The sequence below is a fragment of the Aegilops tauschii genome, chromosome 4 (assembly GCF_002575655.3).
Source record: "Aegilops tauschii subsp. strangulata cultivar AL8/78 chromosome 4, Aet v6.0, whole genome shotgun sequence".
NCBI lineage: Eukaryota > Viridiplantae > Streptophyta > Magnoliopsida > Poales > Poaceae > Aegilops > Aegilops tauschii.
In genome coordinates this window covers 465,155,285-465,227,373 of record NC_053038.3, presented here as the reverse complement: position 1 = coordinate 465,227,373, position 72,089 = coordinate 465,155,285, and the positions used below count along the sequence as shown (strand labels likewise).

At 47.3% G+C, this 72,089-nt stretch overlaps 2 protein-coding genes and 1 pseudogene across 3 annotated transcripts; all 3 read right to left on the bottom strand.

Moving 5' to 3' along the window:
• Window positions 1-25,168: 25,168 nt before the first annotated feature.
• LOC109786739 (uncharacterized) lies at window positions 25,169-28,798 on the bottom strand. Its single transcript, XM_020345297.3, has 2 exons — window positions 27,592-28,798; window positions 25,169-25,695 (listed from the first exon to the last, which is right to left on the bottom strand). The coding sequence occupies exons 1-2, from the start codon at window positions 28,760-28,762 to the stop codon at window positions 25,631-25,633; spliced, it is 1,236 nt and encodes a 411-aa protein (XP_020200886.1). The 5' UTR covers window positions 28,763-28,798; the 3' UTR covers window positions 25,169-25,630.
• A 1,869-nt stretch (window positions 28,799-30,667) lies between these two features.
• On the bottom strand, window positions 30,668-34,485 carry LOC109786736 (uncharacterized; annotated as a pseudogene).
• A 16,141-nt stretch (window positions 34,486-50,626) lies between these two features.
• LOC109780464 (uncharacterized) lies at window positions 50,627-53,224 on the bottom strand. 2 transcript variants are annotated; one of them, XR_002237073.4, is made up of 3 exons: window positions 51,913-53,194; window positions 50,900-51,176; window positions 50,627-50,828 (listed from the first exon to the last, which is right to left on the bottom strand). XR_002237073.4 is itself a non-coding variant. In XM_020339076.4 (2 exons), exons 1-2 carry the CDS (start codon window positions 53,072-53,074, stop codon window positions 51,148-51,150), a joined length of 1,191 nt encoding a protein of 396 aa, XP_020194665.1. In that variant the 5' UTR covers window positions 53,075-53,224; the 3' UTR covers window positions 50,762-51,147. The 2 variants fall into 2 exon arrangements, 1 of the variants encoding a protein (XP_020194665.1); XM_020339076.4 differs by having other exon boundaries at window positions 50,762-51,176; window positions 51,913-53,224.
• Window positions 53,225-72,089: the final 18,865 nt, after the last annotated feature.

Below are 72,089 nucleotides of genomic sequence, written 5' to 3'. Positions count from 1 at the left end.
GGTTTGTATATTATCATACTATTTACACATAAGTTATCGAGTGTATGTTTTCAAACAACTTCATCCCCCGTGGTCAAAGTTACCACGATGTTTATAGTGAGTTATCAAGTCTACGCTGTGTATATTACCTTTTTATTTACACAGAAGTTATTAGGAGAGGGTATGTTTTCGAACAACTTCCTCACCTCCCCCCACCGGCCCTTCTCGGGTCAAAGTTACCGGTGTTTGTGCATGCGTTATCATGTATATGGTACATATAGTACCAAGCTATTTACACGAAAGTTATCAGGGGTATGTTTTCAACAAAGCCATCCGGGTCAAAGTTATCGTGATGTTTGTGTATGAGTTACCAGGTCTGTTGTGTGTGTGGTACCATTCTTTTTGTACAGAATTTACAATGCTATTTTTCAACAACCCCCCCCCCCCCCCCCCGAAGTCAAAAGTAGTTACCATGTTTGGGCTAAGTAAGTTATCAACGTCGCTGCGTGTATATTACCATGCTAGTACACATGAGTTACCGGGGGAGGGCGGTTCAACAGATGTTTTCCCTGGTCAAAAAATTATCACACTTCGACTAGGTAAGTTATCAGTTCTGTTGTGCGTATATTAACATGTTATTTTTCCATATAAGTTAACGGTGTATGTTTGTCAATAATTTTTTTCTTGGGTCAAAAAGTTATCACGATGTTTGTGTGAGAATTATCAACCATGCCGTGAGTGTATTACCATGCATTTACATGAAAATTACCGGGGTATATTCTCACCAAATCACGTGGTAAAAAATTACTGTCTAGTTTGTACTTAAGTTATCAAGTAAACGATGTGTATTTTATCATGCTATTTATACAGAAATTGTTGGGAGTATATTATTCAACAACTTTTTTTTCTAGGTTTATTTTTTTGTGGTGTTTGCACGTAAGATAAAAAAGATACAAAATCAGTGGAGAAATTGCAGATCAAAAAATCACCTAGCATTAGCGCTTCTGGAGCTCGGGTAAATGGCAAGAGCCAGCAAAAATAGCAGCAAATCTACGTTGATCCAAAAATTACCATTCTATTTTGTAGCGCTAGTTAAGTCAAGTAAAGACATGCATAAGAACGAGTCAAACAGCTTCAGTTGGTGCATGGTTTGGGAACTGCTACCTAGTCTGATGGGTAACAGGTTCGAGTCACCCTTCTCATGAATTAATTTTTCTCGATCCCTTTTATCCAGCGGTGGCCATCAATCAGGAGAAAAAATCGGCATAAGTCGACGTGCGGGAGATCCCGGAATTAGTGGGGAGGTGGGCCTTTAAATCACAGAATTAAGGCTGGCCATAGTGGGGTAACATAAGTAGTATCATGCATTTGGGACTCGCAAACATGCTTATGTGGCAGGCCATTAAAGAAGAGAGAGATGGTTATAGTAACATAGATAGATAACGTAACATAATAAATATGATGCTACTATGTGTCATGCATGGCAATAAACGACATCACTTATGATACTAATCTATGATACTATGCACTATAGAAGTATTAATATAGACTAGTAACATATGCATGTTACTAGTCTAAGTTACTATTGTGGATCGTTGCAGAAATTTAAAATTTTCTACGCATCACCAAGATCCATCTATGGAGTTTACTAGCAACGAGAAGGAACTCCGGACCATTCCGGAACTCCTCGTGACGTCCGGGATCTCATCCTGGACTCCGAACAACTTTCGGGTTACCGCATACTAGTATCTCTACAACCCTAGCGTCACCGAACCTTAAGTGTGTAGACCCTACGGGTTCGGGAGACATGCAGACATGACCGAGACGACTCTCTGGCCAATAACCAACAGCGGGATCTGGATACCCATGTTGGCTCCCACATGTTCCACGATGATCTCATCGGATGAACCACGATGTCGAGGATTCAATCAATCCCGTATACAATTCCCTTTGTCAATCGGTACGTTACTTGCCCGAGATTCGATCGTCGGTATCCCAATACCTCGTTCAATCTCGTTACCGGCAAGTCTCTTTCAGAGATACCTGTAGTGTACCTTTATAGTCACCCAGTTACGTTGTGACGTTTGGTACACCCAAAGCACTCCTACGGCATCCGGGAGTTACACGATCTCATGGTCTAAGGAAATGATACTTGACATTGGAAAAGCTCTAGCCAACGAACTACACGATCTTTGTGCTATGCTTAGGATTGGGTCTTGTCCATCACATCATTCTCCTAATGATGTGATCCCGTTATCAATGACATCCAATGTCCATAGTCAGGAAACCATGACTATCTGTTGATCAACGAGCTAGTCAACTAGAGGCTCACTAGGGACACGTTGTGGTCTATCTATTCACACATGCATTACGATTTCCGGATAACACAATTATAGCATGAACAATAGACAATTATCATGAACAAGGAAATATAATAATAACCATTTTATTATTGCCTCTAGGGCATATTTCCAACAGTCTCCCACTTGCACTAGAGTCAATAATCTAGTTACATTGTGATGAATCGAACACCCATAGAGTTCTGGTGTTGATCATGTTTTGCTCTAGGGAGAGGTTTAGTCAACGGATCTTCTACATTCAGGTCCGTATGTACTTTACAAATATCTATGTCTCCATTTTGAACACTTTCACGAATGGAGTTGAAGCGACGCTTGATATGCCTGGTCTTCCTGTGAAACCTGCGCTCCTTGGCAAGGGCAATAGCTCCAGTGTTGTCACAGAAGAGAGTCATCGGGCCCGACGCATTGGGAATCACCCCTAGGTCGGTAATGAACTCCTTCATCCAGATTGCTTCTTGCGCTGCCTCTGAGGCCGCCATGTACTCCGCTTCACATGTAGATCCCGCCACGACGCTTTGCTTGCAACTGCACCAGCTTACTGCCCCTCCATTCAAAATATACACGTATCCGGTTTGTGACTTAGAGTCATCCAGATCTGTGTCGAAGCTAGCATCGACGTAACCCTTTACGACGAGCTCTTCGTCACATCCATAAACGAGAAACATATCCTTAGTCCTCTTCAGGTACTTCAGGATATTCTTGACCGCTGTCCAGTGTTCCATGCCAGGATTACTTTGGTATCTTCCTACCAAACTTACGACAAGGTTTACATCAGGTCTGGTACACAGCATGGCATACATAATAGACCCTATGGCCGAGGCATAGGGGATGACACTCATCTTTTCTCTATCTTCTGCCGTGGTCGGGCATTGAGCCGTGCTCAATTGCACACCTTGCAATACAGGCAAGAACCCCTTCTTGGACTGATCCATATTGAACTTCTTCAATATCTTGTCAAGGTGCGTACTCTGTGAAAGACCAATGAGGCGTCTTGATCTATCTCTATAGATCTTGATGCCTAATATATAAGCAGCTTCTCCAAGGTCCTTCATTGAAAAACACTTGTTCAAGTAGGCCTTTATACTTTCCAAGAATTCTATATCATTTCCCATCAATAGTATGTCATCCACATATAATAAGAGAAATGCTACAGAGCTCCCACTCACTTTCTTGTAAACACAGGCTTCTCCATAAGTCTGTGTAAACCCAAACGCTTTGATCATCTCATCAAATCGAATGTTCCAACTCCGAGATGCTTGCACCAGCCCATAGATGGAGCGCTGGAGCTTGCATACCTTGTTAGCATTCTTAGGATCGACAAAACCTTCCGGCTGCATCATATACAATTCTTCCTTAAGAAAGCCGTTAAGGAATGCCGTTTTGACGTCCATTTGCCATATCTCATAATCATAGAATGCGGCAATTGCTAACATGATTCGGACGGACTTCAGCTTCGCTACGGGTGAGAAAGTCTCATCGTAGTCAACCCCTTGAACTTGTCGATAACCCTTAGCGACAAGTCGAGCCTTATAGATGGTCACATTACCATCCGTGTCTGTCTTCTTCTTAAAGATCCATTTATTTTCTATGGCTCGCCGATCATCGGGCAAGTCAGTCAAAGTCCATACTTTGTTTTCATACATGGATCCTATCTCGGATTGCATGGCTTCAAGCCATTTGTTGGAATCCGGGCCCGCCATCGCTTCTTCATAGTTCGAAGGTTCACCGTTGTCTAACAACATGATTTCCATGACAGGGTTGCCGTACCACTCTGGTGCGGAACGTGTCCTTGTGGACCTACGAAGTTCAGCAGTAACTTGATCTGAAGCTTCATGATCATCATCATTAACTTCCTCCCTAGTCGGTGCAGGCACCACAGGAACATCTTCCCGCGCCGCGCTACTTTCTGGTTCGGAAGGGGTGACTATCACCTCATCAAGTTCCACTTTCCTCCCACTCACTTCTTTCGAGAGAAACTCTTTCTCCAGAAAGGACCCATTCTTGGCAACAAAGATTTTGCCTTCGGATCTGAGGTAGAAGGTATACCCAATGGTTTCCTTAGGGTATCCTATGAAGACGCATTTTTCTGACTTGGGTTCGAGCTTTTCAGGTTGAAGTTTCTTGACATAAGCATCTCCAAACTTTCAGAAACGACAGCTTAGGTTTCTTCCCAAACCATAACTCATACGGTGTCGTCTCAACGGATTTCGACGGAGCCCTATTTAAAGTGAATGCGGCAGTCTCTAAAGCATAGCCCCAAAATGAGAGCGGTAGATCGGTAAGAGACATCATAGATCGCACCATATCCAATAGAGTGCGATTACGACGTTCGGACACACCATTTCGCTGAGGTGTTCCACGCGGCGTGAGTTGTGAAACTATTCCACATTTCCTTAAGTGTGTGCCAAATTCGTGACTTAAATATTCCCCTCCACGATCTGATCGTAGGAACTTTATTTTCCTGTCACGTTGATTCTCAACCTCACTCTGAAATTCCTTGAACTTTTCAAAGGTCTCAGACTTGTGTTTCATTAGGTAGACATACCCATATCTACTCAAGTCATCAATGAGAGTGAGAACATAACGATAGCCTCCGCGAGCCTCAACACTCATTGGACCGCACACATCAGTATGTATGATTTCTAATAAGTTGGTTGCTCGCTCCATTGTTCCGGAGAACGGAGTCTTGGTCATTTTGCCCATGAGGCATGGTTCGCATATGTCAAATGATTCATAATCGAGAGACTCTAAAAGTCCATCAGCATGGAGCTTCTTCATGCGCTTGACACCAATGTGACCAAGGCGGCAGTGCCACAAGTATGTGGGACTATCGTTATCAACTTTACATCTTTTGGTATTCACACTATGAATATGTGTAACATCACGTTCGAGATTCATTAAGAATAAACCATTGACCAGCGGGGCATGACCATAAAACATATCTCTCATATAAATAGAACAACCATTATTCTCGGATTTAAATGAGTAGCCATCTCGAATTAAACGAGATCCTGATACAATGTTCATGCTCAAAGCTGGCACTAAATAACAATTATTGAGGTTTAAAACTTATCCCGTAGGTAAATGTAGAGGCAGCGTGCCGACGGCGATCACATCGACCTTGGAACCATTCCCGACGCGCATCTTCACCTCGTCCTTCGCCAGTCTCCGCTTATTCCGTAGCTCCTGTTTTGAGTTACAAATATGAGCAACCGCACCGGTATCAAATACCCAGGAGCTACTACGAGTACTGGTAAGGTACACATCAATTACATGTATATCACATATACCTTTGGTGTTGCCGGCCTTCTTGTCCGCTAAGTATTTGGGGCAGTTCCGCTTCCAGTGACCACTTCCCTTGCAATAAAAGCACTCAGTCTCAGGCTTGGGTCCATTCTTTGGCTTCTTCCCGGCAACTGGCTTACCGGGCGTGGCAACTCCCTTGCCGTCCTTCTTGAAGTTCTTCTTACCCTTGCCTTTCTTGAACTTAGTGGTTTTATTCACCATCAACACTTGATGTTCCTTTTTGATCTCCACCTCCGCTGATTTCAGCATTGAATATACCTCAGGAATGGTCTTTTCCATCCCCTGCATATTGAAGTTCATCACAAAGCTCTTGTAGCTCGGTGGAAGCGACTGAAGGATTCTGTCAATGACCGCGTCATCCGGGAGATTAACTCCCAGCTGAGTCAAGCGGTTGTGCAACCCAGACATTTTGAGTATGTGCTCACTGACAGAACTGTTTTCCTCCATCTAACAACTGAAGAACTTGTCGGAGACTTCATATCTCTCGACCCGGGCATGAGCTTGGAAAACCATTTTCAGCTCTTCGAACATCTCATATGCTCCGTGTTGCTCAAAACGCTTTTGGAGCCCCGGTTCTAAGCTGTAAAGCATGCCGCACTGAACGAGGGAGTAATCATCAGCACGTGACTGCCAAGCGTTCATAACGTCTTGGTTCTCTGGGATGGGTGCTTCACCTAGCGGTGCTTTTAGGACATAATCTTTCTTGGCAGCTATGAGGATGATCCTCAGGTTCCGGACCCAGTCCGTATAGTTGCTGCCATCATCTTTCAGCTTGGTTTTCTCTAGGAACGCGTTGAAGTTGAGGGCAACGTGGGCCATTTGATCTACAAGACATATTGTAAAGATCTTAGACTAAGTTCATGATAATTAAGTTCATCTAATCAAATTATTCAATGAACTCCCACTCAGATAGACATCCCTCTAGTCATCTACGTGAAACATGATCCGAGTTAACTAGGCCGTGTCCGATCATCACGTGAGACGGACTAGTCAACATCGGTGAACATCTTCATGTTGATCGTATCTTCTATACGACTCATGCTCGACCTTTCGGTCTTCCGTGTTCCGAGGCCATGTCTGTACATGCTAGGCTCGTCAAGTCAACCTAAGTGTATTGCGTGTGTTCCGAGGCCATGTCTGTACATGCTAGGCTCGTCAACACCCGTTGTATGCGAATGTTAGAATCTATCACACCCGATCATCACATGGTGCTTCGAAACAACGAACCTTCGCAACGGTGCACAGTTAGGGAGAACACTTTTCTTGAAATTTTAGTGAGGGATCATCTTATTTAAGCTATCGTCGTTCTAAGCAAATAAGATGTAAATCATGATAAACATCACATGCAATCAAATAGTGACATGATATGGCCAATATCATTTTGCTCCTTTGATCTCCATCTTCGGGGCGCCATGATCATCTTCGTCACCGGCATGACACCATGATCTCCATCATCATGATCTCCATCATCGTGTCTTCATGAAGTTGTCATGCCAACGATTACTTCTACTTCTATGGCTAACGTGTTTAGCAATAAAGTAAAGTAATTTACATGGCGTTATTCAATGACACGCAGGTCATACAAAAATAAAGACAACTTCTATGGCTCCTGCCGGTTGTCATACTCATCGACATGCAAGTCGTGATTCCTATTACAAGAACATGATCAATCTCATACATCACATATATCTCATTCATCACATCCTTTTGTCCATATCACATCACAAGGCACATGCTGCAAAAACAAGTTAGACGTCCTCTAATTGTTGTTGCATGTTTTTACGTGGTTTCTATAGGTTTCTAGCAAGAGTGTTTCTTACCTACGTAAAACCACAACGTGATATGCCAATTTCTATTTACCCTTCATAAGAACCCTTTTCATCGAATCCGTTCCGACTAAAGTGGGAGAGACAGACACCCGCTAGCCACCTTATGCAACTAGTGCATGTCAGTCGGTGGAACCTGTCTCACGTAAGCGTACGTGTAAGGTCGGTCCGGGCCGCTTCATCCCACAATGCCGCCGAAACAAGATAAGACTAGTAGTGGCAAGAAAATTGACAACATCTACGCCCACAACAAGTTTGTGTTCTACTCATGCATAGAAACTACGCATAGGCCTGGCTCATGATGCCACTGTTGTGGATCGTTGCAGAAATTTAAAATTTTCTACGCATCACCAAGATCCATCTATGGAGTTTACTAGCAACGAGAAGGAAGGAGTGCATCTACATACCCTTCTAGATCGCGAGCGGAAGCATTCAAGTGAACGGGGTTGATGGAGTCGTACTCGTCGTGATCCAAATCACCGATGACCGAGCGCCGAACGGACGGCACCTCCGCGTTCAACACACGTACGGAGCAGCGACGTCTCCTCCTTCTTGATCCAGCAAGGGGGAAGGAGAGGTTGATGGAGATCCAGCAGCACGATGGCGTGGTGGTGGAAGTAGCGGGGATCTCGGCAGGGCTTCGCCAAGCACAGCGAGAGGGAGAGGTGTCACGGGAGGGAGAGGGAGGCGCCAGGGGCTGTCGTGCGGCTTCCCTCCCTCCCCCCTCCTATATATAGGCCTCCTGGGGGGGCGCCGGCCCTGGGAGATCTGATCTCCAGGGGCGGCGGCCAAGGGGTGGCTTCCCCCCCAAGCCAAGTGGGGGGCGCCCCCAGCCCTAGGGTTTCTAACCCTAGGCGCAGGGGGAGGCCCAAGGGGGGGCGCACCAGCCCACCAGGGGCTGGTTCCCCTCCCACTTCAGCCCATGGGGCCCTCTAAGATAGGTGGCCCCACCCGGTGGACCCCCGGGACCCTTCCCGTGGTCCCGGTACAATACCGGTAACCCCCGAAACTTTCCCGGTGGCCGAAACTGGACTTCCTATATATAATTCTTCACCTCCGGACCATTCCGGAACTCCTCGTGACGTCCGGGATCTCATCCTGGACTCCGAACAACTTTCGGGTTACCGTATACTAGTATCTCTACAACCCTAGCGTCACCGAACCTTAAGTGTGTAGACCCTACGGGTTCGGGAGACATGCAGACATGACCGAGACGACTCTCCGGTCAATAACCAACAGCGGGATCTGGATACCCATGTTGGCTCCCACATGTTCCACGATGATCTCATCGGATGAACCACGATGTCGAGGATTCAATCAATCCCGTATACAATTCCCTTTGTCAATCGGTACGTTACTTGCCCGAGATTCGATCGTCGGTATCCTAATACCTCGTTCAATCTCGTTATCGGCAAGTCACTTTACTCGTACCGTAATGCATGATCCCGTGACCACCACTTGGTCACTTTGAGCTCATTATGATGATGCATTACCGAGTGGGCCCAGAGATACCTCTCCGTCATACGAAGTGACAAATCCCAGTCTCGATCCGTGTCAACCCAACAGACACTTTCAGAGATACCTGTAGTGTACCTTTATAGTCACCCAGTTACGTTGTGACATTTGGTACACCCAAAGCACTCCTACGGCATCCGGGAGTTACACGATCTCATGGTCTAAGGAAATGATACTTGACATTGGAAAAGCTCTAGCCAACGAACTACACGATCTTTGTGCTATGCTTAGGATTGGGTCTTGTCCATCACATCATTCTCCTAATGATGTGATCCCGTTATCAATGACATCCAATGTCCATAGTCAGGAAACCATGACTATCTGTTGATCAACGAGCTAGTCAACTAGAGGCTCACTAGGGACACGTTGTGGTCTATCTATTCACACATGTAGTACGATTTCCCGATAACACAATTATAGCATGAACAATAGACAATTATCATGAACAAGGAAATATAATAATAACCATTTTATTATTGCCTCTAGGGCATATTTCCAACAGTCTCCCACTTGCACTAGAGTCAATAATCTAGTTACATTGTGATGAATCGAACACCCATAGAGTTCTGGTGTTGATCATGTTTTGCTCTAGGGAGAGGTTTAGTCAACGGATCTGCTACATTCAGGTCCGTATGTACTTTACAAATATCTATGTCTCCATTTTGAACACTTTCACGAATGGAGTTGAAGCGACGCTTGATATGCCTGGTCTTCCTGTGAAACCTGGGCTCCTTGGCAAGGGCAATAGCTCCAGTGTTGTCACAGAAGAGAGTCATCGGGCCCGACGCATTGGGAATCACCCCTAGGTCGGTAATGAACTCCTTCATCCAGATTGCTTCTTGCGCTGCCTCTGAGGCCGCCATGTACTCCGCTTCACATGTAGATCCCGCCACGACGCTTTGCTTGCAACTGCACCAGCTTACTGCCCCTCCATTCAAAATATACACGTATCCGGTTTGTGACTTAGAGTCATCCAGATCTGTGTCGAAGCTAGCATCGACGTAACCCTTTACGACGAGCTCTTGGTCACCTCCATAAACGAGAAACATATCCTTAGTCCTCTTCAGGTACTTCAGGATATTCTTGACCGCTGTCCAGTGTTCCATGCCGGGATTACTTTGGTACCTTCCTACCAAACTTATGGCAAGGTTTACATCAGGTCTGGTACACAGCATGGCATACATAATAGACCCTATGGCCAAGGCATAGGGGATGACACTCATCTTTTCTCTATATTCTGCCGTGGTCGGGCATTGAGCCGTGCTCAATTGCACACCTTGCAATACAGGCAATAACCCCTTCTTGGACTGATCCATATTGAACTTCTTCAATATCTTGTCAAGGTGCGTACTCTGTGAAAGACCAATGAGGCGTCTTGATCTATCTCTATAGATCTTGATGCCTAATATATAAGCAGCTTCTCCAAGGTCCTTCATTGAAAAACACTTGTTCAAGTAGGCCTTTATACTTTCCAAGAATTCTATATCATTTCCCATCAATAGTATGTCATCCACATATAATAAGAGAAATGCTACAGAGCTCCCACTCACTTTCTTGTAAACACAGGCTTCTCCATAAGTCTGTGTAAACCCAAACGCTTTGATCATCTCATCAAATCGAATGTTCCAACTCCGAGATGCTTGCACCAGCCCATAGATGGAGCGCTGGAGCTTGCATACCTTGTTAGCATTCTTAGGATCGACAAAACCTTCCGGCTGCATCATATACAATTCTTCCTTAAGAAAGCCGTTAAGGAATGCCGTTTTGACGTCCATTTGCCATATCTCATAATCATAGAATGCGGCAATTGCTAACATGATTCGGACGGACTTCAGCTTCGCTACGGGTGAGAAAGTCTCATCGTAGTCAACCCCTTGAACTTGTCGATAACCCTTAGCGACAAGTCGAGCCTTATAGATGGTCACATTACCATCCGTGTCTGTCTTCTTCTTAAAGATCCATTTATTTTCTATGGCTCGCCGATCATCGGGCAAGTCAGTCAAAGTCCATACTTCGTTTTCATACATGGATCCTATCTCGGATTGCATGGCTTCAAGCCATTTGTTGGAATCCGGGCTCGCCATCGCTTCTTCATAGTTCGAAGGTTCACCGTTGTCTAACAACATGATTTCCATGACAGGGTTGCCGTACCACTCTGGTGCGAAACGTGTCCTTGTGGACCTACGAAGTTCAGCAGTAACTTGATCTGAAGCTTCATGATCATCATCATTAACTTCCTCCCTAGTCGGTGCAGGCACCACAGGAACATCTTCCCGCGCCGCGCTACTTTCTGGTTCGGAAGGGGTGACTATCACCTCATCAAGTTCCACTTTCCTCCCACTCACTTCTTTCGAGAGAAAATCTTTCTCCAGAAAGGACCCATTCTTGGCAACAAAGATTTTGCCTTCGGATCTGAGGTAGAAGGTATACCCAATGGTTTCCTTAGGGTATCCTATGAAGACGCATTTTTCTGACTTGGGTTCGAGCTTTTCAGGTTGAAGTTTCTTGACATAAGCATCTCCAAACTTTCAGAAACGACAGCTTAGGTTTCTTCCCAAACCATAACTCATACGGTGTCGTCTCAACGGATTTCGACGGAGCCCTATTTAAAGTGAATGCGGCAGTCTCTAAAGCATAGCCCCAAAATGAGAGCGGTAGATCGGTAAGAGACATCATAGATCGCACCATATCCAATAGAGTGCGATTACGACGTTCGGACACACCATTTCGCTGAGGTGTTCCACGCGGCGTGAGTTGTGAAACTATTCCACATTTCCTTAAGTGTGTGCCAAATTCGTGACTTAAATATTCCCCTCCACGATCTGATCGTAGGAACTTTATTTTCCTGTCACGTTGATTCTCAACCTCACTCTGAAATTCCTTGAACTTTTCAAAGGTCTCAGACTTGTGTTTCATTAGGTAGACATACCCATATCTACTCAAGTCATCAATGAGAGTGAGAACATAACGATAGCCTCCGCGAGCCTCAACACTCATTGGACCGCACACATCAGTATGTATGATTTCTAATAAGTTGGTTGCTCGCTCCATTGTTCCGGAGAACGGAGTCTTGGTTATTTTGCCCATGAGGCATGGTTCGCATGTGCCAAATGATTCATAATCGAGAGACTCTAAAAGTCCATCAGCGTGGAGCTTCTTCATGCGCTTGACACCAATGTGACCAAGGCGGCAGTGCCACAAGTATGTGGGACTATCGTTATCAACTTTACATCTTTTGGTATTCACACTATGAATATGTGTAACATCACGTTCGAGATTCATTAAGAATAAACCATTGACCAGCGGGGCATGACCATAAAACATATCTCTCATATAAATAGAACAACCATGATTCTCGGATTTAAATGAGTAGCCATCTCGAATTAAACGAGATCCTGATACAATGTTCATGCTCAAAGCTGGCACTAAATAACAATTATTGAGGTTTAAAACTAATCCCGTAGGTAAATGTAGAGGCAGCGTGCCGACGGCGATCACATCGACCTTGGAACCATTCCCGACGCGCATCGTCACCTCGTCCTTCGCCAGTCTCCGCTTATTCCGCAGCTCCTGTTTTGAGTTACAAATATGAGCAACCGCACCGGTATCAAATACCCAGGAGCTACTACGAGTACTGGTAAGGTACACATCAATTACATGTATATCACATATACCTTTGGTGTTGCCGGCCTTCTTGTCCGCTAAGTATTCGGGGCAGTTCCGCTTCCAGTGACCACTTCCCTTGCAATAAAAGCACTCAGTCTCAGGCTTGGGTCCATTCTTTGGCTTCTTCCCGGCAACTGGCTTACCGGGCGCGGCAACTCCCTTGCCGTCCTTCTTGAAGTTCTTCTTACCTTTGCCTTTCTTGAACTTAGTGGTTTTATTCACCATAAACACTTGATGTTCCTTTTTGATCTCCACCTCCGCTGATTTCAGCATTGAATATACCTCAGGAATGGTCTTTTCCATCCCCTGCATATTGAAGTTCATCACAAAGCTCTTGTAGCTCGGTGGAAGCGACTGAAGGATTCTGTCAATGACCGCGTCATCCGGGAGATTAACTCCCAGCTGAGTCAAGCGGTTGTGCAACCCAGACATTTTGAGTATGTGCTCACTGACAGAACTGTTTTCCTCCATCTTACAACTGAAGAACTTGTCGGAGACTTCATATCTCTCGACCCGGGCATGAGCTTGGAAAACCATTTTCAGCTCTTCGAACATCTCATATGCTCCGTGTTGCTCAAAACGCTTTTGGAGCCCCGGTTCTAAGCTGTAAAGCACGCCGCACTGAACGAGGGAGTAATCATCAGCACGTGACTGCCAAGCGTTCATAACGTCTTGGTTCTCTGGGATGGGTGCTTCACCTAGCGGTGCTTTTAGGACATAATCTTTCTTGGCAGCTATGAGGATGATCCTCAGGTTCCGGACCCAGTCCGTATAGTTGCTGCCATCATCTTTCAGCTTGGTTTTCTCTAGGAACGCGTTGAAGTTGAGGGTAACGTGGGCCATTTGATCTACAAGACATATTGTAAAGATCTTAGACTAAGTTCATGATAATTAAGTTCATCTAATCAAATTATTCAATGAACTCCCACTCAGATAGACATCCCTCTAGTCATCTAAGTGAAACATGATCCGAGTTAACTAGGCCGTGTCCGCTCATCACGTGAGACGGACTAGTCAACATCGGTGAACATCTTCATGTTGATCGTATCTTCTATACGACTCATGCTCGACCTTTCGGTCTTCCGTGTTCCGAGGCCATGTCTGTACATGCTAGGCTCGTCAAGTCAACCTAAGTGTATTACGTGTGTTCCGAGGCCATGTCTGTACATGCTAGGCTCGTCAACACCCGTTGTATGCGAACGTTAGAATCTATCACACCCGATCATCACGTGGTGCTTCGAAACAACGAACCTTCGCAACGGTGCACAGTTAGGGAGAACACTTTTCTTGAAATTTTAGTGAGGGATCATCTTATTTAAGCTATCGTCGTTCTAAGCAAATAAGATGTAAAACATGATAAACATCACATGCAATCAAATAGTGACATGATATGGCCAATATCATTTTGCTCCTTTGATCTCCATCTTCGGGGCGCCATGATCATCTTCGTCACCGGCATGACACCATGATCTCCATCATCATGATCTCCATCATCGTGTCTTCATGAAGTTGTCACTCCAACGATTACTTCTACTTCTATGGCTAACGTGTTTAGCAATAAAGTAAAGTAATTTACATGGCGTTATTCAATGACACGCAGGTCATACAAAAATAAAGACAACTTCTATGGCTCCTGCCGGTTGTCATACTCATCGACATGCAAGTCGTGATTCCTATTACAAGAACATGATCAATCTCATACATCACATATATCTCATTCATCACATCCTTTTGGCCATATCACATCACAAGGCACATGCTGCAAAAACAAGTTAGACGTCCTCTAATTGTTGTTGCATGTTTTTACGTGGTTTCTATAGGTTTCTAGCAAGAGTGTTTCTTACCTACGTAAAACCACAACATGATATGCCAATTTCTATTTACCCTTCATAAGGACCCTTTTCATCGAATCCGTTCCGACTAAAGTGGGAGAGACAGACACCCGCTAGCCACCTTATGCAACTAGTGCATGTCAGTCGGTGGAACCTGTCTCACGTAAGCGTACGTGTAAGGTCGGTCCGGGCCGCTTCATCCCACAATGCTGCCGAAACAAGATAAGACTAGTAGTGGCAAGAAAATTGACAACATCTACGCCCACAACAAGTTTGTGTTCTACTCATGCATAGAAACTACGCATAGGCCTGGCTCATGATGCCACTGTTGTGGATCATTGCAGAAATTTAAAATTTTCTATGCATCACCAAGATCCATCTATGGAGTTTACTAGCAACGAGAAGGAAGGAGTGCATCTACATACCCTTGTAGATCGCGAGCGGAAGCGTTCAAGTGAACGGGGTTGATGGAGTCGTACTCGTCGTGATCCAAATCACCGATGACCGAGCGCCGAACGGACGGCACCTCCGCGTTCAACACACGTACGGAGCAGCGACGTCTCCTCCTTCTTGATCCAGCAAGGGGGAAGGAGAGGTTGATGGAGATCCAGCAGCACGACGGCGTGGTGGTGGAAGTAGCGGGGATCTCGGCAGGGCTTCGCCAAGCACGGCGAGAGGGAGAGGTGTCACGGGAGGGAGAGGGAGGCGCCAGGGGCTGTCGTGCGGCTTCCCTCCCTCCCCCCTCCTATATATAGGCCTCCTGGGGGGCGCCAGCCCTGGGAGATCTGATCTCCAGGGGGGCGGCGGCCAAGGGGTGGCTTCCCCCCCCCCAAGCCAAGTGGGGGGCGCCCCCACCCCTAGGGTTTCTAACCCTAGGCGCAGGGGAGGCCCAAGGGGGGGCGCACCAGCCCACCAGGGGCTGGTTCCCCTCCCACTTCAGCCCATGGGGCCCTCCGGGATAGGTGGCCCCACCCGGTGGACCCCCAGGACCCTTCCGATGGTCCTGGTACAATACCGGTAACCCCCGAAACTTTCCCGGTGGCTGAAACTGGACTTCCTATATATAATTCTTCACCTCCGGACCATTCCAGAACTCCTCGTGACGTCCGGGATCTCATCCGAGACTCCGAACAACTTTCAGGTTACCGCATACTAGTATCTCTACAACCCTAGCGTCACCGAACCTTAAGTGTGTAGACCCTACGGGTTCGGGAGACATGCAGACATGACCGAGACGACTCTCCGGTCAATAACCAACAGCGGGATCTGGATACCCATGTTGGCTCCCACATGTTCCACGATGATCTCATTAGATGAACCACGATGTCAAGGATTCAATCAATCCCGTATACAATTCCCTTTGTCAATCGGTACGTTACTTGCCCGAGATTCGATCGTCGGTATCCCAATACCTCGTTCAATCTCGTTACCGGCAAGTCACTTTACTCGTACCGTAATGCATGATCCCGTGACCAACCACTTGGTCACTTTGAGCTCATTATGATGATGCATTACTGAGTGGGCCCAGAGATACCTCTCCGTCATACGGAGTGACAAATCCCAGTCTCGATCCGTGTCAACCCAACAGACACTTTCAGAGATACCTGTAGTGTACCTTTATAGTCACCCAGTTACGTTGTGACGTTTGGTACACCCAAAGCACTCCTACGGCATCCAGGAGTTACACGATCTCATGGTCTAAGGAAATGATACTTGACATTGGAAAAGCTCTAGCAAACGAACTACACGATCTTTGTGCTATGCTTAGGATTGGGTCTTGTCCATCACATCATTCTCCTAATGATGTGATCCCGTTATCAATGACATCCAATGTCCATAGTCAGGAAACCATGACTATCTGTTGATCAACGAGCTAGTCAACTAGAGGCTCACTAGGGACACGTTGTGGTCTATCTATTCACACATGTATTACGATTTCCGGATAACACAATTATAGCATGAACAATAGACAATTATCATGAACAAGGAAATATAATAATAACCATTTTATTATTGCCTCTAGGGCATATTTCCAACAGTTACTCCCCACTATGACCAGCCTAACGGGGAGGTGCACGATCACCAGCCTAACGGGGAGGTGCACGATCAATGAAGAAAGGGCAGTCAGATCGGGACGTAAACTCAACCGTAGGAATAGGATCCAACGACGTGTGATGTGTGCGGATCTGTCGCTAAAATCCCGCCGTCCGGATTAGCTTTTCCGTTTTACTAAAGATAACTCATGGGCCTTACTAAATTATTGTCAAACATACTCATGTGTGTGAATATGAATACAAGAAGAAAATGAATTTTGCTCAGTCAATGTAAAAACGGTTGCCATTTTCTGGTTAATTATTGACAGTAGTTGAATCAAAGGTTTTATTCTCCCATTACCACCTGTATGAAGTTCTTTTCTTCAAAAGGCATTCATATCTATTACAAAAACTCCCTCAATAAACTTTACCCAGGAAAGTTCTAATTCTTTTATAAATTCATATGAATTTATTACTCAAATGCCGAGGGCGATTCTCCTTTTCAAAAGAATAATATGAATTTATTACTAATGCAATTTCTAAAGTATAAAACACCTAAACATAATAAAATTTATATCGAGGCCCGTGAGCCACCTAACGACCACTGCAATGGCTAGAACATGTCGCTGCTCACATACTGGAGCTGGCGATGATAGCCAGAAAGTCTTCATGCGCATGCCGCTAAGGACTAGCGCCCCAGAGACGTAGTCATCGTCGTTGAACCTTGAATCGATGTGAACCTAACACCAAATCTCGTTGTCCCTATGCACCACAATAAACCCTAACCTCGCCACCACAAGAAACTGGCAGGAATCTTCTAATCCGCTCTGATGGACGAACTTGATGAGGACCGGAGCCTGGAATACTGACTCGAAGAAGAAGAAGAGTCGCCATCCGTCCAATTGCCGCCCCTACAAGAACTAAAATCCTAACCTATCTACAAGTCAGAGCTGAGACACCAAGATTCCTCTCCCTTCTACAGACCGTTGAAGCGGCTGGCAGAGGGGAGGCAACTCCACGATCTTGTCGATGGAGATCAGGGGGGACGAAGGCTTTGCCATAGACGCCTTGTGAGAGAGGAAAGAAAGACCTTCAGAGTCGTCGTCTTCGTTCCACAAAGCCTAAAGTTTTGACCATGACGGTTTTTGAATTAGAAACCATTATTTCTTAGCCATGGATAGAAAACAGGGAACTATCATTATAAGCACAACATATGTTTGCCATGTAAAAATGTTAAGTTTGATCAACAACCCGATAAATGAAAAGAAGAGACAATTCGGTTGCAAATTGTGGGTTGCATGACAGGCTATGAATTTAACATATTATCATTACATATCGGTGCCTGACTTGTGTTTTATTCTTTCTCAAGCAATGGATTAAATTCTGAAAATTTTAGAAATTTTTTAAAAGTTATTTTTTTTAAAGATCCAGCATGTTGCCGGCATTTCATATTGATAATTGATCATAGCAGGAAGCAATGGAAAACAAATACCTAGTGCTGATACTAAGATCCAGAAAAAAAACAGAAGAGGACGAAGGAACTATCTTAAAAAAAACCTGGTGGGTAGTCGAGTGCAGCATGGCCCATTCTCTGCCGCACAGTTCTTTTTTTTAACACATTACAGACGCAAACGCTTATATACACGTGCATACACTCACCCCTATGAATGCACACACGCACACCCTACCCCTATGAGCACCTCCGAAAGACTGAGCCAACATATCATCTTGAAATTTACGAAGTCACCGTAGGCACCTCGGGAACGTCTCCTCCCACTTAATGCGCATCGCCGAAAATCCTGAAATAAATCCAGGAACATATGCGAGCACCAGGATTTGAACCTTGATGGGCTAGGGATACCACAGTCCATCTAACCATCCAACCACAGGTTGGTTTGCCTGCCGCACAGTTCAGAAGGTTGCCATCATGTTTCTCAAAAAAGAAGTGTTGCCACATTTTCTCTAACCTTTTTATTTTTATTAATTAAATTTTATACTGTAATAATAGAATTATGGGTTGAGGTCAGACCATCAGATGGTTAGCGACAGAACTGTGTTAATGAAAGTTTCACGGTTGTTTTATCTAACCCTTTAATTTTAATTTTTTTATTAATATAATTTAATAACATGATTACTTGTTGTGGTCCCGTAGCTCAGTTGGATAGAGTTTCCGTCCGATATGCGGAATGACATGGGTTCAATCCCCCATCGAGACGAGTCTTTTATTTTTTTTAAATTTAATTGCAGTTTTTTTAAGTATGCATCGAAAGCACGATTTGGGCTGAGCTGGGCTGGGCTGGAGAGGGACGAGGGGAAGAGGACCCTTACGCGCGGCCGAGCCATCACCTAGTTTAGAAGAGGAGAGCATGGGTCCCCTCCTGTTAGTGTTTCGTTTCCTCTCGGCGACTCGCCGAGCCGCCGTTGAGACTATCCTATCCCGTCGTCGATCTTCCTTCGGTTCCCAGCCAGGCTTGGACTGATCAAGGGGCGATCTTGCATCGCTACCCGGTCTCGGCCTAGTTAGGGTTTTCGGGAGGAGGAGAAGGCAGATAGGGTTCCGTCAAACCTGGTGATCGCTGTTTCGTCGGGTTAGGGTTTTGCGGTATGGCTAGCCGGGCGTCTGGATCGGGCGCGGAGGCAAGCGATGTTGAGTTGATGATGAAGAATCTGGGCATCACTGAGGATGACCTAGATGATGTGGTTTTCGAGGAGCAAGATGTACCATCTGAATCAGCGGTGCGGTGGATGGCCATCGCAAGAGTTCACACCCCGAAGAACTACAACCAGTATTGGTTCTTCCGTAACATGAGGGCTGCCTGGGACCTTGCGCAGGAGGTAAAGATCCGTCCGCTCGAAGAAAATTTGTACACTATGCAGTTCTCGTGCCTCGGCGATTGGGAACGCGTCATGGCGGAGGGACCGTGGACCCTCAAAGGAAACGCGGTGGTGCTTGCTGAGTATGATGGGTTCACTAAGCCTTCAGAGGTGAATCTGGATATGCTGGATATATGGGCTCAGATACATGACTTTCCTGATGGGTACTTCCCAATGATCAAAGCACTAGCAGGGAAAATTGGGCAGTACATATACGCTGAACCAAAATCACAAGACTTTGAAGGCAACTTTGTACGGGTTAGGGTTAAGATCAATGTCCATCTTCCTCTAAAGAATGCAGTCTCCGTGGTGAAAGAAGGGAAAAGAAAAATCTTTCTGGTAAAATACGAGCGCTTACCCGACTGGTGCGCTGTTTGTGGCCACCTTGGACACCAGTTTAAGGAGCACGGTGATGGTGTTCATCCACCTGAAGCTCTGGTTTATAAGAATTTGCGGGCATCGTGGTTCAGAGGACCGGGCCGGGGAGCGGGAGAAGGAAGAGGGCGTGGCAGATCGGGTCGTGGCCGTGGACGAGGCCGCGTTTCTTCTCAGAGGAGTCAGGAGAGGTGGAATGAGCAGGAGTTTTCAGAGAATATGAAGGAAGATATTGCAATGGATGATGCGGAAAATAACAGGAAAAGGGGCGCCCTAGTGGTGCTGGACCCGAGGGGTTCAGCTAGCTCTATGCCTGTTGCCCAACCAAGCAACCCTTTGCCTATGCAGCAGAGCCAAGATGTACCGGCGAGCTCTCCATCCAAGTAGGAACCAAAGAGGAACAAGCTTTCTCTACCAGCCCAAGACAACTCAATGGTGAAGAGTCTAGTGTTGACAATAAACAATGATGCGCGTTTGGCGGGCTCCCACGGGGAGTCGCGCCATGCGCAATGAGTCTACTATGTTGGAACTGTCGCGGGGCTGGCAAACCCGCGACAGTTAGAGAGCTTCGTGATCTAACGAGGCAACTTGCCCCCTCTGTATTATGCATTGTCGAAACTCAGATAGAGGGCTCTCGAGTAGAGAATTTAGCAGGCTCATTAGGGTTTACCAATAGTTTTGCAATTAGTAGTTCTGGGAGAAGTGGTGGACTTGGTATCTTTTGGAACGATGAAATAAACCTAGTGGTTGGTGGTTACTCCAAGTATCATATTAATGTTGTGATAGATGATCTGGCTCAGATAAAAACTAGGGTCACTTTCGTCTATGGGGAGGCCCAGGTAGTGGAGAGATATAAAACATGGGACATGCTGCGCAGCATTGTTGGTGCTAACGATCTGCCATGGGCGGTTATAGGAGACTTTAATGAGGTGTTATACTCACATGAGCACGACGGAGTGGCAAACAGAAGCCAGGCACAAATGGATGCATTTAGAGATGCGCTCGATACATGCGGTTTGTCAGATATAGGCTTCACTGGAATCAACTGGACGTTTGAAAAAAAGGTGGCAGAAGGAACTTACGCCAGGGTTCGTCTGGATAGATGCGTCGCTAATCCAGCGTGGTCTTTGGCTTTTCCAACAGCTATTCTGGAACATAAGCACACGGTTTCTTCTGATCATATTCCCATCTTCCTCCAGCTCAACATGCAACATGCAGTTCCACGGGGACCGAGGCAGTTCAGGTACGAGATGTGTTGGGAGCGTGACCCCATGCACGCGGAAGTGATTGGCGACGGGTGGGCCGCACAGAATCTGGACAACATCAAACCAGTGGAGCAGGTGCGACAAAAGCTGCAGCGTGTGTCGGGTGATCTCTCTGCATGGGATCGCGAGCACTTTGGGAATGTAAGACAGCAGATTGCACGGTTGCAGAAACAGCTACAGGAGTTGCGCGGCCTCCCAGGTAGATCCGGGCCAAACCACATGGAGTTAAAAATCACATAAAATCTAGTTGAGTTATATCATCGCGAGGAGATATTATGGCGCCAGAGGGCAAGGCTCGAGTGGCTGATGCATGGAGATAAAAACACGTATTTCTTTCATTTATGTGCAAGTAGAAGGAGACGGAAAAATCAGATTAGGGCTCTTTAGAAAGAGTCCGGTCAGCTCACAGAGAATAGAGACGAGATGGAAGCAATGACAACCGCCTTTTACAAAAACCTGTATAGCTCAGAGGGTGTACAGGATATGGAGAGTGTCCTCTCGACCGTACCATGCAAAGTAACGCAGGGAATGAATGACATGTTGAACGCCCCCTACACCCAAGCAGAAGTTAAAAAATCACTTTTCCAAATGTTTCCCACGAAAGCACCGGGCCCGGATGGTTTTTCGGCCCACTTCTTCCAACGCCATTGGGAGATCTGCGGAGATGATGTTACAAAAGCAGTGCTTGATATCGTAGAGGGCAAGGAATCAGCAAGAAGCATCAATGAGATAGTTTTGGTTTTGATCCCAAAGGTTAAAAATCCCACGTTGTTGTCACAATTCCGGCCGATCAGTCTATGTAACGTCCTCTACAAAATTGCATCCAAGGTAATCTCTAATCGTTTGAAATCATTCTACCGGAGATCGTTTCAGAGGAGCAGTCAGCCTCTGTCCCAGGGAGATTAATAACTGATAATATTGTGACTGCTTATGAGTGCTTGCATTTCATGAAGAGGAACAAAGCAAAGAAACATCAATCATCCGCTTTGAAACTTGATATGATGAAAGCTTATGACAGGGTAGAATGGGAGTATCTACAAGCAATCATGTTGAAACTTGGTTTCTCTCAGAGGTGGGTGGATATTGTCATGGGACTGGTATCCTCAGTAACTTTCTCAGTTTAGTTTAATGGAAAGAGGTTGGAGGAGTTTACACCAACATGTGGGATCAGACAAGGGGACCCGATATCTCCGTACTTGTTCTTGCTAGCAGCAGAGGGCCTTTCGTGCCTGTTAAAATCAAGAAGTGAGTCATCCAACATGAGTGGTTTACAAGTGGCGGCCTCGGCACCTAAGGTGAATCACTTATTATTCGCTGATGACAGCCTGCTGTTCTTCAAGGCAAATAGTACGGGTGCTACCGAGGTGAACCTAGTCCTGGACAGATACTGCCAGGCCTCAGGGCAGCGTATCAACTACAACAAGTCATCGGTTTATTTCAGCAAAGGGGTTCCCGACAGTATCCGGACAGAGGTGAAAACGGTGTTGCAAGTTCCAAATGAGACCCTAAATGAGAAATATTTAGGTATGCCCTCGGATATAGCTTCATCTAAAAACGGTGCATTTAAATACTTGAAGGATCGTCTATGGAGCAAAGTGCAAGGGTGGATTGAGAGCACAATGTCTTCAGCAGGCAAAGAGGTTTTGGTGAAAGCGGTCGCCCAAGCAGTTCCGGTCTTCTCCATTTCCTGTTTCAAATTGCCACGAGGTTTGTGCGAACACCTCAATATGTTAATCCGGAAATTTTGGTGGGGAAGCAAGGAGGGAAAGCAAAAACCCCATTGGGTTTCGTGGAAGACTATGACCCAGCCAAAAGGAATGGGTGGTTTAGGCTTTAAGGATTTTGAACTTTTTAACTTGGCCATGTTAGCAAAGCATGCATGGAGGCTGTTGCAGGAGCCGGATTCTCTCAGCGCATGTATTTTGAAGAGTATATATTACCCGAACTGCTCAATCTTGGAGGCTTCATTGGGGAACCACCCAAGTCAGATTTGGAGGGCCATTATAGAAGGACGTGACACTCTGAAGATGGGCCTAATCAAACGCATTGGCATCGGAGAACCGACAAAGATTTGGGAAGATAACTGGCTTCCCAGAGAGGAGATGATGGAACCTTATGGGTGCGTTATTCAAAATCCTCCTATGCTAGTGTCTGAGCTTATAGATCACACATCCGCAAGCTGGGATAGAGAGAAGGTGGAGTCGGTGTTCATGCCGATGGATATTCAAATCATACTAAGCATTCCCCTATGCACTCGCAATATCTCTGATTTCTGGGGTTGGCACTATGAAAAGAATGGCTCTTTCTCGGTCCGCTCGGCATATCGCATGCTTGTAGCTACCAGGTCAAGGAGAGAGGCATGGCTTGAGAATACTTCGGGTCCTTCAAGCACTGCGACGGAGGAGAGATCTTGGAAGAGTTTGTGGAGTACGAGAGTGCTTGGCAAGGTGAGGATGTTCCTCTGGAGACTCTCAAAGCATTCGATCCCAACAAACGATGTCCGTGCGAGAAGACATATGACACACTCGAGTTCATGTGGCATGTGTGGGGCACCCGACTCGTGGAGACACTCGCTCATCGATTGCACGTCCTCACGGTGCACCTGGGCGCTTATGGATGGCGAACTTCTTCAAAAAATGACGTCAAATACCGAACCAAAGGCCAAGCAGTGGCTATTTTCTCTAATGGAACTATTATCACATGCTGAATTTGTGAAGATCTCGGTGATTCTTTGGGCTATCTGGGCAGCGAGGCAAAAAGCTATACACGAAGGTGTTTTTCAGAGCCCACATGCGATCATGTCCTTTGCAGAGAGGTACATTGATGAACTTGAGGTAATCAATGGAAAACAGGACCCGGTAAGGACTGAACCAAGAGTGGTACATAACAGCAACAGGAAACCCAAAGCACCTCCTAATGGCCATGCCAAAATTAATGTTGATGCGGGGTGCAGGAAAGGAAGCCGGGGAACAGCGGCAGCAATATGCAGAGATAACTCGGGTACTTTCCTTGGTAGCTCGGCTCTAGTTATCAGAGGTGTGGATGATCCGGCAACACTAGAGGCAATAGCGTGCCGGGAAGGTTTGGCGCTCGCAGCTGATCTTCACTTAAACCAATTTGTTGTAGCGTCAGACGCAAAGGAGGTGGTAAGTGCCATACATAACGACAGCAACTGCGCTTATGGAGCAATCATCAAGGAGATTAGAGTCCAACAATCTTCTCTTCATTGTAATTTTTGTTTTGAAGGCCGTTTGAACAATTTAGAAGCTCATAGATTAGCTAAGCATGCTCTTTCTCTGGGTCCGGGGCGCCACGTTTGGTTTGGCCAACCCCATAACCCGAATTGTATCCCACAACATGTGGTCTTTGATGAATAAAGCTTGGCTATTACCCTAAAAAAACCTAGTTTAGAAGAAGAAAAAAACCTGGTTTAGAAAGTACTCCCTCAGTCCCATAATATAAGAGCGTTTTTTACACTAGTGTAGTGTCAAAAAAGCTCTTATATTATGGGACGGAGGGAGTACATTCTGAACCCATGGCAAAACAATAACTCATTTCTCAATGCCAAAAAATTCTGAAAACAATTTCACACAGACAGCTTCACATTCTATGCACGTGCAGAAAGTTTTGCGGAAAAACAACTTTTTCTTTGACCTATGCAAAAAAGACACACAAAAAGTGTCGTGGAACACTATTTAGAAGCACTGAAAATTGTCTTTTTCAAGGATTCAAATAAAAAGAGGTTTTCCCACTATACTTTGTGCCGCGCACACATTATGTGAAGATGTATGCATGAAATTTTGTTTTTAATATTTGACATTTTAAAACACGTTTAAAATGCATTCTTTTAAAGCGGGTTCATATGCACATGGGTTCGGGGGTCCTCACTCTACAAGTGAAGAATTTTTATTTGTGCTCTGTGACAATCCGCACTTCCCGAGATGCAAAGATCATCGTCGACACATAAGACATAAGACATAGGACGAAGAAGATGCGCTTGTGGCTATATCTTGCGAGATTTATCTAGCGGATTCGTGGCAGCTTCCTGTGGTTTCAAGTAATACGTGATTGCTGAGAGCTCAACAAATTAAGACCACCACAGCTTGGCCACAGGCCATCCAACAAATAAGTGACAAATTGCACCAAAAAGACGTGTTTTATCACTAATAATCTGTCTCTTGGCCACATTGTCCATAGTTTAAAGCCACAGACAGAAACAATGAACCCGGGTGGGGATTTACTTCCCCCGAAATTTCTTACTGCATAGAATAGAGAGATTCCACACCATCAATCTCAGGAGAGTGCATTTTCAAGACAACAACATCATCTCTAACAGCCAAAGATAGAGAAGGAGAAATCTCCACCAATCCATGCCACAAAACCGTCAACCGATCACTACAATTTCTCCTGACGGACAGTTTGAGCCGCACCCAACTCGGACGAACAAACGAACTTGAGTTTATGGCACAAGTACAAATAGGACGAAAGCGCATCCATCCTAACCAAACTGTTCAACACAACCAGCAGTGAATGAGGCTGAAGTTCACTTCAAATTCTTCCTGGGCAGAAAAAGTAAACCCAAGTCCTGACGCCATTCGGTTATATCGTTGTAGCATCAACAACTGCGCGTGAAGCTACATTAGATGCTGGCAGACGCCCCCATGCTGCACCATAAGAGACAAGGCTTCATAAGATGACACGATGACTAGAGAGTGCCCTCAAAATCATTTCATTTCTAGCTGTTCAAATAAGCAAAGTGATAGCAGGAAGCATCCACATCACAACATGATTCGATCTGGACCTACAATGCTACAACAAAATCGTATCTTTCATTTGGGCAGGCTCATGGGCAAATGCCAAATGCATACCTGGGACTAGGTTATCCTATCCAAAACACCACAAGGATGTTTGGGTTCCAGAGACCTATTGGCTCACAGCAAAGCTCCCATCACTTAGTTGCTTTGCTCTTGGCAATCTTATGGCCTGATCAGCAAAGCTTTGACTAAGGCTTACCAACTCGTAACACCAATCAGCGCAACATATAATAGACTAATAGAGCAGCCAATGAAACATAAATCTATACATCCACCATCAAATTCTTTGGTCAGCCGCCTAGTTAATCTGCCCAACGCCAATTCCACACAACTATTGTATCCTTGTCTCTGGCTTCTATCAACACAAAGACAAAGATGGCAGGAAAAATCACAGGCTACTCATGGTTGCCTACAATCACCAAGGTATGCAGCACGACTCAACATCTGAATGGTATAACAGCACAAAGAATGGGCTCCTACTTCCTAGTACTCCCTCCGTCCGGAAATACTCGTCACAGAAATGGATATAAATGGATGCATCTAAAACTAAAATACATCTAGATACATCCATTCCTTCGACAAGTATTTCCGGACGGAGGGAGTACATCTCTACAAGTCACCCAAAAACTAGACAAAAAGGAGCAGACATGCATACAGATATGTATCTACTTATGCAGAAAAATAGAAGAAAAAACTCTACATACTCTTTGACATTTAGGAATCACATACCACAGTAGGAACTCTCAGACTTAAATTATTCAACAATCTAAGCTATAAGCAATAATAGTAGTCGATGGTATGCGTAGCGTTCATGACTAAATGTGTGTGTCTGTACCTCCAGTGTAGAAACTCATGTAGAGACAAGGCTTCATAAGATGACATGATGAGTAGAGAGGAGCACACTGCTCTCAAAATCATTTCATTTCTAGCTGACCAAATCAACGAAGTGATAGCAGTAAGCATCCACATCACAACACGGTTCAATCTGGACCTACAATGCTCTAAGTACGCAACAACGAAATCATCTCTTTCATTCGAGCAGGCTCATGGACAAGTGCATGCCTGGGACTAGGTTATCCTATCCAAAACACTACACGGGTGTTTGGGTGCCAGAGACCTCTTGGCTCACAGCAAAGCTCTGATCACTTGACCGATTTGCAAACTGCTCTTGCCAATCTTAGGACATGATCAGCAAAGTTTAACTAAGGCTTACCGGCTAGTAAAGCCAATCAGCATAACATATAACAGCGCAGCCAATGAAACATAAATCACCAATTATACATCCACCATGGAATTCTTTAGTCAGCTGCCTAGTTAATCTGCCCAACGCCAATTCCACAAGACTACTGTATCTTTTTCTCTGGCTTCTATAGACACAAAGACAACATGGCATGAAAAATCACAGGTTACTCACGGTTGCCTATAATCACCCAGGTCTGCAGCACGACCCAACACCTGAATGAATAGTGCAACAGCACAAAGAATGGGTTCCTACTTCCTAACATCTCTACAAATCACCCAAAAAACAGAAAAATGCGAGCAGACCCACATACAGATATCTATCTAGGTATGCAGAAAAATAGAAGAAAAACTCTACATACTCACCGACGTTTAGGAATCACATATCACACTAGGAACTCTCAGACTTAAATTATTCAACAATCTAAGCTACAAGCAATATTAGTAGTCGATGGTGTGCTTAGTGTACTTGACTTAATGTGCATGTTTGGAAACAGTTATCTGTACCTCCAGTGTAGAAGCTCATGTAGGGCATGACCTTATTGATGTACCCTCGGTGCACCTTTTTGCCTTTGCCTGGACTGAGCTCCATTGTGTACAACCCAACCCTTGTCTTGAGGAAGATGACACAAACACCTTCTGCAAAACCAACCGCAGACACGTCCGACTTGTCCTCGAGGACAGGAAGAGGGAGCAATGGCCCGAGCTCGATGACCCTGCGTCGCGCCCATCCCGCAGCTCCTCTTGGACCAGCCTCCATTGTCCATAGGTAGAGTCTAGGCTTCACCACAGACGCAAACAGCAGCATGCCGTCCTCCAGCCCCATGAGGTCAAGGTACGGCTGCTGCTCCTGGTCCTCGACCTCAAGCGGCGCCGCGATCACAGATAGTTTTTTCTCACGCGTGTTGTACACCACGACACTGTCATCCTCCACGCAGGGGGCATAGACCGTATTCCCCACAACAGCACTGTGCCCCGTGCCATCGATGACATTCTCTTGCTCAACGGAGGTCACGTCGCTCCACTCGCGAGTAGCTGATGAGTAGACGGCGGCGTGGTTCATATACGTGTCCCCTTCCACGTCGGAGCCCACCAAGGCCACGAGGAATGGGCCGCCATGGCAATCACGGTGGTCACACCCATCCTTGGCACAGAGCACGGAAGCATTACAGGATATTTGCTCATTCTCGCGCAGGGAGTGCATTTCCTGCAGCAAATTCGACCAAATGATCTTGTAGCACTTGGGGTCGGCGCGAATTTCCCAGTGCTCGCCGGTGACGAGGTCGCAGACAAGGAAGTGCGCGTGGCTTCTAGGGGTGTAGAAGAGGGCGAGGCCGTGCCGGGAGTCGAGAGCGTGCCGGTGCTGGCGGTCGCGGGCGGCCAGCGGGGGGGAGGTCGCGGTGGGGAGGAAGTGGGAGATCCAGTGCTCCCCAGCTGGGCGGTCGTCGTAGAGGAAGCCCAGCATGGGCGGCGCACCGCGGCGCAAGCGGTAGGCGGGGGCGAAGCTGGGGTCCGAGACCATGCCCCGCCAGCTAATGCAGCCGGCGGCGGCGCGGACGAGGCACGCGGGGTCGTCCGCCGGCAGGCGCAGGAGAATCTCGCGCATGACGTCGTCTGGCAGCGGCGGCGTCGGACGGGAGCTGGGGGCGCGGCGCGGCGGAGGCGGACTCATCGCCATGGCCGGGGATTGGGGATTTTGTCGAGGGATTTGGTTTTGAAGTCGAGCGAGGCACCGCCGCGGCGTCGAGTTTTCCCTTTATTTATTTTTCCACATCTTCTTTTTGGGAGAGAGAGGCGCTGCGTGGTGGAGTTGGGTTTTCTGTGGGAAATGGGCTGGTACTGGGCTGCTGCATCTTGCGAATGGATCCAGGAGGAGGGAAAACCTGCTCTGTGTTATTATTATTTTTGCGGACGCTGCTCTGTACAAATTAATTGTAGATTTCACTAAATAAACCTAGAAGTTCTAGAAAAAAATTCCAAAGAAAATTTCTACAAAACCTATAAATGGAAAGAAAAAAATGTACAGAATGAACATAGCCATGGGTCTTTCCAAAAAATTTGCGACTCGAAAAAAAGCTACTCCCTCCGTTCCAGAATATAAGGTGTGTTGATTTCCGTGTAAATCAACCATTTGAATGTTTGACCAAGATTATAGAATGAAATGACAACATCTACAATACCTAATACATAAAATATGAAAGTATTTTTCATGATGGATCAAATGATATAAATTTCGTAGTGTGGATATTGATATATCATATATACCTAACAACTTCATCCCCACTAATTTATTTATCTCAACATGCAAGCGTGCCACATCACCATACAATTATGGATGGGATAAATCCCACCTTAACATGCAATCATGAATGGGAAAAGACCCACCACCCCATGCAAACATGCATGGAAAAGACTGTTCATTTTATTATTCTACATGCAATAAACATTTTACCAATATACATAATCAAATAAAATAATTCACGTGTATCTTTAACTTTTGTTCGCGTGCAATTAATCTAAAATATATATTTCACAAAATCAAATCTCATTGAAATATATTGCAACTCATTCCCGCAGCAACGCGCGGGTTTTTCTAAAAACTCGGTCAAATATGCACTCGTTTGACTTTTGAAAAAACAAATACACCTTATATAAAGCAACGGAGGGAGTACATTCTTGTCGAACATACTTATGTGTGAATATGAATACAAGAAGAAAATATGGCTTAGTCAATTTAAAAGTAGTTGTTTTCCTGCCAACTGTTGAGATTTGTCCAATCAAGATTTTCTTGTCCCATTTGCACTTATGGAAAATCATTTTCTTGTCAAAAGGCCAAAGGCTATATATTAAGTAGCACAAACTCAGAGACTTACAAAAAATAAAAATTATGTCTCAATATTCAGTGTGCCGAAGACTTCTTTCTCCTACAATAATTGATGGCGCGGCGACAAAGCTCGTTGATGCCTCTGGGCTCCGTCATAGCGGAGCAAACTTGTTGAAATCCAAGAGCTTTTAGAAGTAACGGTCGAAAAATCATCAATGTGCCCAGGAGACGGCGGCTGCCCGGAGAGGGCCTGTAGAACGACCTAGTCCGACCAGACAGTCGGGGAATACAAAATTCATACCATCTCCAGCTGGACTGAGTCTGGCTAAACTTTTGGGTCGAAACTGGAATTGGTGAACCAAAGACAAACCAGATCTGGGGACACAATCCTCTATACACCCCCAACGATACGGCGAAGCATCATCGGAACGAGGACGAGAGACCTTATTCCATGCCAACCACCAATCGCAGACAAATCTAAATTTATTCCTAACACTAGCGCCACCAGAACCAAGCCGTTATTTCTCAAGACACTTGGTAAAGCTTGCAACGTGGCCCTTCCAAGTCGCGCCGCTGCACCATGTTCTTGCTAAAAAAAATATAGCTCAAACACCGACAGTTCCACTGATTCCTTCTTTGGCCAATGGCCATCCAAACCAAGGCCCCACACCAAGTCTATACCGTTATTATGCCGTGGCCGGCGATAAGCACGGCTGCATTATGTTGGCGGCTGTGCACTTGCTACCGCAACACTCAGGCTTCGAATTCAACCACTGAAGTCTACCGTCATAAGTTACTGTCACCACAGATCATGTTCATGCATGCCTTCTACTAATACAAATACATTAACTTGGTTCGCTAGGTAAAACATAACTTCCCAGTTGGGGTTACACACGGTACACACAAACTCAGACGAACGAAGTCAAGTCTTGGCCCGAGCACAAATTGAACAAGCGCACATCCACCCAGATCAAACCGCCCAAACACACAAACAACAACAAAAGGCGCCGAACTTCACTTCAAATTCTTCCTGGGTGGCAAAAGTAAACAGATCCATCATCTTGACGCCATTCTTACGTGAAGCATCAACAACTGTGCGTGAAGCTTAGTCCAACAGTCCCCGTTCTGCACCACAGTAAGAACACAGGGTTTAGTAAGATGATGTGATGAGCAGAAGAAGAGCGCACTTTGCCCCTCAAAATAATTTCAATTGTAGCGGTCCAAGTCAATAAAGCTAAAGCAGGACGCATCCACAGCACAACATGATTCGACCTTGAACTACTGCAATGTTGGAGGTTCACAATATGATGAAATTATCTCATTCATTTGGGCAGGCTCGCGGGCAAGTGCCTAGTGCATACATGGGACTGGGTTATCCTATCCAAAACACCACAAGGAGGTTTGGGTGCCTGATATATATCTCTTGGCTCACGGCAAAGCTCTCATCACAGCAAACTGCCCTTGCCAATCTTTTCCTTTACATTCTAACTCAAAAACGACCAAAAGACTAAAAGAACAAGCAAGATGACCCAGCAACCGACCTGATCATCTACGAAGGAAAGCGGCCAGAACTAGCTAACGCCCACTGTCTAGCATCAGCCATGATCTGATCTAACAATTGCTGGACATGGCTAAGTTTTTGTCAAAAACCCTGCTGTTTCTTTCTCTCCAAATGCCCCATGTAATCAAAATGACCATAGACCTCAATCTCTTCCTCCTCGTCACTTGAAGCATTGGTTTCATTCCGGCGGAAAATAAGTCACATTGCGACTTACATTCATAGAACAACTAGTAATTAATTAAACTAATTAGCTAACCAGTTGCCGCCACGGCTGGATTCCCCAGCGGGGGCGGCATGGAATACTGGCGTCGATGGCCCGAAAACTCGCCTCGACGCTCTCGTCCCAGGCCGGCCATGCGTCGGCGGCATTGCGGGCCTCGGCACGTCCTTTTCCACGTCCTGCTTCTGGCCCTCGCCCATGGACACGTCATACAAGTTCCAAACGGGAGCCAGGGGATCTGGCTTCTTCTGCTTCTCCTCATCCCAAAACTGAAGATGAGGGGGAGCTCCTTCCGTTGCTACATTGACGAGGAAGTGGTGGATTGGAGGCGGGCGAGAGGGAACTAGGGGGCGCGGAGAGTGGAAAGGATAAGCCAGAGACCGCCGCGGGCGCCGGTCTTCTATAGACCGCCGCGGGCGCCATTAAGGGGGCAGTTGGGGAGGTGGGCGGCCATCAAGGGACGCGCTTCCTGATGAGGAACACGTGGCCGTGCTACTCACATACATCCCGGACTCACAAGAAAGCCAAGAGATGATGCCGCATGGCAACCATCTGACGGGCGGCCACAGGAATCCAAGGGAGCGGCGCGCCATTAATATGGCAGGTGGTTAGCGGTCAGTCCCTCCCTCGCCGTAGATTATCTGTGCGAGGTGGTGCGCGTAATGGCCGTAGAGAGCTTCAAAACCTGGCGGGGGTGCAAGGAGGAAGAAGATGAAACTTCCCTCCCCCGCTGGTAGTTGGATTTGGAGCGAGCTCTGAACGAGGCCTCCATGGCATCCAAATATGGAAGCTGGGCGGCCATTTTATGGAGGGAGCTCCCAAAAATAAGCCGATTGAGTGGTGAATGGCTACTCTATTAGAACTGTTTTTTTGTGGTCCGTGCTCCATATGGCAGTTATTATGCAGTTTGGGTGGATATGACGACTGTGCTAGAGTTGCCCTTGGGACCTGATGAGCAAATCTTTGACTAAGGTTAACCGACTTGTAAAGCCGAAACAATGCAACATATATACTACTGCAGCCAACGAATCATAAATCACCAACTATACATTCACCGTGAAATTTGCTGGTCAGCTGCTAGTTAATCTGCCAATTCCTTACAGCTACTGTATCTTTTTCTCTGGCTTGTATCAACAGTTCAACACAAAGACAACACTTGTTTAAAAAAAAAGACAACATGGAATGAAAAATCACGAGCTACTGTTGCCTACAATCACCCAGGTCTGCAGCACGCCTCAACACCTGAATAGTATAGCCGCACAAAGGATGGGTTCCTACATCTCTACAGATCACCCAGAAACCGGAAGAAAAAAACCCGAGCAGGCCTACATACAGATATCCATCTAGTTATGCAGAAAAATTGAAAGAAAAGACTGTACATACGCATCAACGTTTAGGAATCACATACAGCATTGGGAGCTCTCAGACTTAAATTATTCAACAATCTAAGCTACAAGCATAAACACTGTAATCTAAGTAAGTGGTGTGTTCAGTGTTTGCTAGTCTGTACCTCCAATGTAGAAGCTCATGTAGGGCATGGCCTTTTCGATGTGTCCCTCTACATTTACCTGGTTGCATCGTCTTGAACTGAGCTCAATTGTGTACAACCCAGATTGTGTACTCACGAAGATGACACCAACACCTTCCGCAAAACCAACCGCTGACACAGTCGAATCGTCCAGGAGGACAGAACGAGGGAGTCCATCCTGCAGAATGGTTTGAGCTCGATGAACCTGCGCCGCGCCCATCCTGCAGCTCCGCTGGGACCAGCCTCCATTGACCATAGATAGAGTCTATGCTTCATCACAGACGCAAACAGCAGCATACCGTCCTCCACCCCCATGAGGTAGACGTAACGCTGGCTCTCGTCCTGGTCCTCATATGGCACACTGATCACTGATAGTTCTTGCTCACCAATGTTGTACTCCAAGACAGAGGTACTCTCCACACAGGGGACATAGACCTTATTGGCCACAACAGCACTGTGCGCCCTGTCATAGATTAAATCCGGTTCATGGACATGAACAGAGATCATGTCGCTCCACTCACCAGTCTTTGATGAGTAGACGGTAGCGAGGGCCATTGAACCTTCTGCATTGTTGGAGCCCACCAAGGCCACGAGGAAAGGACCGCCATGGCAGTCGAGGTGGTCACATAGGTCCTTGTCACAAAGCACTGCCGCATTACAGCGTATGCCCTTGTACGCAGGATCGTCGCCCTCCCACCACATGATGCCGTGGCACTTGGGGTCTGCGTGAACTTCCCAGTCGTCGTGGGTGACGAGGTCGTAGACAACAAAGTCGTCACCCGTTTCGTGGAGGAGGACGAGGCCGTGCCGGGAGTCGAGAACTTGGTGGTCCTCGAGGTCCTTGAACGCCGGCGGGCTGAAGGTGGCGGTGGAGACGAAGTGGGAGATCCAATAGCTGACTCGTTTGTACTCCCGGTGGCGTTCGTTGTGGAGGAAGCCCAGCATGGGCGGCGCCCGCCGGAACGCGCGGTAGTCGCGGGCGAAGGCGGCGTCGGAGAGGATGCGGCACCAGCGCCTGCAGACGGCGGCGGCGCGGACGAGGCTCCCGGGGTCGTCCGCCGGTAGGCGCAGGAAGATCTGGCGCATGGCGTTGTCGACCACCGACGGCGTCCGGCGGCGGCGGCGTCGCGGCGGAGGCAGGCTCGGCGCCATGAGGATTGGGGATTTTGTCGAGGGATTTGGGGGGCGCATTTGGCAGTGGAGCTCGACTGGGGCGCCGCCGCGTCTAGCTAGTCTTTTTGTTTTTTGAGCTGCCGCGTCTAGGTCTTCTTGAGAGAGAGAGAGAGCTCGTGTGGCTATGGGAATGGGCTGACTGCTCCTCTCGGTCCAATTGCAGCCTGTTTACCGAAGTGTTTGGAGTATTTCTTCTAACAAAAATTGATGTTTCCAAGAGATTTCATTGTGATTTTTGGTCATAGGAGTTACTTTATATTTTTTGTATTTTAAATCTAAATCAGTACACCTGTAATCGTTATGAGTATAAATAAAATTACTGGTGTTTCTAAAAAAAATGTTGCTAAAAAAAGATGCAATAGCCAAGGCAAAACTATAACAGATAATCCTAAAGAAACTACTGTAGAAAAAAAGTAGAAAGAATTAGAAATGGTAAATCCTATCTAAGCAAAAAATGGTAAAACAAAAACAAGGATTATCCATGGGCCTTAAGAAACTCCTGTTCCACTAGGGAAAAAATATAGGGCAGCGATCTGCGCCGGCGCACCGGCCCAACAGTTGGGTCGGTCGAGGCCCAGCCGTCCGATGCGGTCGTTAGATCTGCGCGCATACACGGACTTAAGCAACCGTTGCAGCAAAAAAGAACAGTTTTGTTGCGACCGTGTACGAACAGCCACAGCAAGGAAAACAGGGGAGCTGGATCCCCCCGCGACTGCCCGTCCTCGATCCGCGGCGGCGGCGGCTAGATCCGCCTGTTATTCGTTCCCCGCGTCCGAATCACGTCGACGAGGGGCTCCCTCACCTATCAAGCCGCCTTGGGATTGCTTCAATCATGTCTTACATACGTCATGACCTCCTTGCCGCCATGGATTTGGGCTCGAGCTCCGTTACGGCCGGTCGAGGTTGCAGCTCGCCGCGAGCCCGTAGCAGCTCGCCGGCGACCGGTTGCAGCATCCGCCCCTGCCCCCCGTGCTGGATCTCGCCGCCGGAATTCACAGAAACCCGTGCTGGGTCGCAGCTCGCCGTGATGGATGTAGCAAAACATTATGCCGGTTGTAGCAAAAAACGATGCTAGTTGTAGCAAAACCGCGACGCCGGCTGTGTGTTGTAGCAAAACGTGACGCTAGTTGTAGCAAAATGCTATGCCAGTTGTAGCAAAAATCTATGCCGGTTGAAGCATGTAGCAAAACTGCAGCATTTTATCATCTTCTTCCACCTCCAACCGTCGCTGGTTGAAGCTTTCTTATTTTCATAGTGTCTAGTTGTAGCTTTCTCTCTCAATGGTTGCAGCTTTTTCCAACAACCGTTGAAGCTTTTCTACCAAAAGTTGTAGCTATTTTCTTTTTAGCAGCACTTGGTCAAGGCTTTTTGTGTCGTTTCGGTTGAAGCTTTTTTAATCGAAGGATGTAGCATTTCATGTCAACGGTTGTAGCTTTCTGGCGATGGCGCTGAGCGCTTGTAGCTTTCTCTACATCCGGTTGAAGCTTTTCATCTAGGGGGATGAAGCTTTTTTTTAAACGGTTGCAACATGATGGGGGTGCGACGATTCTGCAGAAGCCTCCGGTGTCGACCATCGCCGCCCGGCTCGTCGTCGGCGAGGCAGAAGCACGAGACGTGTGGGAGTTGCAACCGCCGGGGATGGGGATTGGTCAACTGGCTGCATCCAATGGCGAAACGGGCTGTAAAGCATGGCGGGGTGAGATCTACATCCATGGACGCGCGGGGGATTCGACCTTCCATGGCCGACGGCGAGATGTGGGCGCCGGCGCTGCAGGAGATGAGGATGGGGGCGAGATCCGCGGAGCTGCGAGACAGGAATGAGGCGAGATTCGCGAGATCCGCAGCGCCACGTGGTTGCTCGCGACTGGGTCGCGGCGTGCGCGCGTGGACTGGACCGGCCGAAGCTTCGGCCGGTGCCCCGGCCCCAAACGTTTCCCAAAAATATATTCGTGTTAAGTATACTCATGCGTGTGATTTATTTTTGTTCCTAAAAAAATGTGTGTGATTTTTTTTCCTTTTTTCGGAAAAGGGGGAAACCCGACAAGTGTCTGAATGTGAGTACCAGAACAAAGTGAGTGTGGCTCATCAGACTTAGAGATAATTGTTATTTGATATTCCCTACTAGTGCCAAAAACGCTCTTATATTATGAAACGGAGAGAGCATTTCTCAGTTAACTCCTAGAAAGGTTATTTATCAGCTGCTAGAGGAAATAGCGAAACCAACACAAAATTTCATAACTTGGTGAGAAATATTAGCTGCCCTTTTGGGATGATCTCATAAAAGTCGAAATTCATCTAAATCGTACAACAGCGTGTGGCTGCCATCTCAGAAAATTTAAATCTAAATTCTATAAATACTCAAAAAGAAAAATAGGAACGCGCATTTGGATACGGATGGTAGCTTGTCCATATTTTATTTTATCAAAGATGGCTAATTATTCACACAAACATTCAAAGTTTACAAGTTTATGCATACAACTAGGCCACTAGGGATACAACGGCGATACACCGAATGAGGAGCGTTCACTCGATCTAGCCAAACATATGAGCCACCTCATTAGCACTATGGCTTACATGAACAAAAGAAACAGAAGAAAAGCTACTAGCCAGCGATTTGATCGCTGCAACAATTGAGCCTGTAGCAGACCTACCTCTAACAGCAGCATTCAACTTCGTGATCAGAGTAAGACAATAAGACTGAAAGGCCAAGGTTCCATATTTAGGACATGAATTTAATCTATTATCGGCATCAGATTTTTGTCTTGCTTTGTTTTCAAGCTGTGGATTTAACTTATAGTACTTGACATGTTTTCTCTATGTCATTTCGGTATTTGTCAGCTCTGCATTACAAATACAAAGAACACAAAGATGGAACTCCAAACCAGTAGCAAAACACATATTGTGCCTTGTGTACTCAAACACTCCGATTATTTGTCATGGTACAAAAGAATATGGTTATAGGTTAAATACAAAGAATATGGTGGTGATTAAACCATTCTTCAACGGGAACTCAGTTTTTCCTTCCCCCCTGACACGCTGCCGCACCCAGTCTATACTCCAACTCTAATGCCATGGCTGGCGATAAACACCCAGTCTATACTCCAACTCTAATGCCATGGCTGGCGATAAACATTGCCTGTCGTGGAATTGTCACGGCAGATGTCCTCGAGTTAGGACTTAGTCGTGGAGCCATCGCAGCTAGGAAGCTTAAAGGGGTTAAACGGGACAAGGAACACGGGGTTATACTGGTTCGGCCCCTTACGGTGAAGGTAAAAGCCTACGTCCAGTTGAGGTGGTATTGCTTATGGTTTCGATGACCAGGGAGCTTGATTGCTATGCCTGGCTCTCGATGAGATCTTCCTTGTCCCTAAACCGCCGCCGGGTCGTCCCTTTATATAGAGAGGTTGACGCCCAGCAGCTCTCAGAGTCCCGGCCGGCTCATAAGAGTGTCCGGCTCGGACTCTCAACTATTCTTGCCTTACACTGCAAGTTCTACCATAATGGCGGTTGTAACTACGGGCCTTAAGCCATCTCCGGGTCTTAAGCCCATCTTTGGCCCGCCGTCTTCAAGCTTGGCGCCGGGCTTCACGCGATGACCATTATGAGTAACCCGGCCCCTCCGGGCGGGTGACTCTAAGGTTTATATCCTCAACATTAGGCCCCAGATTGATTTGAGCCGGCTCATGTCAATCTTCAATCCTTTCGATAGAAAATCTCCGGCTTACAATTGTGTAAAGGTTATAACCCATCGTGACGTCATCTTCTGGATTCCGGGTAACCCGCCGTGACGTCATCTTCCATTAAGTCCATTTTTTACTCCACCATATCCGCAACGGATCTTATCTTTAATTGCCGTCCCAAAAATCGAGGCGTTTTTATGGCGAGATAACCACGCCGTGGCCTCCTCGTTTCTCGCGCCCACTTATGAGCTTCCCCTTATAAGTAGCCCGGCCCATGAGCCTCGTGCCACTTGTCGCCTCCATCTTCTTCTTCCTCTCGCCACTGTGCTTCCGCCCGAGCTCCGTCGCCGCCGCCGCCGCCGCGGGTTTCTTCATCTTCACCAACTCAGGCCGCTGCATCACCCTGACTTGACCAGAGAAACGCGACGGATCTCCGCCGTAACTCCGCACCTGTAAGTCCCTGCACCTCTCCACCGTAGATCCACATTAGGGTTCCACTGTTCTTCGCCGTTCTTCGCTGTTCTTCGTAAGTTCTTCGCAAGTTCCCTGTAGTTCTGCCACTATGGCTACGTTTCGATCCAAGATTAGCACAGAACTCCTGCGGTAGTTGTTGCTCATCCATTTTAACACTAGTAGATCCCCTTTGTTTGAAAGAAGATCCCATTCTGAATCCATGGACTTCTTCTGCGTCAGTTCTAGGTCTAGAAATTTTTTCTCTTTAGCCAACCGTTTGATCCAAAATATTTACTGCGATCTGTGAAACTTGTTTTCACCAGACTTAGTAAAAAATTGCCTCTGCTGAGCTATGGCGGCTTATGTTTCCGGCTCAAAAGAAGCCATGCGCCATGAATTTTCCGGCTCATTTATGATAAAGCCGTAGACAATTTGAATTGCTCACGATACTTGCAGCGGCTTAGATAACCCGATGTACTTAACCATATGTCATTAGGCCCCTCTCATAAGCCGCCATTTGAGTATTTAAACTGTAAACATCTGCCGGCTTATAATTGAACCGGACATGTTCCTTTTGTCATAGGCTTCCTCTTTCACAATGCCTCCCAAAGCTCCCAAAGCACCCATTACGTGCAACTGGATGAGGTCCAACGTCACCAACGACACCTTAGCTGAATTTGTAAAGACGGGTTACCTGCCCAAGAAGGATGTCATGTCTTACCGTGCCCCTGACCCGTCAGAGGAGAGACCGCAACCAAGGGAGGGTGAGGTAGTGATTTTTGCTGATCACATGAGCCGGGGCTTCGCACCGCCCGGCTCAAAATTCTTTAGAGATGTGCTGAATTTCTTTGATCTGCGGCCACAAGACATAGGACCCAACTCTGTGTCAAATATATGCAACTTCCAAGTATTCTGCGAAGTCTATCTTGGAGAAGAGCCCAGCCTGCTGCTCTTCAGAGAGCTTTTTTATCTGAACCGTCAAAACGAGTGTGCCAACGGGCCGAGCCTGGCACTTGGTGGAATCTCCATTCAACGCCGGAGAGACTGCCTCTTTCCTTATGCTGAGCCGCCAAGCCATCCGAAGGATTGGAACCAGACGTGGTTTTATTGTCAGGACACTTCTCCGGCTGACGAGAGCCCGCTGCCCGGCTTTCGTGCCCTGCGTCTGGAGCCAAATCACTCTCTGCCGGATAAGCTGACTCAAGCCGAGCGCCAACCTCTGATCCCCACCATCAACAAAATTAAGGCTCTCCTGGGAAATGGCCTCAACGGCATTGATCTGGTCCGGGTCTGGATCTCGTGGCGGGTGATCCCCTTGAGCCGCCGCCCCGGCTTAATGTGTGATTACACGGGCCGGAAAGATGACCCCCTGCGACACAGCCACAACGATCTTCCGGAAGACGTTGTTGACGACATGACCAAGGCCCTCTTGAATGAGAGCTTGGCAGACTGCGGGAGGACCGGCTTAAACCCCTTCTGCAAGACCAACCCGGCCCCAGCGGTAAGCCGCTGATCTGAACATCTTATTTTCTCCTTAGATAGTTTTCATCTGAACCTTAAGAAGGCTTCATTGTATTTTTCAGGATGATGATAAATTCTGGAAGGTCAAGTATGACCATGAGGCGGCTAAAAAAGCCAGAAAAGCTAAGAAAGCCGCCAGGAGAGCCGCTCCCCGCAAGAAGGGAAGCAGGCCTACTGCCTCAGAGCTGCTTCAACTAAGTGACAGCTCCGAGTCAGAGGTAACCGCTGAACCTGTAAGCTCTTGTTGTATTTCTTGTTTATTCCTGTCCACCTTATTGATACCGATCATCAGCAGGATGACACCGGAGCAAGTAACCCGGTGACTGAAGAGGTAATGACACTTTCCTCCGACTCGGAGCCCTTGCCAAGACTGAAAGTCCGAAGAGTAACCCGGAAAGTAAGATTTTCACATCCTTTAGCTTATCAAGATCCTCAATTTCTTTTGAAGCAACAGATTCATGAGAGCCGGCGGCACACCCGGACCAACAAGGATGCAGACCTCTCCTCCGGCTTACCTGAAGCGTCAAGGAAGCGCCGGACCGAGGTTATCTCCAACTTATATCCTTTTCATCCTTTGGCGGGAGTTATACGTCAACCGCTCAATTCTTCTGATTCAAATTATCAGGAAACTTCACCTTCCTCTGGTGACTCGATGCAATCGAATCTGCCGGCTTTCAAGATCGTACCCGGGTAATGATGATCATCTCTTGTTGTGCTTATCTTTACTCATACTTTTGTACTAACCTTGTGTCCTTTCAGTGCTCAAGCAAAGCTCAGTAAAAGAGCAAAGAAGAATAAGCCGGTCGAAGAGCCGGCCGTGACTGAGCCGGAGGTTTCAGCTCAAGAGCCGCCAGCTGCCTCTGCTCCTGAAGCCACCGCTCCAACCGACGAGCCAATCACAGAGACTTCTGCTAACCCGGAAATCTCCAACCCGGCTCAGCCGGCCGATGACCCGGACGTGGTAATTACCCGGACGGAGTTTGTCGAGCCGGGGAGACCCACTGCGCTGGCTAAGTGCTCTGCCAAGGAAGAGTTGCTAGAGCGCCGCAGGGCCAAGCTAGACATCACCAACTATGCTGACTTGAGCATTGGAGAGATCATCTCCGGCTATGTCAATCAGGTGCACAGCAGCCGGGACTTGGAGATTGATATGGTGAAGCAGATACAACAGAAGTCTGAGGTACCACTCTATTGCCTACCGCACAGTCATCTTTACCATACTAGCCCCCAAGTCTACTACTTATGATAGAATAGGTTGTAGACTTAATTTCTGGCTTACTTTCATGAACCGGTAATTTTGTAGATAGAAACTTTCGACATGCATTAGCCCCCAAATGCCAAGTGTCTTTGCTTGGAAAGTGCTTGGGACTTTAAAGTTGCATAATAACTGTTCATACTATAACCCGGAAATTGTGCAGGCTGCTTGCAAGAAATTTGAGGCTGATATCTCAGAGCTGAAGAACCGCCTGAAGACTCAGGAAACTGAGACCCGGAAGGCCAACGCCAAATTTGAATCCAGCATTGCTGCTCAAGAGAAGCTGAAGAAGAAGTTTGAAGCTGAAAGGAAGACTTGGGCCGAAGAGAAGGCTGCTCTGGTAAGCCGGGCCGAACAGGCGGAGAAGGCTCTGACGGAGAGAACCGCCGAACTCTCTGGCTTAAAACGCCATGTGTCACAAATGGTTGCCGCAATCTTCGGTAAGTCCTTCTGCAGGCTTTGAACAAGTTTACAGTGTTTATGTCTCATAACTCCCATCATTGAGAACGGCTTATCTTACTTTGTTAAACAGGTCCCAGAATCGCCAACCTCAATCAGAACGTGCTGACCAAGCTGAAGGCCGTGTACACCCTGGTGGAGCAACTCTACACCGGGTCACAGCGCGCTTTGGCCGTGGTGGCCCTATCCAATGAGGTTCCGACTCACCTGGCGGAAGTACTTCGCCGGCTTGCCGTTCTTCCTCAGCGTGTCCAAGAGCTGTGACGGGCCTCTGCAAGAGCCGGAGCCATAGCTGCTCTGAGCCGGGCCAAGGCTTTCCTTCCAGAGCTAGACCCGGCTGACATTGCACTTGGTTACCCCAGCTTGAAGGAAGACGGCACCCCCTTCGACCAAAAGGACTTTGCTGCCTGTGTGAAGATCGTGCGCCCGGTGGCCACCCTGATTGGGAATGACACTGATCTGACCAAGTACCAGCCGGGCTACGATGCAGAGAATCAGAGGATCCCCACTTCGCGTTATGAAGCCATCAGCTTAGTCCCGCCGACTCGTAAGCACACCTTTGCCCCGGAAATTGACCCGGCCGGGTTAATTGACGAGGAAGCTCAATTTGAAGCTTTGAGCGGCATTGACTGGAAATCGTCAACCTTCCAGGTCTTGGGAACAGCCGGAGGAGCGGAGAGGGATGAGCCGGAAGCTTCGACCCGGCAAGCATCCTGACTCTTTAGGCGGCTTATTAAACAATGCTTCACCCTTTTGGACTCGGGGAGTCTTGTAATAGAATAGGACCAACATTTTAACTTCGTCGTGCCATCGTGCACGTGTTGAATGCTTAATTCCATTGAAGTTGCTTCCTTATATTCTTCCGGGTCATAATTGATCATTCATTTTCCTTAAGCTCAAATAGCTGTCTTTAACTATCCTGCATAGAAAAACAAATCACAAGTCTCTAGGCGGCTTACCGCACTGAGAATCATAGTCTCATACATATAACCCGGAATATGAATCTAAGTCACGAAAGACTGGTCCTCAATTATGTCCTTGATATAACCGTAATAACACACTTACAGGCCTTCAAGTACACTTCCGGTTTATATAACCCGGATAATAAGGTTGGTACCTCAACTCCGGTTTACCAGTCTTGATAATGCTGATTGTGTGCGACTAGCACTGTGAATCAAAGTTAAGCCGGCGGAATAAGAACCGCCGTGTACACTGTTGATACAACCAGAAGAACTTGTTGAAAATCAGAAAATCAAAACTTAGGGGCTTCCGGTTCGAATACGACCAGAGACCCGTCCCAAAGGGGTTAAGCTAAGATTCGAATGCGATCATATAGCCCCCAGTGGGTTTGGCGATGCCGATCAAGAGGGTACCGACAGCTATGTTCTCTTTGGTTCGAATACGACCCATGTTTGAACAGGAAGCCCCCAAATGATCTTAAGAGTTGTTTAACGACGCTGATTCGAATACGATCCACGTCGGTTCCCAAAGGGGGTTGAGCTATGATTCAAATATGATCAAAGAAAACTCCCTAATGAGCTCGGCACTTTGCCAATCAAATGGGTATCGACAGCTATGTTCTCTTTGGTTCGAATACGACCTATGTTTGAACAGGAAGCCCCCAAGTGATTATATTGCGTACGGCTAGATTCGAATACGATCATAAGCCGGATCCTCCTTCAAGTTACCATGTGATCTTGTAATGGAAACAACACATTTACCTTTGGAGGAGAAAAAAGGACAGAGGTCCTGCTTTATTGCTTATCATAATATATACATGGCTTATAGAAATATGTACATTATGAGAGCCGGTGGCTCAAGTGTAATAAGGCCGAAGCTGAGCTATGTTCCACGGCCGACGGGTCTCCTCCTCCGACTTGCGTGAATCTTTGTGCTCCCGAATGTCAATGAGGTAATATGACCCGTTGTGCAAGTTCTTGCTGACCACAAAGGGTCCTTCCCAAGGCGGGGATAGTTTGTGCGCATCTGTTTGATCTTGGATGAGCCGGAGCACCAGATCACCTTCCTGGAAGACCCGGGACTTAACCCGGCGACTGTGATAACGGCGCAGGTGTTGTTGGTAAATCGCTGAGCGAGCTGCTGCCACATCACGCTGTTCGTCCAACAAGTCAAGAGCATCTTGGCGCGCCTGTTCATTATCCGCCTCAACATAAGCCGCCACTCGAGGCGAGTCATGACGGATGTCACTGGGGAGGACTGCTTCCGCTCCATAAACCATGAAGAAAAGCGTGTAACCCGTAGACCTGTTAGGAGTAGTATTGATGCTCCATAACACGGAGGGTAACTCCTCCACCCAACAACCCGGCGTCCGTTGCAAAGGGACCAAAAGCCGGGGCTTGATGCCTTTCAGAATCTCCTGATTAGCTCTCTCAGCTTGACCATTGGATTGAGGGTGAGCCATTGATGAAACATCAAGTCGAATATGCTCTCGTTGACAGAACTCCTCCATGGCGCCCTTGGACAGATTGGTACCATTGTCAGTTATAATGCTGTGTGGAAAACCAAAGTGAAAGATCACCCTTTTTATGAACTGAACCGTCGTGGCTGCGTCACACTTGCTAACTGGCTCTGCTTCAACCCACTTTGTGAATTTGTCAACTGCCACCAAGAGGTGGGTCTTCTTGTCCTTGGACCTTTTAAATGGCCCAACCATATCGAGCCCCCAGACCGTAAATGGCCAAGTGATTGGTATCATCCGCAGCTCTTGAGCCGGCACATGAGCCCGTCGTGAGAACCTCTTGCAACCGTCACATTTACTGACCAAGTCCTCCGCATCAGCATGAGCCGTCAGCCAATAAAAGCCATGATGGAAAGCTTTGGCCACAAGGGATTTTGAGCCGGCATGATGGCCGCAATCCCCTTCGTGAATCTCACGCAAGATTTCTTGACCTTCCTCAGGGGAGACACAACGCTGGAACGCTCCCATAACACTACGGCGATGCAGCTCACCATCGATAACAACCATTGACTTAGACTGCCGGGTTATTTGTCTGGCCAAAGTTTCATCCTCAGGCAACTCTCCCCGGGTCATGTAAGCCAAGTAAGGTACCGTCCAGTCCGGGGTGATGTGGAGAGCCGCCACCAACTTTGCCTCCGGGTCAGGGACAGCCAAATCTTCCTCTGTAGGTACCTTAACAGAAGGGTTATGCAAGATGTCCAGGAAAGTATTAGGCGGCACCGGCTTTCGCTGAGAGCCCAGCCGGCTTAATGCATCAGCCGCCTCGTTCTTCCTGCGATCGATGTGCTCTACTTGGTAACCCTGAAAGTGTCCAGCAATGGCATCAACTTCACGGCGATAAGCCGCCATGAGAGGGTCCTTGGAATCCCACTTGCCTGATACTTGTTGAGCCACTAAGTCTGAGTCGCCGAAGCACCTTACCCGGCTCAAGCTCATCTCCTTAGCCATCCGAAGACCATGGAGCAAGGCCTCGTACTCAGCCGCATTGTTAGTGCAAGGAAACATCAATCGTAGCACATAATGAAACTTGTTACCTTTAGGGGAAGATAATACAACTCCAGCCCCCGAGCCCTCCAATTGCCTGGACCCGTCGAAGTGAATAGTCCAATATGTGTTATCCGGCTTTTCTTCGGGCACTTGTAGCTCCGTCCAATCGTTGATGAAATCCACCAAGGCTTGAGATTTAACAGCAGTGCATGGTACGTATTTCAGACCATGAGGCCCGAGCTCTATAGCCCACTTAGCCACTCTTCCTGTGGCTTATCTGTTTTGGCTGATATCTCCAAGGGGAGCGGAACTGACCACAGTGATAGGGTGACCTTGGAAATAATGCTTAAGCTTCCGGCTTGCCATGAACACACCATAAACAAGCTTCTGCCAATGTGGATATCGCTGTTTGGACTCGATGAGCACTTCGCTGACGTAGTAAACCGGCCGCTGAACCGGATACTCTTTACCCTCTTCCTTGCGCTCCACCACCACAGCCACACTGACGGCTCGTGTGTTAGCAGCTACATACAGTAATAAGGGCTCCTTGTCAACCGGAGCAGCGAGGACTGGGGGCTCAGCCAGCTGTCTCTTCAAATCCTCAAAAGCAGTATTAGCAGCATCATTCCAGACAAAGTCATCAGTTTTCTTCATCAACTGGTACAATGGCATGGCCTTCTCACCCAAACGGCTTATAAACCGGCTTAAAGCAGCAATGCGACCCGCCAGGCGCTGGACGTCGTTTATACACGCCGGCTTAGCCAGAGAGGTGATTGCCTTGATCTTCTCCGGGTTAGCTTCAATGCCTCTGTTGGAAACCAAGAAACCCAAGAGCTTGCCTGCAGGAACACCAAAAACACACCTGGCCGGGTTAAGCATCATTTTGTAGACCCAGAGATTATCAAAGGTTTCCCTCAGATCATCTATCAAGGTTTCCTTCTCCCTGGACTTAACCACAATATCATCCACATAGGCATGAACATTGCGCCCAATCTGGTTATGAAGACAGTTCTGCACGCAACGCTGATAAGTCGCCTAAGCACTCTTGAGTCCAAAAGGCATAGACACATAACAGAAGGCTCCAAAGGGAGTGATGAACGCCGTCTTCTCCTGGTCCTTAACTGCCATTTTAATCTGATGGTATCCAGAATAAGCATCCAAGAAACTTAAGCGCTCGCAACCCGCCGTAGCATCAATGATTTGATCAATACGGGGAAGGGCAAAAGGATCAGCCGGACATGCTTTGTTTAAGTCCGTGTAGTCCACACACATCCGCCAGGTGCCATTCTTCTTGAGCACGAGCACCGGGTTAGCTAACCACTCTGGGTGAAAGACTTCAACAATAAACCCGGCCGCCAAGAGCCGGGCCACCTCTTCACCGATGGCTTTCCGCCTCTCTTCATTAAACCGCCGAAGGAATTGCCTGACCGGCTTAAATTTCGGATCAACATTGAGAGTGTGCTCAGCGAGTTCTCTAGGTACACCTGGCATGTCAGAAGGCTTCCATGCAAAGATGTCCCTGTTCTCATGGATGAACTCGATGAGCGCGCTTTCCTATTTCGGATCCAAATTGGCACTGATGCTAAACTGCTGAGATGAGTCACCTGGAACAAAATCAACAAGTTTAGTCTCATCAGCCGACTTAAATTTCATTGCCGGCTCATGCTCCGTAGTCGGCTTTTTCAGAGAGGTCATATCTGTTGGGTCGACATTGTCCTTGTAAAATTTCAACTCTTCTGTTGCACAAACGGATTCTGCATACGCCGCATCGCCTTCCTCACACTCCAAAGCCACCTTCCGGCTGCCATGAACCGTGATGGTCCCATTATGACCCGGCATCTTAAGCTGCAAATACACGTAACACGGCTGTGCCATGAACTTGGCGTAAGACGGCCGCCCAAATATGGCATGATACGGACTTCTTATCTTGACCACTTCAAAGGTCAATTTTTCCACCCTGTAGTTGTACTCGTCCCCAAAGGCCACTTCCAACTCGATCTTACCAACTGGGTAAGCCGACTTACCAGGCACCACACCATGGAAAATAGTATTGGACTGGCTGAGGTTCTTATCAATCAACCCCATACGACGAAAAGTCTCATAATAGAGGATGTTGATGCTGCTGCCTCCATCCATGAGCACCTTAGTGAACTTATATCCTCCCACCTGAGGGGCCACCACCAGGGCCAAGTGACCCGGATTATCAACCCGGGGAGGGTGATCCTCCCTACTCCACACAATAGGCTGCTCAGACCATCTTAAATAGCGTGGAACCGCCGGCTCAACAGCATTCACAGCCCTCTTATGAAGCTTCTGATCTCGCTTACACAGACTGGTGGTAAATACGTGATACTGTCCACCGTTAAGCTGCTTTGGATTGGTCTGATAACCCCCTGCTGCTGTTGATGACCCTGGCCAGACTGCTGATTAAAGCCCCCTTGACCGTTCTGAGGATTAGGATTTGAGCCGCCACCCGGGCCATGAAAACCGCCAGCGCCTGAGCCGCCGCCCGGGCCATTGTTGCCATTAAAGGCATTGGAATTCTTAAAGGCCTTCATGATTGCGCAATCCTTCCATAGATGAGTAGTTGGCTCCTCCCTAGAGCCATGCCTTGGACAAGGCTCATTCAACAACTGCTCCAGCGTCGGGCCTGACCCGCCGGCTCAGGGAGGTGGCCTCCCCTTGCGTCGCTGGTTATTACCCTGTGAGCTGGCGTTGGCCACGAACTCTAGGCTGCCGTCGGCCTTACGCTTGCCACCTCCTTGGTTCCCCGGGTTATGCTGAGGACCCTTGCCATTGCCGTTCTTCTTTCCCTTCCCTGTCCTTTCATCATCTGAAGCGGGGTCCTTGGTACTATCAGAGTCGGCGTACTTGACGAGAGCCGCCATTAGCGTACCCATATCATTGCAGTCGCGCTTAAGCCGCCCGAGTTTCATCTTCAGGGGCAGGAAACGACAATTCTGCTCCAACATTAAGACTGCAGAGCCGGCATCCATCTTATTAGATGAATGTATGATCTCTTTGACCCGGCGAACCCAATGTGTCGTAGACTCACCCTCCTGCTGTTTACAGTTAGTCAAATCCACAATTGACATGGACTGCCTACATGTATCCTTGAAGTTTTGGATGAAACGGGCTTTCAGCTCAGCCCAAGACCCGATGGAATTCGGTGGTAGCCCTTTCAACCAAGTGCGGGCAGTCCCATCTAACATCATGGTGAAGTACTTGGCCATCGCCGCTTCACTGACCTCCAGCAATTCCATGGCCATCTCGTAACTCTCGATCCAAGCTCCGGGTTGTAAATCAGCCGTGTAATTAGGCACCTTCCTAGGCCCTTTGAAATCCTTGGGTAGACGCTCATTGCGGAGAGCTGGCACTAAACAAGGGACACCTCCAGTCCTCGTAGAGATACCCACGTCGACGGAAGTCGTCAGATAAGCCGGGGGTGTCTGGTAAGCCGTCAACTGAGGCACCTGCTCCGCCTCTTGCCGCGCTCTGTCTTGGTCTGTTGCGTGAAAGGCCCCGTTATGAGCCGGGCCATGGCCAGGGGGCAAGTCATGGCGTCGGACATTACTTGAGCCGGTCGCTGAGACCATGTGTCTGCTATAACTCGGGCTCCGGCCTGGACGAGGGGTTGAGTGGATCCTGTCCCGGCTGTAAGAGTATGCCTCTTGCTGCGCCAGCGCTGTCTGAAGGAGTTCTCTGACCCGGCGGGTTTCAACAGCCGTTGGAGAATCGCCGTCAATTGGAAGAGCCGCCAGCCGTGCTGCCACGGCGACCATGTTTTCCAGCGGGTTAGCATAATGACCCGGTGGTATTGGCACATACTGAGGCGGGGCGGGGTTCACCCGGGGAGCCCCCATCACCTGTGGCTGAATAGGTGTTCCAGCCCCGGGCACTATGATCTCCGGCGGGTTACTAGACCCTGCACCTGGCGTGTTGAAGAGGTTTCGAGGATCGTAGACCCGAGGGAGTCGAGATTGGGCCTTTTGATGCCTCCTTCTCATGACCTCATTGGACGCGTTCTGATCCATCGTGAGCCGGAAGGACTGCGCCTGAATCAACTGAGTCTGGGCGTCGAGAGCCGCCCTCTCCGCCGCCATCCTGATCCCTTCCGCCGCCAGATCCTCCTTGGCTTTCACTAGATCTAACTTTAACTGCGCCACCTCCGCGTCATGCTGAGCTTGATCCGCCGGGTCAACCATGGCGGTCAACAGGGCCGTCATCTTGTCCGTGAGATCCATAAGCACCTGAGCCGGCGAGGGTACCGGGTTTCCTGACCCCGCGGCCGGGTTCTGAACAGGCTGTGCACCGGCCATGAAGATTCCAACCCGGCTCGGCGGCTCAAAAGGGTCCGGAATACTGTCACCATCGGAACAACCCCTGAGCCTGCCATCTTGAATCTGATACAACGAGTTTGACTCATCTGTGGACGACTCGCCGTCAGAGCCGGCGGCCGTCTCCTCACCAGATTCAGATCCATCAGAGAGCCCTCCATGGACACATCCCACAAAAACATGCTTCAAGGCAGGTAGGGCCCGGGCGGGTCGCGCGCGCTGAGCCGTCTCGATGAGATCGGCGCAGAAATCCGGCTCAGGGGCCGGCTCACCAATCTTGCCAATGAAGACATGAATTCCGCCGAAGGGGACCCGGTACCCGTACTCAATTGAGCCGGCGTCGGGGCCCCAGTTTGCATCGTCGATGTAGAGCTTGCCGCGACGACTCTTGGTCATCCGGCCCACAGCGTATCCCTTGAGCCCTTCGAAGCTGCCCTTCAAGAACTCAAATCCACCGTGCGCTGGCCCCACGATGGGCGCCAACTGTCGTAGAATTGTCACGGCAGATGTCTTCGAGCTAGGACTTAGTCGTGGAGCCATCGCAGCTAGGAAGCTTAAAGGGGTTAAACGGGACAAGGAACACGGGGGTTATACTGATTCGGCCCCTTACGGTGAAGGTAAAAGCCTACGTCCAGTTGAGGTGGTATTGCTTATGGTTTCGATGACCAGGAAGCTTGATTGCTATGCCTGGCTCTCGATGAGATCTTCCTTGTCCCTAAACCGCCGCCTGGTCGTCCCTTTATATAGAGAGGTTGACGCCCAGCAGCTCTCAGAGTCCCGGCCGGCTCATAAGAGTGTCCGGCTCGGACTCTCAACTATTCTTGCCTTACACTGCAAGTTCTACCATAATGGCGGTTGTAACTACGGGCCTTAAGCCATCTCCGGGTCTTAAGCCCATCTTTGGCCCGCCGTCTTCAAGCTTGGCGCCAGGCTTCACGCGATGACCATTATGAGTTACCCGGCCCCTCCGGGCGGGTGACTCTAAGGTTTATATCCTCAACATTGCCCCTATTGTGCGACGTCAAAATGTCATCAAAAGAGGTTGTGCAGTAGCTGCACCAATACTCAAGTTTAATGGCTAATTTTACAGAACAACTAGTCATTCTAGCATCTCGGTCTTGATACAATTTATGAAACCACCCCCGCAAACGACATGGGCTTGTCTTCGAGCACTGCACAACACAGAAATATAGAATGCCCTTCCAAAGATCGACTCAGCCCAGCTTATCACCACATAGATATCTTCGTCTTCTGAAAATTTAGGTACCTACATAAATCTACACTCATAAGTTAACCGATCATGTTCTTCATGCAATTGCACTAATACCGCTTCCTTACATTCATTAGGTGAAGCAATCCCTGCTGGGGCTACAGACACAACGTAGCTCGGACGAACAAACTCAAGTTTTGGCACAAGCACACATAGGCCAAAAGTGCATCCATTCTAACCAAACTGTCCAACACAACCAGCAACAGAAGACACCGAAGTTCACTTCAAATTCTTCCCAGGCAGCAAAAGTAAACGGACTGATCATCTTGACGTCATTTGATTACATTGCTGCAGCGCCAACAACCGTGCGAGAAGTTCAGTCAGAGGTCGGCAACCGCCCCCATTCTGCACCATAAGAAGACGAGGCTTAATAAGATGATCTTATGAGTAGAAGAGGAGCATACTTTGCCCCTCGAAATAATTTCAATTGTAGCTGTCCAAATCAACCAAGCAATAACAGGAGGTATCCACATCACAACCATTCAATCTGGAACTACTGCAATATTGGAGACACATAGCAACAGAACTTTCCCTTGGTAAGTGTTTGAGACTAGGTTATCCTACCCAAAAGACCACAAGGAGGTCTGGGTGTCCGAGACCACAGCAAAGCTCTGGTTACTTAACTACACTGTTCCTAAAATAAGACGTTTTGGCAGTTTAAATTAGTAAACTGCCAAAACGTCTTATATTTAGGAACAGAGGGTGTACTTTACAGATTGCTATTGGCAATGCTAGGGCCTAATCAACAAAGCTCCAACTAGATTAACCTATCCATTAGGCCTGATTAGAGCAATATATCTACTAGAGCAGCGAGTGAAACATACAGTACCAACTATGCAATCACCATGGAGCAGATATGTTGATCCGCACAAGGCTGATTCCACACAAGACACAACTAGTGGGAAATGTGCATAAAAATGTCTATCTAGCTACTGGGAACCATACATACAAATGTCTATCTAGCTACGCAGAAAAGCGAAAAGAAAACCTCAACATACTCATCACGGGAGTCAATGGCGTGTTTCGTCTTCATGACTTCATGTGCATATTTACAAAACAATACAAGGGTAGTTTGTTGTACCTCTAGTGTAGAAGCACATGTATGGCATGATTTTTCCGAGGCTTCGCTCTCTGTCCATGTTCTTGATTCGGCTCGAACTGAGCTCAACTGTGTACAACCCAGCCTTTGTGCTCAGGAAGATGACACCAACACCTTCTGCAAAGCCAACCACCGACACGTCCAAGAAGGCATAACCAGAGAGCTTTGGTGCGAGCTCAATGATCCTGCGTCGCGCCAAAGCCGTAGTTCTATCAGGACGGACCTCCATTGACCATATGTGGAGGTGGAGCCTAGGCTTCAGCACAGTTGCGAACAGGAGCAGGCCGCCCTCCGCTCCCACCAGTCTGCCGAACGGCGCACCTATCACCGACAGTTTTTGCTCACCCATGTCATACTCCACGACACTGTCGCTCTGCTCACAGGGGAAATAGGCCTTGTTTCCCACAACTGCATTGTGCCCGGTCATCTCGACGACATTCCATTCCTTGACGGAGATCATGCCGCTCCACTTACGAGTCGCCGATGAGTAGACGGTGGCAAATGTTATCTGCCGTCCCCTGTCGGAGCCCACGAGGGCCACGAGGAAAGGCCCGCCGTGGCAGTAGAGGTGCTCGCAGCCGTCCTTGGCACAGAGCACCGCGGCGTTCCAGGTGACGTCGTCGTCCTCATCCTCGTAGTCGCCCCAGTCCTCATCAAACCGGCCATTCCAGATGATGCGACGGCAGGCGGGGTCGGCCTTGATCCTCCACCGGTCGTAGGTGACGAGGTCGCAGATGACAAAGTCCTCGCACCTCTTGGGCGTGTGGAAGAGGACGAGGCCGTGGCGGGAGTCGATGGCGGGCCAGTGGCGGCGCTCGTGGCACGCCGGCGGGCGGAAGGACGCGGTGGAGACGAAGTTGGAGACCAGGTACTCCTCGTGGCGCCTGCGCCGCCCCCTGCCCCACGACCTCTCGTGGCTCTCGTTGTGGAGGAAGCCCAGCATGGGCGGCGCCCCGTGGAAGGCGCGGTAGCCGCGGGCGAAGGCGGCGTCGGAGAGGATGCGGCGCCAGGTCGCGCAGACGGCGGCGGCGCGGACGAGGCTCTTGGGGTCGTCCGGCGGGATGCGCAGGAAGATCTCGCTCATGGCGTCGTCGTCCAGCGCCGGCGGCGAGTGGCGGCCGCGCTGCGGCGGTGGGGGGCTCATCGTGAGCGGGGATTGGGCCGCCGCCGTCGCGTCGCCGGATTGGGGTTTGGGTGGAGGATTTTGGGGGGAGTGGAGTGGAGCAGCGCCGCCGAACGACCGTGGTGTGGACTGTGGAGGATTGTTTTTCTTTTTTGAGTCAACTAGCTGACTGCCTGTGCATTGCTACGGAACAACACAACAATGTTTTATTGTTGTATCTGTCCCGCTTCACCCTTCTCTTCACTGGTTCTATGTTTTCTTGACACACATCTTATTTCTCATCCCACCAATAACCAGACAAACATTGATCTTCCTTCACTGGTCCGCCACTTCACTCTAGCTTTGATGTCCTGGTTTAACTTCACTTGATATAGCTTCACTGAGATGATAAGCTAACACTTACAATGTTTGTCATTTATTCTTTTATGGATAGCGCTCATGTGTATATGTGTTTTCATGAGGATATTTTACTAACCAAGCCATTAAAATAAATGCTTCATGTGTTTTCCCTCTTTCATTTTCACCAAGCATGAAAAAATTCTCAGAATAAGTGAATTCATCGTTGTGCTCACTTGTGCTCCTGGTTAGCTAAGACCCTAAATGTACTTCCAGTCTGAAGTATGGCCGGACCAGTGAAATTTACTCCTAATGGATTTTAGTCTGAAAGTATGGGCTGACAGCTCTTTGTTTCCCTCTATCTAGTGGTTCATATGTACAACAGAGCAACAACAAGCTTGTGATTAATCACTGCCCTCATCTTTACATTTCCGAACTTGTACACCTGATAGATTTGTTATGCCTTGTGCTAATTCCTCACCTAGCTACTGAATGTAAACTATCCCTTGTGTTAGTTCCTCACCTAGCTACAGAATGTACATTCTACTTGGTTCCTATTACCCATTTTATTTCTGATCACGGCGTTTCACATGTATACCCTTGTAGAAAGAATAACGAACCCAATTACTTCTATCACAGGTGAGATAGTAGAGGTGATCAAGTATACCTTCCCTCTACTCTACGACAAGCTCCGTCTCTAGCAGACCCGTACTTTGAGTTAAACTCTGATGCTTATGCGCTGAGTATAGTAAACCAAATCGAAAGGAAGGCATATCAAGTTGGAAGTTGGAACCAGCAGTTTCACCTAAAAAGGTACAACTATTATTCAATTAAAAAAACAACCTTGAGAAATTTCAGAAAATGTAAATTAATGCATCACTTTCTTTTTTAGAACGGTAACAAGGGCACAAGGCAATACCATTAAAACATTTCTTAATTACCATGTCAAACCATCCTACTAAACATAAAATAACATGCCAGTCTGAGGCACGATGAACCAAAATGCAACTACAATATAAAAGTTTTGGGAATATTGCACGGAGGTAATAATGAGTTATATATAAAATAAAATGAAAAGTAAAGCCATGTCCAATGTAAGTCGTACCTGCAATTTTGCTAACTTGCGTGATGCCTTATTACTTTTGAGCTTCCTCATATAGAATTCAAGCAGTTTGGCCTTGAGGACTCAGATAGTTTCGGAACTGATTGTATGACATGGGCATGGACAAATATAAGACTTGAGAATCACAATAGAAAATCAGACCTAATTTGGCAACATCACAACAACAAAATATCAGAAATAAGTAAATGTCAAATTGTGTTCCAAAACAGTACAAAAAGTACAAGAGGAACTTGTACTTTTCCCAATATTTGATAAATCTAGGCTGACCGATTTCTTCTTTTATTATAAAGCTCGGGATTGTAAATCTGGACGCGGAGTACAAGCGAAACTACTCTGCGTACGATGCCTTCTCGTCGGACAACAGTACGATCAGACTGGGATCATCTCTAAATACTAGGGCCCACAAACTGAATCATCTATGGCTGTCTCTAATCGTATGGAGTGTTCGACACGAATTTATCGTACGTATAGCAAGGTTCGAGTACAAGCAAGGAAAATCATGCTCAAGATGCTCACCCTACTGCTGATTGGAGCAATGAGGTTCTCGATTCAGTAGTGAAAAGTGTTGGGAATCGTAGCATAATTTTAAAATTTTCCTACGTTCACCAAGATGCATCTATGGAGTATACTAGCAACGAGGGGAAGGGAGTGCATCTACATACCCTTGTAGATCGCGAGCGGAAGCGTTCCAATGAACGTGGATGACGGAGTCGTACTCGCCGTGATCCAAATCACCGATGACCGAGTGCCGAACGGACGGCACCTCCGCGTTCAACACACGGACGGTGCAGCGACGTCTCCTCCTTCTTGATCCAGCAAGGGGGAAGGAGAGGTTGATGGAGATCCAACAGCACGACGGCGTGGTGGTGGATGTAGCGGTTCTCCGGCAGGGCTTCGCCGAGCTTCTGCGCGAGAGAGAGAGAGGTGTTGCAGGGGAGGAGGGAGGCGCCCAAGGCTGTGTATTGCTGCCCTCCCTCCCCCCTTTATATAGGCCCCCTGGGGGGGCGCCGGCCCCAAGAGATGGGATCTCAAGGGGGGGCGGCGCCCACAAGGGGGGAAGGGGTTGCCTTGCCCCCCAAGGCAAGGGGGAACTCCCCCTAGGGTTCCCAACCCTAGGCGCATGGGGGGAGGCCCAAGGGGGGCGCCCCAGCCCACTAAGGGCTGGTTCCCTTCCACTTTCAGCCCACGGGGCCCTCCGGGATAGGTGGCCCCACCCGGTGGACCCCCGGGACCCTTCCGGTGGTCCCGGTACAATACCGGTAACCCCCGAAACTTTCCCGGTGGCCGAAACTGGACTTCCTATATATAATTCTTCACCTCCGGACCATTTCGGAACCTCTCGTGACGTCCGGGATCTCATTCGGGACTCCGAACAACTTTCGGGTTTCCGCATACATATATCTCTACAACCCTAGCGTCACCGGACCTTAAGTGTGTAGACCCTACGGGTTCGGGAGACATGCAGACATGACCGAGACGCCTCTCCGGTCAATAACCAACAGCGGGATCTGGATACACATGTTGGCTCCCACATGTTCCACGATGATCTCATCGGATGAACCACAGTGTCGAGGATTCAATCAATCCCGTATGCAATTCCCTTTGTCAATCGGTATGTTACTTGCCCGAGATTCGATCGTCGGTATCCCAATACCTTGTTCAATCTCGTTACCGGCAAGTCTCTTTACTCGTACCGCAATGCATGATCCCGTGACTAACGCCTTAGTCACATTGAGCTCATTATGATGATGCATTACCGAGTGGGCCCAGAGATACCTCTCCGTCACACGGAGTGACAAATCCCAGTCTCGATCCGTGCCAACCCAATAGACACTTTCGGAGATACCCGTAGTGCACCTTTATAGTCACCCAGTTACGTTGTGACGTTTGGCACACCCAAAGCACTCCTACGGTATCCGGGAGTTGCACGATCTCATGGTCTAAGGAAAAGATACTTGACATTGGAAAAGCTCTAGCAAACGAAACTACACGATCTTTTATGCTATGCTTAGGATTGGGTCTTGTCCATCACATCATTCTCCTAATGATGTGATCCCGTTATCAATGACATCCAATGTCCATAGTCAGGAAACCATGACTATCTGTTGATCAACGAGCTAGTCAACTAGAGGCTTACTAGGGACACGTTGTGGTCTATGTATTCACACATGTATTACGATTTCCGGACAATACAATTATAGCATGAATAATAGACGATTACCATGAACAAAGAAATATAATAATAACCATTTATTATTGCCTCTAGGGCATATTTCCAACAGTCTCCCACTTGCACTAGAGTCAATAATCTAGTTACATTGTGATGAATCGAACACCCATTGCGTCCTGGTGTTGATCATGTTTTGCCCTAGGGAGAGGTTTAGTCAACGGATCTGCTACATTCAGGTCCGTATGTACTTTACAAATATCCATGTCTCCATTTTGAACACTTTCACGAATGGAGTTGAAGCGACGCTTGATATGCCTGGTCTTCCTGTGAAACCTGGGCTCCTTCGCAAGGGCAATAGCTCCAGTGTTGTCACAGAAGAGAGTCATCGGGCCCGACGCATTGGGAATCACCCCTAGGTCGGTAATGAACTCCTTCATCCAGACTGCTTCCTGTGCTGCCTCCGAGGCTGCCATGTATTCCGCTTCACATGTAGATCCCGCCACGACGCTTTGCTTGCAACTGCACCAGCTTACTGCTCCTCCATTCAAAATATACACGTATCCGGTTTGTGACTTCGAGTCATCCAGATCTGTGTCGAAGCTAGCGTCGACGTAACCCTTTACGACGAGCTCTTCGTCACCTCCATAAACGAGAAACATATCCTTAGTCCTCTTCAGGTACTTCAGGATATTCTTGACCGCTGTCCAGTGTTCCTTGCCGGGATTACTTTGGTACCTCCCTACCAAACTTACGGCAAGGTTTACATCAGGTCTGGTACACAGCATGGCATACATAATAGACCCTATGGCCGAGGCATAGGGGATGACACTCATCTCTTCTATATCTTCTGCCGTGGTCGGGCATTGAGCCGTGCTCAATTGCACACCTTGCAATACAGGCAAGAACCCCTTCTTGGACTGATCCATACTGAACTTCTTCAATATCTTGTCAAGGTATGTACTCTGTGAAAGACCAATGAGGCGTCTTGATCTATCTCTATAGATCTTGATGCCTAATATATAAGCAGCTTCTCCAAGGTCCTTCATTGAAAAACACTTATTCAAATAGGCCTTTATACTCTCCAAGAATTCTATATCATTTCCCATCAATAGTATGTCATCCACATATAATATGAGAAATGCTACAGAGCTCCCACTCACTTTCTTGTAAACACAGGCTTCTCCATAAGTCTGTGTGAACCCAAACGCTTTGATCATCTCATCAAAGCGAATGTTCCAACTCCGAGATGCTTGCACCAGCCCATAGATTGAGCGTTGGAGCTTGCATACTTTGTAGCATTCTTAGGATCGACAAAACCTTCTGGCTGCATCATATACAACTCTTCCTTAAGGAAGCCGTTAAGGAATGCCGTTTTGACGTCCATCTGCCATATCTCATAATCATAGTATGCGGCAATTGCTAACATGATTCGGACGGACTTCAGCTTCGCTACGGGTGAGAAAGTCTCATAGTAGTCAACCCCTTGAACTTGTCGATAACCCTTAGCGACAAGTCGAGCTTTGTAGATGGTCACATTACCATCTGCGTCCATCTTCTTCTTAAAGATCCATTTATTTTCTATGGCTCGCCGATCATCGGGCAAGTCAGTCAAAGTCCATACTTTGTTTTCATACATGGATCCTATCTCGGATTTCATGGCTTCTAGCCATTTGTCGGAATCCGGGCCCGCCATCGCTTCTTCATAGTTCGAAGGTTCACCGTTGTCTAACAACATGATTTCCAGGACAGGGTTGCCGTACCACTCTGGTGCGGAACGTGTCCTTGTGGACCTACGAAGTTCAGTAACTTGATCCGAAGCTTCATGATCATCATCATTAACTTCCTCCCCAGTCGGTGTAGGCACCACAGGAACATTTTCCCGCGCTGCGCTACTTTCCGGTTCGGAAGGGGTGACTATCACCTCATCAAGTTCCACTTTCCTCCCACTCAATTCTTTCGAGAGAAACTCCTTCTCTAGAAAGGACCCGTTCTTGGCAACGAAGATCTTGCCTTCGGATCTGAGGTAGAAGGTGTACCCAATAGTTTCCTTAGGGTATCCTATGAAGACGCATTTTTCCGATTTGGGTTCGAGCTTTTCAGGTTGAAGTTTCTTGACATAAGCATCGCATCCCCAAACTTTTAGAAACAACAGCTTAGGTTTCTTCCCAAACCATAATTCATACGGTGTCGTCTCAACGGATTTCGACGGAGCCCTATTTAAAGTGAATGCGGCAGTCTCTAAAGCATAGCCCCAAAATGAGAGCGGTAAATCGGTAAGAGACATCATAGATCGCACCATATCCAATAGAGTGCGATTACGACGTTCGGACACACCATTTCGCTGAGGTGTTCCACGCGGCGTGAGTTGTGAAACTATTCCACATTTTCTTAAGTGTGTACCAAATTCGTGACTTAAATATTCTCCACCACGATTTGATCGTAAGAATTTTATTTTTCTGTCACGTTGATTCTCAACCTCACTCTGAAATTCCTTGAACTTTTCAAAGGTCTCAGACTTGTGTTTCATTAGGTAGACATACCCATATCTACTCAAGTCATCAATGAGAGTGAGAACATAACGATAGCCTCCGCGAGCCTCAACACTCATTGGACCGCACACATCAGTATGTATGATTTCTAATAAGTTGGTTGCTCGCTCCATTGTTCCGGAGAACGGAGTCTTGGTTATTTTGCCCATGAGGCATGGTTCGCATGTGCCAAATGATTCATAATCGAGAGACTCTAAAAGTCCATCAGCGTGGAGCTTCTTCATGCGCTTGACACCAATGTGACCAAGGCGGCAGTGCCACAAGTATGTGGGACTATCGTTATCAACTTTACATCTTTTGGTATTCACACTATGAATATGTGTAACATCACGTTCGAGATTCATTAAGAATAAACCATTGACCAGCGGGGCATGACCATAAAACATATCTCTCATATAAATAGAACAACCATGATTCTCGGATTTAAATGAGTAGCCATCTCGAATTAAACGAGATCCTGATACAATGTTCATGCTCAAAGCTGGCACTAAATAACAATTATTGAGGTTTAAAACTAATCCCGTAGGTAAATGTAGAGGCAGCGTGCCGACGGCGATCACATCGACCTTGGAACCATTCCCGACGCGCATCGTCACCTCGTCCTTCGCCAGTCTCCGCTTATTCCGCAGCTCCTGTTTTGAGTTACAAATATGAGCAACCGCACCGGTATCAAATACCCAGGAGCTACTACGAGTACTGGTAAGGTACACATCAATTACATGTATATCACATATACCTTGGGTGTTGCCGGCCTTCTTCTTGTCCGCTAAGTATTTGGGGCAGTTCCGCTTCCAGTGACCACTTCCCTTGCAATAAAAGCACTCAGTCTCGGGCTTGGGTCCATTCTTTGACTTCTTCCCAGTAACTGGTTTACCGGGCGCGGCAACTCCCTTGCCGTCCTTCTTGAAGTTCTTCTTACCCTTGCCCTTCTTGAACTTAGTGGTTTTATTCACCATCAGCACTTGATGTTCTTTTCTGATCTCCCCTTCCGCTGATTTCAGCATTGAATATACCTCGGGAATGGTCATTTCCATCCCCTGCATATTGTAGTTCATCACAAAGCTCTTGTAGCTTGGTGGAAGCGACTGGAGGATTCTGTCAATGACCGCGTCATCCGGGAGATTAACTCCTAGCTGAGACAAGCGGTTATGCAACCCAGACATTCTGAGTATGTGCTCACTAACAGAACTGTTCTCCTCCATTTTACAGCTGAAGAACTTGTCGGAGACATCATATCTCTCGACCCGGGCATGAGCTTGGAAAACTAGTTTCAGCTCCTCGAACATCTCGTATGCTCCATGTTTCTCAAAACGCTTTTGGAGACCCGGTTCTAAGCTGTAAAGCATGCCGCACTGAACGAGGGAGTAATCATCAGCACGTGATTGCCAAGCGTTCATAACGTCTTGGTTCTCTGGGATTGGTGCTTCACCTAGCGGTGCTTCTAAGACATAATCTTTCTTGGCTACTATGAGGATGATCCTCAGGTTCCGGACCCAGTCCGTATAGTTGCTGCCATCATCTTTCAGCTTGGTTTTCTCTAGGAACGCGTTGAAATTGAGGACAACGTTGGCCATTAGATCTACAAGACATAGTGTAAAGATTTTAGACTAAGTTCATGATAATTAAGTTCATTTAATCAAATTATTTAATGAACTCCCACTCAGATAGACATCCCTCTAGTCATCTAAGTGAAAACATGATCCGAATTCGACTAGGCCGTGTCCGATCATCACGTGAGACGGACTAGTCAAGATCGGTGAACATCTCCATGTTGATCGTATCTTCTATACGACTCATGCTCGACCTTTCGGTCCTCCGTGTTCCGAGGCCATGTCTGTACATGCTAGGCTCGTCAAGTCAACCTAAGTGTATTGCGTGTGTTCCGAGGCCATGTCTGTACATGCTAGGCTCGTCAACACCCGTTGTATTCGAACGTTAGAATCTATCACACCCAATCATCACGTGGTGCTTCGAAACAACGAACCTTCGCAACGGTGCACAGTTAGGATGAACACTTTCTTGAAATTATTATAAGGGATCATCTTACTTACTACCGTCGTTCTAAGCAAATAAGATGCAAAAACATGATAAACATCACATGCAATCAAATAGTGACATGATATGGCCAATATCATCATGCTCCTTTGATCTCCATCTTCGGGGCACCATGATCATCTTCGTCACCGGCATGACACCATGATCTCCATCATTGTGTCTTCATGAAGTCGTCACGCCAACGATTACTTCTACTTGTATGGCTAACGCGTTTAGCAACAAAGTAAAGTAAATTACATGGCGTTATTCAATGACACGCAGGTCATGCAAAATAATAAAGACAACTCCTATGGCTCCTGCCGGTTGTCATACTCATCGACATGCAAGTCGTGATTCCTATTACAAGAATATGATCAATCTCATACATCACATATATCATTCATCACATCTTCTGGCCATATCACATCACATAGCACTTGCTGCAAAAACAAGTTAGACGTCCTCTAATTGTTGTTGCAAGTTTTTACGTGGTTTGTAGGTTTCTAGCAAGAACGTTTTCTTACCTACGTATGACCACAACGTGATTTGCCAATTTCTATTTACCCTTCATAAGGACCCTTTTCATCGAATCCGTTCTGACTAAAGTAGGAGAGACAGACACCCGCTAGCCACCTTATGCAACTAGTGCATGTCAGTCGGTGGAACCTGTCTCACGTAAGCGTACGTGTAAGGTCGGTCCGGGCCGCTTCATCCTACAATGCCGCCGAAACAAGAAACGACTAGTAGGGGCAAGAAGAATTGGCAAACTCAACGCCCACAACTGCTTTGTGTTCTACTCGTGCATAGTAACTACGCATAGGCCTGGCTCATGATGCCACTGTTGGGAATCGTAGCATAATTTTAAAATTTTCCTACGTTCAACAAGATGCATCTATGGAGTATACTAGCAACGAAGGGAAGGGAGTGCATCTACATACCCTTGTAGATCGCGAGCGGAAGCGTTCCAATGAACTTGGATGACGGAGTCGTACTCGCCGTGATCCAAATCACCGATGACCGAGTGCCGAACGGACGGCACCTCCGCGTTCAACACACGTACAGTGCAGCGACGTCTCCTCCTTCTTGATCCAGCAAGGGGGAAGGAGAGGTTGATGGAGATCCAACAGCACGACGGCGTGGTGGTGGATGTAGCGGTTCTCCGGCAGGGCTTCGCCGAGCTTCTGCGCGAGAGAGAGAGGTGTTGCAGGGGAGGAGGGAGGCGCCCAAGGCTGTGTACTGCTGCCCTCCCTCCCCCCTTTATATAGGCCCCCTGGGGGGGCGCCGGCCCCAAGAGATGGGATCTCAAGGGGGGGGGCGGCCACAAGGGGGGAAGGGGTTGCCTTGCCCCCTAAGGCAAGGGGGAACTCCCCCTAGGGTTCCCAACCCTAGGCGCATGGGGGAGGCCCAAGGGGGGCGCCCCAGCCCACTAAGGGCTGGTTCCCTTCCACTTTCAGCCCACGGGGCCCTCCGGGATAGGTGGCCCCACCCGGTGGACCCCCGGGACCCTTCCGGTGGTCCCGGTACAATACCGGTAACCCCCGAAACTTTCCCGGTGGCCGAAACTGGACTTCCTATATATAATTCTTCACCTCCGGACCATTCCGGAACCTCTCGTGACGTCCGGGATCTCATCCGGGACTCCGAACAACTTTCGGGTTTCCGCATACATATATCTCTACAACCCTAGCGTCACCGGACCTTAAGTGTGTAGACCCTACGGGTTCGGGAGACATGCAGACATGACCGAGACGCCTCTCCGGTCAATAACCAACAGCGGGATCTGGATACCCATGTTGGCTCCCACATGTTCCACGATGATCTCATCGGATGAACCACGGTGTCGAGGATTCAATCAATCCCGTATGCAATTCCCTTTGTCAATCGGTATGTTACTTGCCCGAGATTCGATCGTCGGTATCCCAATACCTTGTTCAATCTCGTTACCGGCAAGTCTCTTTACTCGTACCGCAATGCATGATCCCGTGACTAACGCCTTAGTCACATTGAGCTCATTATGATGATGCATTACCGAGTGGGCCCAGAGATACCTCTCCGTCACACGGAGTGACAAATCCCAGTCTCGATCCGTGCCAACCCAACAGACACTTTCGGAGATACCCGTAGTGCACCTTTATAGTCACCCAGTTACGTTGTGACGTTTGGCACACCCAAAGCACTCCTACGGTATCCGGGAGTTGCACGATCTCATGGTCTAAGGAAAAGATACTTGACATTGGAAAAGCTCTAGCAAACGAAACTACACGATCTTTTATGCTATGCTTAGGATTGGGTCTTGTCCATCACATCATTCTCCTAATGATGTGATCCCGTTATCAATGACATCCAATGTCCATAGTCAGGAAACCATGACTATCTGTTGATCAACGAGCTAGTCAACTAGAGGCTTACTAGGGACACGTTGTGGTCTATGTATTCACACATGTATTACGATTTCCGGACAATACAATTATAGCATGAATAATAGACGATTACCATGAACAAAGAAATATAATAATAACCATTTATTATTGCCTCTAGGGCATATTTCCAACAAAAAGGGGAATGCAAGATCAAAAAAGAATTGCACCAATATCATGCATGTATAACCATGCGGCATTTTTACAATCATTAAACACACCGTCAATCGGGCAAAATTTGCATCTCATAATCTGTAAAAAAAATGCATAGCACATATTTACCTAATAAGTAGTAATAATATTGTATCTTCGAAAAATTCATAAGGAGTAAAAATACAGTAAATTAGTAGAGTAGAATGAAAGGGTATCAGTTTATACCTACCGCATATCACGACATAGTTACTACTGATAGTATGACAATACCTGACACATTTCTTCAAAGTTCTGCCAACAATCAGTCACTTCGGTCACAATAATCCTCAAGAAAGGCTGCCCATCACCCCGCCATCATAAGCCACAAGAAATATTCGTTCTTATTCCACCTATTTGTGCCAAATCTGTTCCAAAGATGAATGGACCACCTCAATCTTTATACATGTATACATGCCGCTGCAGTGCTGGAGGCAGGGCGGCGACGAGGGAAAAAATCATCTACGAGAAGGCGAGAGGATGCGGCACAACGCATTGGTGGGGATGCCGAGGGCAGCGCTACGAGTTGACGTGATTCCCGCACCCTCCAACACGCAGGTAGTTCCTCTCCGGCGACAGCGACCGCGGCATGGCTGATGCTGCCGTCGCTCTCTTGGACGCCCCCCTCGCCGTCGGCGACCCCAACATCCATGATCCAGCGGAGGAAGGATCTAGCATGCTCGACGCCGCGGCCATGCCGCCGCTGTAGAGAACCACGACCTCTCTGTTGGAAATATGCCCTAGAGGCAATAATAAATGGTTATTATTATATTTCTTTGTTCATGATAATCGTCTATTGTTCATGCTATAATTGTATTGTCCGGAAATCGTAATACATGTGTGAATACATAGACCACAACGTGTCCCTAGTAAGCCTCTAGTTGACTAGCTCGTTGATCAACAGATAGCCATGGTTTCTTGACTATGGACATTGGATGTCATTGATAACGGGATCACATCATTAGGAGAATGATGTGATGGACAAGACCCAATCCTAAGCATAGCATAAAAGATCGTGTAGTTTCGTTTGCTAGAGCTTTTCTAATGTCAAGTATCTTTTCCTTAGACCATGAGATCGTGCAACTCCCGGATACCGTAGGAGTGCTTTGGGTGTGCCAAACATCACAACGTAACTGGGTGACTATAAAGGTGCACTACGGGTATCTCCGAAAGTGTCTGTTGGGTTGGCACGGATCGAGACTGGGATTTGTCACTCCGTGTGACGGAGAGGTATCTCTGGGCCCACTCGATAATGCATCATCATAATGAGCTCAATGTGACTAAGGCGTTAGTCACGGGATCATGCATTGCGGTACGAGTAAAGAGACTTGCCGGTAACGAGATTGAACAAGGTATTGGGATACCGACGATCGAATCTCGGGCAAGTAACATACCGATTGACAAAGGGAATTGCATACGGGATTGATTGAATCCTCAACACCGTGGTTCATCCGATGAGATCATCGTGGAACATGTGGGAGCCAACATGGGTATCCAGATCCCGCTGTTGGTTATTGACCGGAGAGGCGTCTCGGTCATGTCTGCATGTCTCCCGAACCCGTAGGGTCTACACACTTAAGGTTCGGTGAGGCTAGGGTTGTAGAGATATATGTATGCGGAAACCCGAAAGTTGTTCGGAGTCCCGTATGAGATCCCGGACGTCACGAGAGGTTCCGGAATGGTCCGGAGGTGAAGAATTATATATAGGAAGTCAAGTTTCGGCCACCGGGAAAGTTTCGGGGGTTAGCGGTATTGTACCGGGACCACCGGAAGGGTCCCAGGGGTCCACCGGGTGGGGCCACCTATCCCGGAGGGCCCCGTGGGCTGAAGTGGGAAGGGAGCCAGCCCCTAGTGGGCTGGGCGCCACCCATGGGCCTTTCCCCCTGCGCCTAGGGTTGCAAACCCTAGGGTGGGGGGGTTTCCCACTTGCCTTGGGGGGCAAGGCACCCCCCTGGCCGCCGCCCCTTGCCCTAGATGGGCTTTGGCCGCCGCCCCCCCTCCCAGGGGGCCTATATAAAGGGGGGGAGGGAGGGCAGCAAGACACCGCCTTGGGCGCCTCCCTCTCCCCCTGTTACACCTCTCCGTCTCGCAGAAGCTCGGCGAAGCCCTGCCGAGACCTGCTACATCCACCACCACGCCGTCGTGCTGCTGGATCTCCATCAACCTCTCCTTCCCCTTTGCTGGATCAAGAAGGAGGAGACGTCGCTGCACCGTACGTGTGTTGAACGCGGAGGTGCCGTCCGTTCGGCACTCGGTCATCGGTGATTTGGATCACGACGAGTACGACTCCGTCATCCACGTTCATTGGAACGCTTCCGCTCGCGATCTACAAGGGTATGTAGATGCACCCCTTTCCCCTCGTTGCTAGTAGACTCCATAGATGCATCTTGGTGAGCGTAGGAAAATTTTAAAATTATGCTACGATTCCCAACACTCTCAGTCCTTGCGCAGATGGTGATGGGGGTATCCCACGCGACCAGTGTGGATGAAGGATGATGCGCATAGGCGGCGGCAGCGGTGAGTTTTCTGTTGAGACAGACGGGATCGAGAATGCAAGGGCTGAGGGAGATCGGGCCTAGGACGTGGGTCGCGGTTCTCGTTTTAGTTTTTTTCAAAGCGGAGATGGGAGCGTGGGCTGGTTTTCCGGTTTCCTCGTCCTCGTGCGTGCGGGATGGACTATTTTTTTAACTGCGCTTGATCGAGGGGTGGAACCAGGGAATCGAACGAGGCGGGGGATCGAACGAGGTGGTCGAACCATCACGACGTTCGATCCCCCTTTAATAGTAGAGATTACACCACAGGTGTCTAAACTTGACGAGAAAAGTCAGATTGATGCTAAAACTTACAGCATGCATTGAACCGGTGACAGAACTTGGCTTGAGCGTGCATCTACAGTGCTAATCACGCTTGTATACGTACAAGGTGTTGATGTGGCGAGCCAGCATGGCACGGGCCCACCCGTCAGTGACTAGGAGGCGGGGACGAGGGCGTGTGCCCTGTTTTTTTTTGCAAAATGCCCTGGAATATTTATTTTTTACACGAAAAGCCCCTAAAAAAATTTCCCTAAAAATTGAAACAACATTGTACATCTGTATTGGCCCCCTCCCGTCAGGAACTCAGGATACATTACACGAAGGAAACTAATATGAAAAACATTGCGCCCTGAAGGTCCGACAACCAATGGCTCACTGGGCGACCAGGATAGCCAACTGACAAGGCACAATTTGCTGCTGAAACAGGATAGCTATCTTTAATGAACTACAGGCCACGGCGCACATAAGGCTTAAATGGGCAACTGCCTCACGGCCCATTTTTCAAATGTTAGTTTTTCTTCCTTTCTTAGGATTATGTTGTATTGTTCCTCAAAAAAATAATATTATTCGAATTATGTTGTATTAGGTAAATTATAAATAATGTAAGGAAGAAAATGAATTATTCAAAATAAATTTCATGCACTTTATAAAATATATTTATTTAAAATAATTTCATATAATTCTAATAAATTCTATTATTTAAAATAATGTTAATGTTAATTATATAAATATACATCCTAATAAAAATATGTTTATATAAATAAAATAATATTTATGTTTTAATATAATATAATATAATTATAATAATTTTCATGAATTATTAAAATATTTTAATGATTCAAATAAACATTCATCTATTCATGTATTTTTAGGCTATATGCATGTATTCACTTTGAGCGAAATATTTTTTATTCATTTCCCGCAAAAAGAGAAATATTATTATTTAAAATAATGTTTCGTGTAATTCTAAAAATTGTAAATTATATATATATAACTAAAATTATCAATATTAATTATAAAAGTTTGAATTAAAAAACTAACATGTGAAAATGGGCCGTGGTAACTGCAGCGGTGCTGCCTAAGCCCCATGTGCGGTTTTCAAAAAAAAAATGTGTGTGCCTCCTCGTACGATATTAAGTCTTCTATATCGCATGTAGACAGCACGTTATATCTTGTTTGGTGGCTAGGTTGCCCGTGTTGTTTGGTTGAGGTCGCTTGTTCGACCCATTGCAGACACAATTTTCTATATCGCATGTAGACAGCACGTTATATCTTGTTTGGTGGCTAGGTTGCCCGTGTTGTTTGGTTGAGGTCGCTTGTTCGACCCATTGCAGACACAATTTTTCATATTAATTTCCTATTCATATTGTTTCATGACGGGTGGTCCCCGAGGGTTAAAGAGACAAAATTACGTTTCTGAGCTTTCTTTAGAAAAAAAAACAAGGGGCTTTTTCCTGACAAAAAAGAATAGAGGTGTTTTCTGCAAAAAAAACATGTGATAATCCTTCGCCCCGTCTCCCATTCACTTACGGGTGGCCCCCGCACCATGCTGGCGTGCCCTGTCAGGATCTTGTACGTACACAAACGTGATTAGCACCGTAGATGCACGCTCAAGCCAAGTTCTGTCACCGGTTTAATGTATCCCACAAGTTTTAGTACCAAATTGATTTTTATCGTCAAGTTCAGACACCTATGGTGTAATTGACTCTTCTTTTTTAGATCATGGTGTGCAGTTACAAGTAGGGATTTTTTTTAGATCTTGGGTCTTGATGGGCTGGCGTGAGTTGTCACACGCATGAGAAATGGGCTGGGCGCTCTGCCTCTTGCTCTCGGGAAGATGCAAATGTTAGACTAACAAATAAAGGGAAGAAGCAAATGTTTTATTTGTCTAAAAGAAACAAATGTTTTATCCCTCAAAAAAATTGTTGTTTTTCTTCAGTGATAACGATGAGGCAATACAAGATGACAGGTTAATAAATTACGAACATCCCATCCAAGAAAAATTAATTTTGAAAAATCTTGAGCTTGTCGGATTATTATCACACATGACACATCGTTCATTCATTTGCCTTCTTTCAGATATCTATTCAATAAGATGATCTGACCTATCAAAACCCCGCGAGTGAATGCAAGTGCCTATGAGCTTTTACTAAGGCACATGCTTTTCTCTGATCCAATGAGTTACTTTAAATAGATTATCTTCACCAAACTACATTGCACAATTTGTGATTTTATTCTGTAAATCTATTAATTTAGTATAAAAAAACACACCGTTTTGATTCTTCTTTGCATAATTAACAACTTTCTAACATCATCCTGATACATATCAACATTAGAAGGCTCCGTAATCAAGTGCTCGCTATGAGAAGGTCTACAGGCATGTAGCCAATTCTCCCTGCATTGCCCTTGTTAATGGAGTGGAAATAGTACAAGATATATGCATCCTCGCAGTCGCGGACAACTGGAAAAGTAAAACATATTTCTTTACTGCCTCCTTTTCCTTATCTGATGATGGTGAACGTATGGCTTGCTAATGACAGGCGTCTATGAAACCACGACAATGGTTAATACTCTGGTTCATTATGCATTTTTTTTTAGAGTAGATGGGCACAAGGAAAATGAAATCATGAAAAAATCTGAACAAAAATTAATGGTGAGACAATAACAGAGGTAGAAATTAAGTCACCTTGACACCTTGTAGGCATTTTTGGGACGGACTGACTCCACCATCAACCTCAATCTAGGGGTTCACTCTCTAAAGATGTTAGAAAAATGAATTGATCATATACTAGAGCCGTCTTTTGGACTTACAGAAATCTCAAAGTTTGATCAGGATGGTTCTCGTCCATTAATCACAAACACTAATTTCTTTAGAAGGACATAAGTCACATCCATTGTGATGCACAACCCCTGTCCATTGTTTCTTCATCATATTGCCTCTGGTATTTAACCGTCCTCGGAAGGCAAACAACAAGAACACCCGGTGCCTGTTGGGAATGATTTTGTCCCAAATGTATGGCTCCACAGGGCAGGCCCCCACTCTGAACGAGAGCAGCTCATAGAAATATGCAGTAGACATTTGATCATTCGTTATTGCAGATCTGCTGGTGTCCCCCTTGTTAGGATGAGGTTGCACACTAGCAAGGTGACCGGGCAGTACGCCAAGTTGCCGATGAGCGGTAGCGGTGAGATTTGGGTGCAACTGAATATCCCATTGGCCATCTTCTGAATTGTGATTCAACGTAGCTGAACTTGCGTTTAGCAAAAGAGAATAACACCGGGAAGGAAACCGCTAGCCTTCCGTAGCCAAGCCAGTGGTCAACCCAAAAGGAGATTCTGGATCCATTACCCAAATCACATTTTGTGGCCTCTAGCACGATCCTTGTGGAAGATTTAAGACATCTCCAAATAGCAGTATACCCATTGTGAGCTTCCATGGAAATCATACGTTGGCAATAATGGGTCGCAAGCCAATTATAACATGGCACCTCACTTGCTTGCAGAATATTAGAAGTGAGTTTACACACCAAAGCAAGGTTGTGGGCTCGGAGATCTCTGATTCCTAGGCCGCAGCATCCTTTGGTAGTGTGAAAAAGTCCCAAGCAACAAAGCAGTGACCACGAGATGCAGATCTTATGCCTTGCCATAAGAAACCTCTAAGAATTTGTTCCAATTTGTCCAAGGTCTGACTAGGCCATATGAAACATGCCATCAGCAAACCATGAGAGATCTTCTGCGTGGAGAGGGGTAGGCCCAGGTATGTGCATGGAAAGTTAGAAATATAACATTGCAGAAGCTCAGCCACCCTCTGGCGGGTGGTGTCATCCATGCAAATAGGTATGAATGTGCTTTTGCTGAAGTTGATATGTAGACCAGTGTAATCTGAGAAAGCGCAGAGAACCCTCTTAATAATCCGAGCCTGCTCAAAATTACCTTGGATTAGAAGTAGCATGTCATCAGCGTACTACAAAACAGGGGAAAAAACATCTGCACTGAGTGGGTGCCTCAAGTTGCCCCGGCTGTACTTAGCTAAGCATAATCTTTGCAGCAATTCTGCCACAAGGATAAAGAGGTATGGTGACAGGGCATCCCCGCAAAACCACTCCTGGATGTAACTTTACTACCAAGCTTGCTGTAGGATTGAAAGTATGTCTAGAGGGGGGGGGGGGGGGTGATTAGACTACTTGAACAAATAAAAATCTAGCCTTTTCCCAATTTTATGTTTTTGCAGATTTTAGCAACTTAGCACAAGTCAAGCAATCAACCTACACATTCAAATCTAAGAGTATAGCAGTGGAATGTAAATTATTGCATATGAAGGTAAAGGGGAGGAGTTTGGAGGGAGCAAACACAATGTAGACATGGAGATTTTTGGCGTGGTTCCAATAGGTGGTGCTATCGTACATCCACGTTGATGGATACTTCAACCCGCGAAGGGTAACGGCTGCGCCACCGAGGGCTCCACCCACGAAGGGTCCACGAAGAAGCAACCTTGTCTATCCCACCATGTCCATCGCCCACGAAGGACTTGCCTCACTAGGGTAGATCTTCACGAAGTAGGCGATCTCCTTGCCCGTACAAACTCCTTGGTTCAACTCCACAATCTTGACGGAGGCTTCCAAGTGACACCTAACCAATCTAGGAGACACCACTCTCCAAAAGCTAATCGATGGTGTCTTGATGATGAACTCCTTGCTCTTGTGCTTCAAATGATAGTCTCCCCAACACTCAACTCTCTCTCATAGATTTGGATTTGGTGGAAAGATGATTTGAGTGGAAAGCAACTTGGGGAAGGCTAGAGATCAAGATTCTAATGGTTGGAATGGAATATCTTGGTATTGATACGTCCATTTTGCTTCATGCTTTTATATCGATATTTATTGCATTATGGGCTGTTACTACACATTATGTCAATATACTTATGCCTATTCTCTCTTATTTTACAAGGTTTACAAAAGGAGGGAGAATGCCGGCAGCTGGAATTCTGGGCTGGAAAAGGAGCAAATATTAGAGACCTATTCTGCACAACTCCAAAAGTCCTGAAACTCCACGAAAGTTATTTTTGGAAATAATAAAAAATATTGAGCGGAAGAAGTACGTCAGGGGGGCCCCACCTGGCCACGAGGGTGGGGGCGCGCTCTACCCCCTGGGCGCGCCCCCTGCCTCGTGGGCCCCCTGTTGGCCCTCCGGTGCCCATCTTCTGGTATATGAAGTCTTTCGTCCGAAGAAAAATCATAAGCAAGCTTTCGGGACGAGACTCCGCCGCCACGAGGCGGAACCTTGGCGGAACCAATCTAGGGCTCCGGCAGAGCTGTTCTGCCGGGGACACTTCCCTCCGGGAGGGGGAAATCATCGCCATCGTCATCACCAACGCTCCTCTCATCGGGAGAGGGCAATCTCCATCA

Bases quoted from the DNA above. Each gene is read 5' to 3' on its own strand.
- LOC109786739 (XM_020345297.3), bottom strand. From the start codon at position 28,762: ATGGCGATGAGTCCGCCTCCGCCGCGCCGCGCCCCCAGCTCCCGTCCG. The intron at 25,696-27,591 runs GTACAGATAACT...CTTATGGTGCAG, and splicing joins CATGAGCTTCTACACTGGAG to CATGGGGGCGTCTGCCAGCA.
- LOC109780464 (XM_020339076.4), bottom strand. From the start codon at position 53,074: ATGAGCCCCCCACCGCCGCAGCGCGGCCGCCACTCGCCGCCGGCGCTG. The intron at 51,177-51,912 runs GTACAACAAACT...CTTATGGTGCAG, and splicing joins CATGTGCTTCTACACTAGAG to AATGGGGGCGGTTGCCGACC.